General features: G+C 48.1%; 2 non-coding genes across 2 annotated transcripts; both read right to left on the minus strand.

The window, feature by feature from the left end:
• Positions 1-30,245: 30,245 nt before the first annotated feature.
• LOC120693591 lies at positions 30,246-30,352 on the minus strand. Its single transcript, XR_005683052.1, has one exon. It is a non-coding gene; the product is annotated as a small nucleolar RNA R71 (small nucleolar RNA).
• A 5,606-nt stretch (positions 30,353-35,958) lies between these two features.
• LOC120693593 lies at positions 35,959-36,062 on the minus strand. Its single transcript, XR_005683054.1, has one exon. It is a non-coding gene; the product is annotated as a small nucleolar RNA R71 (small nucleolar RNA).
• Between the last annotated feature and the right edge of the window lie 36,027 nt (positions 36,063-72,089).

Consider the following 72,089-nt stretch of genomic DNA (forward strand, 5'->3'; position numbering starts at 1 on the left):
TATCACCTTTCACCACCATACCATTCGCACAATGGTGGTCAGAATGGCAAGAACATGTCTTCTGTGGATCAGTGAGAATCTACTGTATCACCTTGAATGAAAATTATCAAGGCACTGATGGTGAGGTACACACAGAAGCCCTTTTGTTATATTTCCTATCTTATATTCCTTCTTTACACTCTGACAATTATTTTCAACAGGTTGATGGTAATGCTCCTCCAACAAACGGCAGAAGTGGACAGCCGATTAAATACTCTCCCCCAACCAATTATCCTCTTATCAGCTATGATGCACCATCCCTTGCTGACGTCGCTACTGGTAAGAAGCGTAAGATGACCAGCACCAAGAGAAAAGCCCACAAGGCTCAAAGCTCTTCCAGTCACGCTCTGACCATTGCATCGGCACCAGATGCCGATACTCCAACAGATGCTGCTTCTTCTTCATCAGAAGGTAACAGACAATTTTGTTCTCCTTTCTGATAATGATTCTTGTCTTATCAACTACATCATCAAACCGGCATTTAAAACATAGCTACCAATCCACTTGAAGACATAGATGAAGTGGATGTTGCAGAGATTACTTCCCAAACATCTCCAACGGTTCAGGTAACTTACTTGTTTGTTTATCACTCATTTGACATCAATCTGACATTTGCACCTACTAATCAGATTCAATGTCTTCCCTCCAAAAGGGCTAGAGTAACTTCCTCATCCATTCAGGTAAGGTAGTCATCTTTTGTCCTTGATTCTAGCTTATTTCTGATTTAGTTCAATCATTCGGTAGGCGACAATCGGCACGCAAGGTCTGCCGATCACTTCCGAAGGTGCACCTAGTTGACGGCCATTATTTCCCTTTTTGACCATCAACTTCTCGGGAATAAAATGAGCTTCACACCATGTTCCATACATATTTTACTTATTTCTAACAAATTCCACAAGTTTTGGATGAGTTGTGGTTGCAGGAACTAATATACCAAAAATGAGGCAAAACTGGGACAAACCCAGGCCGGCCGGCCTCACCTAGGCCGGCCGGCCTAGCACCTCCACTATGTGTGCCCCGTCTTCAGTACAGGAGCGAAGTAACATGTGTACAAAGCCTCTAAACCAAGGATTGCAAGTTGGTTTGATCAAATGGACTGAAAGGCCTAGCACATGGTTTAAAAGACCCACATGCAGCACTTATCGAAATCTTTTGGGCCGAAACACCACTATGGACATCATACACATATGGATCAAGATATTGGTGAAACGGGAGGCCAAGATGTGCCAGACCCAGGCCGGCCGGCCTACAATTTTCAGCTCTGAAGCCACGTAACCCACACCATCATTGTAACACCCGGTTTATAAAAGAACATAAACCGAGCAATCATATACGTGCCAGGATCAAGTCACACGTATATACAACAGAATGAACAGTATATCACAGCACATATCATGAATAAGACATAATAAAATGAATACGAATGTTATTTATTACATTAATGACAAAAAATGTCTGATACAGACTAAGCGGAAGCGTAAAAACATATACGAGAAGCTCTCGGAAGCAGGGCGCCACAGGGACGTCGACTGGGAGACGAACACCTAGAAGTCCTTGTAGTCCTGGTAGCGCTGAAGAACTCCCTCGTGTCGGCAGGAACTGAGCAGCAGTAGCGTAGCCAAGAGGAAAAAGTAGAGAAGAGGCAAGAGTGACTACACAACTTGTACTCAACAAGTATAACACAAACTATGAGGCTCTAAGGTTGGTTGACTCAACTGCATTAGCTTTTAAGTGTTGGCAAAATTTTATTAAAGCTATTTACTACGAGTTGATGAATTACCATTAACCCAGTTACATAGTAATTAGTCAAATTTACTCATGATACTACTGAGAACCAGACCAAAACCAAGCCACCAAGGTAACCCCGAGAGGCACCTCCCTCGTTGGAAGGAGACAACCCCACTAATCAAAAGGAGGATCTGGGCTGCTCATAACCATGAGCACGGCTAGTATACCAGTTTTACACTCTGCAGAGGTTGCACATCTTTACCCACAAGTCGTGAGCTACGCCAGTTGTTCATCACACTTCCTTAGGTGAGATGACTAGCGACCCACTACGAGGCCTTTACAAAGAATCTCGTTGGTAGGGAGTAACCACGAGGGTGGATCGGCGACTATGGAGCAGGTCTAGTGGGCGTCAAGACACGAAGCACAGACGAGGCCACTCAGCACGAGGGCCATAGAAGCTTACCGCCCCTGCCTCGTAGGTAAGTTACTCCAAACCAAAAAGATCTAATTATTACGCCAAGTCTATCCCATTCTAGCCTTGTGGTAGCGCTGTTGTCCCAGGTTGTCGCTCTATGAACCGGTCCTTATGGAGAGTGGCCAACCAAGCACTAAGCACAGTGCTGGCCTGTAACACCCTAATTTTAAATTTCAGTATTTATTAATAAATTAAATTGGCTTTATTTAATTTTCTAAGGTTTATTGTGTTTAGTTGGCATTTAATCTAATTTTTGTTCCTTAATTAATTAAAATTTATCATAGGTTTAAATTTTTGTTGCATTCATGCTGGTGCATAATTTTATTTGAGTGTGGTTTGAATTCAAATTCAAATTTGAATTCAAACTTTGTTTGAATTAGAAATAGAAAAGAAAAAGAAATAGAAAGGAAAAACCCAAAACAAAACCCAACCCGCAGCCCACCTCTCTCCCCAATCCGGCCCAAACCCACTCCTCCCCGGGCCGCTTCCTTTCCCCCGGAACCAGCCCAAAACCCACCCCTCTGCGGCCCAGCTCCTCCCTGCTCCCACGCGCGGCCCACACCCCCTCGGCCTGCCAGCGCCCGGCGCCCACGCAAGCCCAGCGCTCGCCCGCTCTCACCGCCTGCAGCTGGACCCCACCCGTCAGCGGCTCCCTTTCTCCCTTTCCTTCCTCCCCGCCGCGAAACAGCGCCCCCGAGATCACCGGCGAGGACGCCGGGATCCTTATCCCGCTGCGCCCCGCCGCAATCCCCGCCCGGGCCCCTTTAAACACCCCAGGCCGCACCCCTGGCACCCTATCCAACCTAGCGCCGCCTCCATCCAGCTCCGCCGTGCTCCTCCACGCGGTGAGCCCCTGTTTCGCCTCAATTCGTCACCTCCGGTGATCACCGGACTAATTCGGCCCTGGACCACCCTCGCAGGACCCGCACGGACCCCCTCCGGCAGATCCAGAAGCCAGAGCACCCCTGCTGCAGCCTCGTCCACGAGCTCTGCTCCCGCCTCGCCGCCGGTCAGCATCGCCGTCGACGCTGCGCTCCTTCTCCGGCCAAGCTGAACCCTCAGTAAGAACCAGTGCCCCTCCCTTGCCCTTTTGCGCCAGGTTAGATAGGCCGTAGCCCTTGCAGCGACCGGGACGCCGTTCACCGGAGTTCCGCTGCTGCGCAGCCCCGCGGTTCGCCGTGGCGGACTCGCTGCAGCCTCGTTTGGCCCCCCCACGAAACCCACAATAGTTGCCCGTGCTACACAGAAACCTCCCGCGCCCTTTGCACTCACGCATAGCTTACAGCAGGGCTTGAATCTCGCGCGCCGGCGAGCCCTGTCGCGCAGGGTCGCCGCCCGCACCACAACCGCCGCCCAGGGCGTCCCCATGCTCCGCTTTTGGCCCAGTTGTTTTACGCGTGCCGCGGGCATGCTCCACGGCCTTTCCCCGACTCAAACGAGCCCCTGTAGCGGCCGGACGGCCAGCTCCGGCGAGCTCGCCGCCGCGGAGCTCTGCTCCGGCGGTTTGCGCCGCCAGCCCGCGCCCAAACAAGCCCCAGCCGTCCGATCCGTAATCTATGGATCATATTAGATCTAAATCCAAAACCGCGCTGAGCCACGAGATCAAGATCCAATGGCCCATACGCGTAGATACCGGTTCGGCCTGGCCATTTTGCTAAAGAGTCCCTGGACTCTCTGCTAATCAACCCGCAGTCCAGGCGCTTTCAAAAATAATTACAGTTGGGCCCAGTTTTTAGCAGTTAACCCCCTGGCTTTTCTCAGAATAGAACCCGCAGTCCAGTTAGGGTCTTTTTACGCGTTGACCCTCGGATCTTTCTGGTTTTTGCGTCTAGGCCCTCGGTTTTAGCAGAAAAGCCCCTGGAACTTCAGTTTTCTTACAAATAAGTCCCTGAACCTTGTTTTTAGCCTAGAAAATGCGTCTTAGCTCCGTTTTTAGCGTTCTTTATGTCCACGCGATCGTTGTAACGCGTAGAATAGTTTTAGCTTAGTTTTTCTTGCTGTTTTTATGTATTGATGTACTGTTCTTTAGCTTTTGTTAGAGTTTGCTTGTCTGCTTATTATTGTGCATTGTTTTGGCCATGTGTTCGTGAGTAGACGTTGATCCATCTGAGGAGCCCCAGTACCAGTACCCGGAGCAGCCGTCTTCCGAGCACTTTGAGCAACAGCCAGAGCAGTACGAGGAAGGCAAGTGTAACATGAACAACCCATCACTTTTAAATACATTTTCATACTGCATTTTAATACTGTATGCCTATAAGGACTTTCCTAGCCACTTTATATCCTTTATATATACCTTTGGGTTGCATTTTGGTTAGTTGTGCTAGGTAGCTGCGCTACAACACACTCTGGTCCTTTTTAATTAATTTGATTAATGGTTTACTTGAACTTAATTCTGAGAGTGGCACTCTGTGTGGCTTGAGTGGCTCACGTCTCGTTAAAAGATGTTTTTGTAGAAACATGGTTTAGGGGGCCAGCACGGTGCTTAGTGCTTGGTTGGCCACTCTCCATAAGGACCGGTTCATAGAGCGACAACCTGGGACAACAGCGCTACCACAAGCTAGAATGGGATAGACTTGGCGTAATAATTAGATCTTTTTGGTTTGGAGTAACTTACCTGCGGGGCAAGAGTAGTAAGCTTCAATGGTCCCTGCTCCTCCGGCTTGGTCTGTGCTTGGATTGCGCTCCTGTGCTTGTACCCCCGGAGGTGGGCCCCATCGTCGCCGACCTAACTCTCGCGGTTACGCCTTACCAACGAGATTCTTTTTAAAGGCCTCGTAGTGAGTCGCTGGCCATCTCACCTAAGGAAGTGTGATGAACAACTGGCGTAGCTCACGACTTGTGGGTAAAGATGTGCAACCTCTGCAGAGTGTAAAACTGGTATACTAGCCGTGCTCACGGTTATGAGCGGCCCAGATCCTCCTTTTGATTAGTGAAGTTATCTCCTTCCGACGAGGGAGATGCTTCTCGGGGTTTACCTTGGTGGCTTGGTCGTGGTTTGGTTCTCAGTAGTAGTATGATTAATTCTGATTAATTACTATGTAACTGGGTTAATGGTAACTCATCAACTCGTAGTAAATAGCTTTAATAAAATTTTGCCAACACTTAAAAGCTAATGCAGTTGAGTCAGCCAGCCTAGAGCCTCATAGTTGGTGTTATACTTGTTGAGTACAAGTTGTGTACTCACTCTTGCCTCTTCTCTACTTTTTCCTCTTGGCTACGCTACTGCTGCTCAGTTCCTGCCGACACGAGGGAGTTCGTCCAGCGCTACCAGGACTACGAGGACTTCTAGGTGCTTCGTCTCCCAGTCGACGTCCCTGTGGCGCCCTGCTTCAGCTTCGGAGAGTTTTATCGTATTTTGTACTTCACTTCCGCTGTATCAGACATTTTGTCATTAATGTAATAAATAACATTCGTATTCGCTTTATTATATCTTTTTACGTGATATGTGCTATGATATACTGTTCATTCTGTTGTATATACGTGTGACCTGATCCTGGCACGTATATGATTGCTCGGTTTATGTTCTTTTATAAACCGGGTGTTACAGAGTGGTATCAGAGCCGTATCGACTGTAGGACGAAGCCTAGATAGAACTGGTCGAGTTTTAGGACTTCTTCTCACCAATCCTTGCCTGCTGAAATTATTTTACTATTATACCCCTTGACTTCTTTGACTTTTACCCTTCTTGCCTTGATTTCTCTCTCTGAAGAATAGCTTCGTAGATTTGGCCTGAATCAGTCATCTGACCACCATGAGTTAGCTAGGTGACCCTTTATAATAATACGATAGCACGTTCTGCGACGCGTTGTGTTAGTCGAGTCTTTTTGCTAAACTCGGCTAAGTCGTGAAAATTGTCTGCTTGTTATTATGCAACATAGTTGATTTGGATTTTTGACTGATTGCATAGCTTAGTAGTTTAAATTTGTTTAAAGAAAATCACTCAGATGTTAAAGTTAACTAATTACTAAAAATGAGTTAGATCGTTGGGGGTAAAACAGTCAACTCTATCCTGTCTACTTTATCATGGCTGAGTCTTTATCCGCAAAGAGTTATCATATCCCTCTGAGTTTATTCTTGCAATATCCTTACTCGTGAAATCTTTTGTTCAAATCAGATGGTGAACACTAGGAGCACCGGTTCCGGTTCTGGTCAGCAGCAGGGTCAGAACAACCAGGGTACTGGGATCCCGATGCCTCCGCCTTTGACTCCGGAGCAGTACTTCCAGCTCCAGATGCAGATGATGGCTACCATGAACAACACCGTTCAGGCTCTTCAGCACGCTCACACTCAGCCTCCGCCTCCTCCACCGCCGCAGCCTCGCGACAGGCGTGCTGAGTTCCTGAGGGGTCACCCGCCGACGTTTTCTCACACGTCCGACCCTCTTCAGGCCGACGACTGGCTCCGTGCAGTGGAGCGTCAGCTGGACATCGCCCAGTGCGATGATCGTGAGCGCGTCTTGTACGCAGCAGGACAGCTGCGAGGGGCAGCTTTGGACTGGTGGGAGTCCCACCCAGTTCACGACCGCGAGGCTCTCACCTGGCTCCAGTTCAGGGAGCGTTTCCGCAGCCACCACGTCCCCGCGGGCGTTATGAAGATGAAACAGAAGGAGTTCCTTGCACTGAAGCAGGTAATCTTAAGTATAATCATTCAGCGTTTTCTTTTGAGATAATGCCCCTTGTTCTATCCTTATGAATCTTGAGTTAATCTTCTGATATCTATCTGTCTTTGTCAATTCAGGGGACTATGTCGGTCACGGAGTATCGTGATCGCTTTCTTCAGCTGGCACGCTACGCCCCTGCCGAGGTTGCGGATGACCGCAAGAAGCAGGAGCACTTCATGGAGGGTCTTGAGGACTACCTCCAGTACGCGCTGCTCAACCTCCGCTTCGACGACTTCAACCATCTGGTTGACAGTGCGCTCAACACTGAGCGTAAGCACCTGGAGATGGAGGACAAGAAGAGGAAGGTTGTCCCCGTTGCTTCCGGCAGCAACACTCGTCCTCGACTCCAGCAGCCCCAGCAGTACCAGCCTCAGTACCGGGCTCCTCAGCAGTACCAGCAGAGGCCACCGCAGCAGTACCCGCCTCGACAACAGCAGGCAGGTCAGGGTCAGAGGTTACCAGCACCTCCGGCTCGTGCTGCTCCACCAGCTCCACCGGCACCGCAGGCTCCACGTCCGGCAGCTCCTACCGGACAGCAGGCTCAGGGACCTCCTCGCACCTGCTTTCACTGCGGCCAGCCGGGGCACTACGCCAACGCTTGCCCCCGGAAGGCGCAGGCGGGACAGCAGGGGCGCCCAGCTCAGCCCAGGGCGCCAGCACAGGGCAGGGTGAACCACGTGACGGCCGAGTCAGCGGCCGAGGCTCCCAACGTGGTTATTGGTACGTTCATGGTTAATTCATATCCAGCTACAGTGCTTTTTGATACTGGTGCTACGCATTCCTTCATTACTCAGTCTTTTGTCGAGCATCATGGTATTCATACTAGCACATTAAAGAGGTGCCTGTTAGTATCTTCACCGGGTGGACAGTTGAGGTCTCACACTTACTGCCCGAGAGTCAGTGTTTCTTTGAGGGGAGTAGAGTTCTGTACTGATCTGATGGTGCTAGACACCAAGGGCATTGATGTCATTCTGGGAATGGAGACTCTGGCCAAGTGGGGAGTTCGGATAGATTGTGCTCAGCGGACAGTCTTATTATCAGCTTCCAGTGGCCAAGAGGTTGTTATCAGTGCAGTAGAGCCTTCTGGATTTCTTCATCAGATGGAGGCTAGACCCACGGACGGTATTCGCGTGGTGTCTGAATTCCCGGATGTCTTTCCGGATGATCTGCCAGGTATGCCGCCTGAACGCGCCATTGAGTTTTGTATTGATCTCTTGCCTGGCACAGCTCCTATTGCAAAGCGGCCCTACCGTATGGCGCCTATAGAGCATGAAGAAGTAAAGAAGACTATTGATGAGTTGCTAGCCAAGGGCTATATCCGTCGCAGCTTCTCTCCTTGGGCTTTTCCGTTGTTGCTGGTAGATAAGAAGGATGGCTCGAAGAGGATGTGTGTCGATTATCATGAGCTGAATGCAGTCACTATCAAGAACAAGCATCCACTGCCCCGTATTGAGGATCTCTTCGATTTGCTTCGAGGTGCTCGTATATTCTCGAAGATTGATCTTCGTTCGGGATATTTTCAGCTGAGGATCCGTCCTGGGGATATTCCGAAGACGGCATTCACCTGCAAGTACGGGCTATATGAGTATACAGTCATGTCCTTCGGCCTGACTAATGCCCCGGCTTACTTCATGCATCTGATGAACATGGTCTTCATGGATTATCTGGATGTCTTCGTGGTGATCTTTATTGATGATATTCTGATCTTCTCCAAGACAGAGGAAGAACATGAGGAGCATCTGAGACTCGTGTTGCAGAGATTGAGAGAGCATCAGCTGTATGCCAAGTTCAGCAAGTGCGAGTTCTGGATTGACGAGGTTCCATTCCTCGGTCATGTTATCTCTCAGGGAGGCATTGCTGTTGATCCAAGCAAGGTGAAGGATGTGCTTGAGTGGGAGACACCGCAGACAGTGAAGGAAGTCAGATCTTTCTTGGGCTTAGCTGGATATTATCGGAGGTTCATTGAGAATTTCTCCAAGATCGCGAAGCCTTTGACTTCTTTGCTGGAGAAGAATGTGGCTTTTGTATGGACTGAAGAGCGTCAGATGGCCTTTGATGAGCTGAAGAAAAGGTTGACTACGGCGCCAGTCCTGACTCTGCCAGACCAGACGAAGAGGTTCACGGTATATTGTGATGCTTCGAAGGATGGTCTTGGGTGTGTTCTGATGCAGGAGGGCAGAGTGATTGCTTATGCTTCACGGCAGTTACGTCGGCATGAGCTGAATTATCCTACTCATGATCTGGAGTTAGCCGCAGTTGTGCATGCTCTGAAGATTTGGAGGCATTACTTGTATGGGCAGCGGTGTGATATCTACACTGATCACAAGAGTCTCAAGTACATTTTCACGCAGAATGAGCTGAATATGCGGCAGAGAAGATGGCTAGAGTTGGTCAAGGACTATGATCTGGAGATTCACTATCATCCGGGCAAGGCCAAATTTGTAGCAGATGCTCTGAGCAGAAGAAGTTATGTCAACATGGCCGTGGCTTTCCAGATGCCTCCAGAGTTATGCGAGGAGTTCGAGCAGTTGAGTCTGGGCTTCTTGCATCATACCTCCAGTGCAGTTTTTGAGGCAGTACCGACTCTAGAGTCAGAGATCAGGCAGCATCAGAAAGATGATGAGAAGCTGCAGGAGATTCGTGAGTTGCTCAAGAAGGGCAAGGCTCCTCATTTCAGAGAGGATGATCAGGGTACTTTGTGGTACAAGAACCAGATCTGCGTGCCTGATGTGCATGATCTTCGGAAGTTGATTCTGAGTGAGGCCCATGATACAGCTTACTCTATTCATCCGGGCAGCACGAAGATGTATTATGATCTGAAGGAACGTTTCTGGTGGTATGGGATGAAGCGTTCAGTGGCAGAGTACATGGCTATTTGTGACACCTGTCAGCGTGTCAAGGCTGAGCATCAGAGGCCAGCGGGTCTGTTACAGCCTTTGAAGATTCCAGAGTGGAAATGGGAGGAAATCACTATGGACTTCATTGTTGGATTGCCTCGTACTCAGAAAGGGTACAACTCCATTTGGGTAGTAGTGGATCGTCTGACGAAGGTTGCTCACTTCATTCCAGTGAACACTACTTACTCCGGTGCTAGACTTGCAGAGTTGTACATCTCTCGGATTGTCTGCTTGCATGGTGTGCCGAAGAAGATTATATCTGACAGAGGGTCTCAGTTCACTTCTCATTTCTGGGAGCAGCTCCATGATTCGTTGGATACGAAGCTGCGTTTCAGTGCAGCTTATCACCCTCAGACAGATGGGCAGACAGAGAGAACCAACCAAGTGTTGGAGGATATGCTGAGAGCTTGTGCTATTCAGTACGGAACTAGTTGGGATAAGTGCCTGTCTTTTGCTGAGTTCTCATATAACAACAGCTATCAGGCCAGTCTGAAGAAGTCTCCCTTTGAGGCATTGTATGGCAGAAAGTGCAGGACTCCTCTCTATTGGGATCAGATTGGCGAGAAGCAGCTCTTTGGCCCTGAGATCATAGATGATGCAGAGCAGATGGTTCAGGCTGTGCGAGAAAATCTGAGGATTGCACAGAGCAGACAGAAGAGCTATGCTGATGGCAAACGGAGGGACTTGACTTTCAGTGTCGGTGATTATGTATATCTGAAGGTGTCTCCGATGAGAGGAATCCACAGATTTAATGTCAAAGGGAAATTAGCACCTCGGTATGTGGGGCCATTCAAGGTGCTAGAGCAGAAAGGCGAAGTTGCTTATCGCCTGGAGTTACCCCTCAGCCTCTCAGGAGTTCATGATGTCTTCCATATATCTCAGCTGAAGAGGTGTTTGCGAGTACCCGAGGAGCAGGCACCCCTGGATGGAGTCGATGTCCAGGAGGATCTGACTTATACTGAGCATCCGGTGAAGATTCTGGAGACATCAGAGAGGGTTACTCGGAACAAGCGCATCAAGATGTGCAGAGTTCAGTGGAGTCACCACAGTGAAGCTGAGGCTACTTGGGAGCGAGAAGATGAGTTGAAGAAGACGTATCCAGATCTCTTTGCTAGCCAGCCCAGCTAAATCTCGGGGACGAGATTTCTTTAAGGGGGTAGGGTCTGTAACACCCTAATTTTAAATTTCAGTATTTATTAATAAATTAAATTGGCTTTATTTAATTTTCTAAGGTTTATTGTGTTTAGTTGGCATTTAATCTAATTTTTGTTCCTTAATTAATTAAAATTTATCATAGGTTTAAATTTTTGTTGCATTCATGCTGGTGCATAATTTTATTTGAGTGTGGTTTGAATTCAAATTCAAATTTGAATTCAAACTTTGTTTGAATTAGAAATAGAAAAGAAAAAGAAATAGAAAGGAAAAACCCAAAACAAAACCCAACCCGCAGCCCACCTCTCTCCCCAATCCGGCCCAAACCCACTCCTCCCCGGGCCGCTTCCTTTCCCCCGGAACCAGCCCAAAACCCACCCCTCTGCGGCCCAGCTCCTCCCTGCTCCCACGCGCGGCCCACACCCCCTCGGCCTGCCAGCGCCCGGCGCCCACGCAAGCCCAGCGCTCGCCCGCTCTCACCGCCTGCAGCTGGACCCCACCCGTCAGCGGCTCCCTTTCTCCCTTTCCTTCCTCCCCGCCGCGAAACAGCGCCCCCGAGATCACCGGCGAGGACGCCGGGATCCTTATCCCGCTGCGCCCCGCCGCAATCCCCGCCCGGGCCCCTTTAAACACCCCAGGCCGCACCCCTGGCACCCTATCCAACCTAGCGCCGCCTCCATCCAGCTCCGCCGTGCTCCTCCACGCCGGTGAGCCCCTGTTTCGCCTCAATTCGTCACCTCCGGTGATCACCGGACTAATTCGGCCCTGGACCACCCTCGCAGGACCCGCACGGACCCCCTCCGGCAGATCCAGAAGCCAGAGCACCCCTGCTGCAGCCTCGTCCACGAGCTCTGCTCCCGCCTCGCTGCCGGTCAGCATCGCCGTCGACGCTGCGCTCCTTCTCCGGCCAAGCTGAACCCTCAGTCAGAACCAGTGCCCCTCCCTTGCCCTTTTGCGCCAGGTTAGATAGGCCGTAGCCCTTGCAGCGACCGGGACGCCGTTCACCGGAGTTCCGCTGCTGCGCGGCCCCGCGGTTCGCCGTGGCGGACTCGCTGCAGCCTCGTTTGGCCCCCCCCACGAAACCCACAATAGTTGCCCGTGCTACACAGAAACCTCCCACGCCCTTTGCACTCACGCATAGCTTACAGCAGGGCTTGAATCTCGCGCGCCGGTGAGCCCTGTCGCGCAGGGTCGCCGCCCGCACCACAACCGCCGCCCAGGGCGTCCCCATGCTCCGCTTTTGGCCCAGTTGTTTTACGCGTGCCGCGGGCATGCTCCACGGCCTTTCCCCGACTCAAACGAGCCCCTGTAGCGGCCGGACGGCCAGCTCCGGCGAGCTCGCCGCCGCGGAGCTCTGCTCCGGCGGTTTGCGCCGCCAGCCCGCGCCCAAACAAGCCCCAGCCGTCCGATCCGTAATCTATGGATCATATTAGATCTAAATCCAAAACCGCGCTGAGCCACGAGATCAAGATCCAATGGCCCATACGCGTAGATACCGGTTCGGCCTGGCCATTTTGATAAAGAGTCCCTGGACTCTCTGCTAATCAACCCGCAGTCCAGGCGCTTTCAAAAATAATTACAGTTGGGCCCAGTTTTTAGCAGTTAACCCCCTGGCTTTTCTCAGAATAGAACCCGCAGTCCAGTTAGGGTCTTTTTACGCGTTGACCCTCGGATCTTTCTAGTTTTTGCGTCTAGGCCCTCGGTTTTAGCAGAAAAGCCCCTGGAACTTCAGTTTTCTTACAAATAAGTCCCTGAACCTTGTTTTTAGCCTAGAAAATGCGTCTTAGCTCCGTTTTTAGCGTTCTTTATGTCCACGCGATCGTTGTAACGCGTAGAATAGTTTTAGCTTAGTTTTTCTTGCTGTTTTTATGTATTGATGTACTGTTCTTTAGCTTTTGTTAGAGTTTGCTTGTCTGCTTATTATTGTGCATTGTTTTGGCCATGTGTTCGTGAGTAGACGTTGATCCATCTGAGGAGCCCCAGTACCAGTACCCGGAGCAGCCGTCTTCCGAGCACTTTGAGCAGCAGCCAGAGCAGTACGAGGAAGGCAAGTGTAACATGAACAACCCATCACTTTTAAATACATTTTCATACTGCATTTTAATACTGTATGCCTATAAGGACTTTCCTAGCCACTTTATATCGTTTATATATACCTTTGGGTTGCATTTTGGTTAGTTGTGCTAGGTTGCTGCGCTACAACACACTCTGGTCCTTTTTAATTAATTTGATTAATGGTTTACTTGAACTTAATTCTGAGAGTGGCACTCTGTGTGGCTTGAGTGGCTCACGTCTCGTTAAAAGATGTTTTTGTAGAAACATGGTTTAGGGGGCCAGCACGGTGCTTAGTGCTTGGTTGGCCACTCTCCATAAGGACCGGTTCATAGAGCGACAACCTGGGACAACAGCGCTACCACAAGGCTAGAATGGGATAGACTTGGCGTAATAATTAGATCTTTTTGGTTTGGAGTAACTTACCTGCGGGGCAAGAGTAGTAATCTTCAATGGTCCCTGCTCCTCCGGCTTGGTCTGTGCTTGGATTGCGCTCCTGTGCTTGTACCCCCGGAGGTGGGCCCCATCGTCGCCGACCTAACTCTCGCGGTTACGCCTTACCAACGAGATTCTTTTTAAAGGCCTCGTAGTGAGTCGCTGGCCATCTCACCTAAGGAAGTGTGATGAACAACTGGCGTAGCTCACGACTTGTGGGTAAAGATGTGCAACCTCTGCAGAGTGTAAAACTGGTATACTAGCCATGCTCACGGTTATGAGCGGCCCAGATCCTCCTTTTGATTAGTGAAGTTATCTCCTTCCAACGAGGGAGATGCTTCTCGGGGTTTACCTTGGTGGCTTGGTCGTGGTTTGGTTCTCAGTAGTAGTATGATTAATTCTGATTAATTACTATGTAACTGGGTTAATGATAACTCATCAACTCGTAGTAAATAGCTTTAATAAAATTTTGCCAACACTTAAAAGCTAATGCAGTTGAGTCAGCCAGCCTAGAGCCTCATAGTTGGTGTTATACTTGTTGAGTACAAGTTGTGTACTCACTCTTGCCTCTTCTCTACTTTTTCCTCTTGGCTACGCTACTGCTGCTCAGTTCCTGCCGACAGGAGGGAGTTCGTCCAGCGCTACCAGGACTACGAGGACTTCTAGGTGCTTCGTCTCCCAGTCGACGTCCCTGTGGCGCCCTGCTTCAGCTTCGGAGAGTTTTATCGTATTTTGTACTTCGCTTCCGCTGTATCAGACATTTTGTCATTAATGTAATAAATAACATTCGTATTCGCTTTATTATATCTTTTTACGTGATATGTGCTATGATATACTGTTCATTCTGTTGTATATACGTGTGACCTGATCCTGGCACGTATATGATTGCTCGGTTTATGTTCTTTTATAAACCGGGTGTTACATGGCCCCCTAAACCATGTTTCTACAAAAACCATATTTTAACGAGACGTGAGCCACCCAAGCACGAAGCACAGAGGGCCACTCTCAGAATTAAATTTAAGTAAACCATTAATCAAATTAATTAAAAAGGACCAGAGTGTGTTATAGCGCGGCACCTAGCACAACTAACCAAAATGCAACCCAAGGTAATATATAAAGGATAAATGTGGCTAGGAAATCCTTATAGGCATACAGTATTAAATGCAGTATGAAATTGTATTTAAAAGTGATAGGTTGTTCGTGTTATACTTGCCTTCCTCATACTGCTCCTATTGCTGCTCAAAGTGCTCGGAAGATTGCTGCTTCGGGTACTGGTACTGGGGCTGCTCCGGGTACTGGTACTGGGGCTCCTCCAGTGGATCAACGTCTACTCACGAACACATGGCCAAAACAATGCACAATAATAAGCATACAAGCAAACACTAACAAAAACTAAGAAACAGTGCATCAATACATGAAAACAGCACACTAAACTAGTCTAAAACTATTCTACGCGTTACAACAATCGCGTGGACATAAAGAACGCTTAAAACGGAGCTAAAACGCGTATTCTAGGCTAAAAACAAGGTTCAGGGGCTTATTTGTAAGAAAACTAAAGTTCCAGGGGGTTTTCTGCAAAAACCGTGGGCTAAAACATAATTAATAGCTAACTCCAAGGTCTAACTCGCAAAAATGACAGACCTAGACGGCGGGTTCAAAACTGGGAAAGATCAGGGGCTTAAGTGAATAAAACAGGCCTAATCTGTAATTATTTTTGAATGGCTGTGGACCGCGGGTTGAATCTATTAAAGTGCAGGGGCTCTTTAACAAATGTCACAGGCTGAAGCGGTATGGTTAGATCTGAGCGCTTGGATCCGGATCGGGTGGCTCAGATCTAAAGGGCCTGAGTTCTAATCTTGAGCGCCCGTTCCTGATCGGACGGCGCAGGGCAGTTGGGTGCGTGGGGCGGCGGCGGGACGTCGCCGGCGACCCTGTTCGCGGCGGCGCGTGGCCGGAGATGGCCAATCTCGGCCTTCTCGGGGTCAATCTGGCCAGGGCTTGGGTCGGTTGGCATCTACGCGGCATGCGCAAGCCTTTGGAGGCAAAAGCGGGTCTCGGCCGGGCTTGGGCGGGGCTCGCCACGGCGAGGGGCGGATTGCGCGGCGGCGCATCGCCGGCGCGCGCGTGCAGGGGTTGCTGGGGTGCGCCACAGGCTACTCTTGCAGGTCAAGAAGGGAGAGCGAGCAGAGGAGGTCCTCACCGAGGCTCGAATCGAGCGTGGGGGTCGTGCAGGGGGCCCGGCGGCGAAGACCGGCGGCGAGTCGCGGCGGTGCTCGCGGAGAAGGTCGCTGCAGGGGTTGTAGCGGAGGGCAGCAGCTCGGGGAAGCTCCTGGCGGTCACGGAGGAGTCGAAACGCTGTGTGGACGGGGCTCCGGTGTGGCAGAGGGGCGTGGCCGCGGCGGCGCAGCGCTCTGCTCTGCTCGGCGGAGCTGCGCGGCGTGGTGCGACGGCTAGGGTTTACGGCGGCGCTCTGCTAGATTGGGAGAGGCGCAGGGGGTCGTGGGCGGTATTTATAGGGCGGCGGAGCGCCCTTGGCATGCGTGCCCGGGAAGGAAAGTCCGCCGAGAATCTCGGCGTGCCGGGCGCGGCCATTGCGCGAGGAAGGTGACGAGCCTGACGGATGGGCCCGGGCCATCAGCGGCTGGGCGAGCGCGTGCGGTGCGGCTGGCAGGTGGGTCCAGGGGCGCGGAACCGTGAGCGGAGCGGGAGCGCGGGGCGGACCGGGCCTCGTGGCGAGCGGGGCTTGCGGGGGCAGGCCGGCGCGAGCCGGGCCTGGGGTGTGGGCACCGGTTTGGGCCGCGAGAAAAGTGGGCCGCGGGCTGAGGAAAAGAGAGGAAGAGGGTTGGGCCGTTGCGGGTTGGGCCGCGGGAGAGGGTTGGACTGGGCTGAGGTGGGTTTGGGTCCGGGTTAGGTTTTCTATTTTCCTTTCTCTTTTCTATTTCTACTTCAAACAAAGTTTGAATTCAAATCTGTAACACCCTAATTTTAAATTTCAGTATTTATTAATAAATTAATTGGCTTTAGTTAAATTTCCTAAGGTTTATTGTGTTTAGTTGGCATTTAATCTAATTTTTGTTCCTTATTTAATTAAAATTTTACCATAGGTTTAAATTTTGGCGTTGCATTCATGCTGGTGCATAGTTTTAATTATTTGAGTGTGGTTTGAATTCAAATTTTGATTTGAATTCAAACTTTGTTTGAAGTAGAAATAGAAAAGAGAAAGGAAAATAGAAAAGGAGCCCAAACCCTAGGGCTAGCCCAAACCCAAAAGAACCCAGCCCAGCTTGGTTCCAAACCCAACCCACGCACCCCTCTCCCTTCGGCCCGCTCGATTTCTTTCCCCGGCCGGCCCAGTCTTCCTCTCCTTCCCTCCCCGCGCTCGGCCCAGTCCGGCCCGAGCCCAAGCCAGCGCCTCAGCCAGCCCGCGCCCTCACCCTTTTCCCAAGCCCAGTCGCGCGCGCCCTCTCTCCCCGCCTCACCCGCCTGATGCGCCGGCCCACCTGCCAGTGCCTTCCCCGCTGAGCGCCCGCGCGACGCGCTCCCCGCCGCTGACCAGCCAGCCCCACGCGTCAGCCCCCCTCTCTCCTCCTTCCCTTCCCGGCTCCACGCAACCGCGCCCGATATCCCCGGCGAGCTCGCCGGGATCATTATTCCGCTGCGCCCCGCCGAGATCCCCGGAAATCCTCCTATAATTGGGCCCTGCGACCTTCTCTTCCCCATCCTCGCCCCACAGCTCCACGCCCGAACCACCAGCGCCGCCGCATCCCTCCGCCAGGACCGCCGCCGCCGGTAAACACCTCCGCCACTGCAATTTCTCGCCGCCAGTGATCCCGGAGCCCCCCTGACCCCCGCATCCTTCCCGCAGGATCGCCTTGGGTCAAGCCGTGCCATCAGAAGGCCAGGAGAAGCCCTGCGCCGACCTCGCCACCGAACTCCGCCGGCGCCGCCGCCCATCCTCGACGCCGGCCGCCCTGCGCCGCAAATCAGACCGCCACAAACCCTCGGTGAGCATCTCCCAGACCCCTACTCCTTTTTGCGTTGGCTAATTTGGACCTTGGCGCGCTCTATCGCTTACGGCACTGCACTCCGGCGAGGCCCGCCGCCTGCGCCGTCGCGCACGCCGCCCGAACCCCCGTCGAGCCCGGCTGTGAGCCCAGTGGACTACACGTGCCGAGCTCGTCCTTTTGCACCAGCCTGCAGCCCAAAACAAGCCCGGACGGCCATTTTTGGCCAGCGCCGGCGAGCCTCCAGCCGCCCGCCACCGCGGAGCAGAGCTCCGGTGGCGTTCCGCCGCCGCCGTCGCCGCGAGGCACCCTGGCCGCCCGATCCTAAACCAGCGCTCGAGATTAGATCCTGAGGCCATTAGATCTGAGCCCCTTGATCCAGATCCAACGGGCCTAGATCCAAGATACCGGTTCGGCTGGGATTTTTGTTAAAGAGCCCCTGTAGTTTCCAGAAATCAACCCGCAGTCCACCCTTAGTTAAAAGAAATTGCAGTTTGGCCCAAACTTTAACACGCAGCCCCCTGGCCTTTCTGGAAATAGAACCCGCCGTCCTTTGCTACTAATTTTGCGAGTTAGACCCTGGAGTTAACGTTTAATTATGTTTTAGCCCTCGGTTTTAGCAGAAAAGCCCCTGGAACTTCAGTTTTCTTACAAATAAGCCCCTGAACCTAGTTTTTAGCCTAGAATACGCGTTTTAGCTCCGTTTTTAGCGTTCTTTATGTCCACGCGATCGTTGTAACGCGTAGAATAGTTTTAGCTTAGTTTTTCTTGCTGTTTTTATGTATTGATGTACTGTTCTTTAGCTTTTTTTTTAGTGTTTGCTTGTATGTTTATTATTGTGCATTGTTTTGGCCATGTGTTCGTGAGTAGACGTTGATCCATCTGAGGAGCCCCAGTACCAGTACCCGGAGCAGCCATCTTCGGAGCAGTTTGAGCAGCAGCCAGAGCAGTACGAGGAAGGCAAGTATAACATGAACAACCTATCATCTTTAAATACAATTTCATACTGCATTTTAATACTGGATGCCTTTAAGGATTACCTAGCCACTTTATATCCTTTATATATATCCTTGGGTTGCATTTTGGTTAGTTGTGCTAGGTTGCTGCGCTATAACACACTTTGGTCCTTTTTAATTAAATTGATTAATGGTTTACTTGAATTTAATTCTGAGAGTGGCACTCTGTGTGGCTTGAGTGGCTCACGTCTCGTTAAAAGATGTTTTTTTTTAGAAACATGGTTTAGGGGGCCAGCACGATGCTTAGTGCTTGGTTGGCCACTCTCCATAAGGACCGGTTCATAGAGCGACAACCTGGGACAACAGCGCTACCACAAGGCTAGAATGGGATAGACTTGGCGTAACAATTAGATCTTTTTGGTTTGGAGTAACTTACCTGCGGGGCAAGAGTAGTAAGCTTCAATGGTCCCTGCTCCTCCGGCTTGGTCTGTGCTTGGATTGCGCTCCTGTGCTTGTACCCCCGGAGGTGGGCCCCATCGTCGCCGACCTAACTCTCGCGGTTACGCCTTACCAACGAGATTCTTTTTAAAGGCCTCGTAGTGAGTCGCTGGCCATCTCACCTAAGGAAGTGTGATGAACAACTGGCGTAGCTCACGACTTGTGGGTAAAGATGTGCAACCTCTGCAGAGTGTAAAACTGGTATACTAGCCGTGCTCACGGTTATGAGCGGCCCAGATCCTCCTTTTGATTAGTGAAGTTATCTCCTTCCGACGAGGGAGGTGTTTCTCGGGGTTTACCTTGGTGGCTTGGTTTGGTTTGTTTCCTAGTAGTTTCTTAATTAATTCTGATTAATTACTATGTAACTGGGTTAATGGTAATTCATCAACTCGTAGTAAATAGCTTTAATAAAATCTTGCCAACACTTAAAAGCTAATGCAGTTGAGTCAGCCAGCCTAGAGCCTCATAGTTTGTGTTATACTTGTTGAGTACAAGTTGTGTACTCACCCTTGCCTCTTCTCTACTTTTTCCTCTTGGCTACGCTACTGCTGCTCAGTTCCTACCGACACGAGGGAGTTCGTCCAGCGCTACCAGGACTACGAGGACTTCTAGGTGCTTCGTCTCCCAGTCGACGTCCCTGTGGCGCCCTGCTTCAGCTTCGGAGAGTTTTTTTTTGTATTTTGTACTTCGCTTCCGCTGTATCAGACTTTTATGTCATTATTGTAATAAATAACATTCGTATTCGCTTTATTATATCTTTTTACGTGATATGTGCTATGATATACTGTTCATTCTGTTGTATATACGTGTGACTTGATCCTGGCACGTATATGATTGCTCGGTTTATGTTCTTTTATAAACCGGGTGTTACAAAATCAAAATTTGAATTCAAACCACACTCAAAATAATTAAAACTATGCACCAGCATGAATGCAACACCAAAATTTAAACCTATGATAAAATTTTAATTACTTAAGGAACAAAATTGAATTAAATGCCATACTAAACACAATAAACCTTAGAAATTTAAATAAAGCCAATTGAATTTATTAATAAATGCTGAAATTTAAATTAGGGTGTTACAGACCCTACCCCCTTAAAGAAATCTCGTCCCCGAGATTTAGCTGGGCTGGCTAGCAAAGAGATCTGGATAGGTCTTCTTCAGCTCATCTTCTCGCTCCCAAGTAGCCTCAGCTTCACTGTGATAACTCCACTTTACTCTGCACATCTTGATGCGCTTGTTCCGAGTAACCCTCTCTGACATCTCGAGAATCTTCACCGGATGCTCAGTATAAGTCAGATCTTCCTGCACATCTACTCCATCCAGTGGTGCCTGCTCCTCGGGTACTCACAGACATCTCTTCAGCTGAGATATATGGAAGACATCATGAACTCCTAAGAGGCTGAGAGGTAACTCCAGGCGATAAGCAACTTCGCCTTTCCGCTCTAGCACCTTGAATGGCCCCACATACCGAGGTGCTAACTTCCCCTTGACATTGAATCTGCGGATTCCTCTCATCGGAGACACCTTCAGATACACATAATCACCAACACTGAAAGTCAGGTCTCTCCGTTTGCCATCTGCATAGCTCTTCTGTCTGCTCTGTGCAATCCTCAGATTTTCTCGCACAGCCTGAACCATCTGCTCTGCATCATCTATGATCTCAGGGCCAAAGAGCTGCTTCTCACCAATCTGATCCCAATAGAGAGGAGTCCTGCACTTTCTGCCACACAAGGCCTCAAAGGGCGACTTCCTCAGACTGGCCTGATAGCTGTTGTTATATGAGAACTCAGCATATGAAAGGCACTTATCCCAACTAGTGCCGTACTGAATGGCACAAGCTCTCAGCATATCCTCCAACACTTGGTTGGTTCTCTCTGTCTGCCCATCTGTCTGAGGGTGATAAGCCGTACTGAAACGCAGCTTCGTATCCAAAGAATCATGAAGCTGCTCCCAGAACCGAGAAGTGAACTGAGACCCTCTATCAGATATGATCTTCTTGGGCACACCATGCAAGCAGTCAATCCGAGAGATGTACAACTCTGCAAGTCTAGCACCGGAGTAAGTAGTGTTCACTGGAATGAAGTGAGCAACCTTCGTCAATCGATCCACTACTACCCAAATGGAGTTGTACCCTTTCTGAGTACGAGGCAATCCAACAATGAAGTCCATAGTGATTTCCTCCCATTTCCACTCTGGAATCTTCAAAGGCTGCAATAGACCTGCCGGCCTCTGATGCTCAGCCTTGACACGCTGACAAGTGTCACAAATAGCCACATACTCTGCCACTGAACGCTTCATCCCATACCACCAGAAATGTTCCTTCAGATCATAATACATCTTCGTGCTGCCCGGATGAATAGAGTAAGCTGTATCATGGGCCTCACTCAGAATCAACTTTCGGAGATCATGCACATCAGGCACGCAAATCCGGTTCTTGTACCACAAAGTACCCTGATCATCCTCTCTGAAATGAGGAGCCTTGCCCTTCTTGAGCAACTCACGAATCTCCTGCAGCTTCTCATCATCTTTCTGATGCTGCCTGATCTCTGACTCTAGAGTCGGCACTGCCTCAAACGCTCCACTGGAAGTATGATGCAAGAAGCCCAGACTCAACTGCTCAAACTCCTCGCATAACTCTGGAGGCATCTGGAAAGCCACGGCCATGTTGACATAACTTCTTCTGCTCAGAGCATCTGCTACAACATTGGCCTTGCCTGGATGATAGTGAATCTCCAGGTCATAATCCTTGACCAACTCCAGCCATCTTCTCTGCCGCATGTTCAGCTCATTCTGCGTGAAAATGTACTTGAGGCTCTTGTGATCAGTGTAGATATCACAACGCTGTCCATACAAGTAATGCCTCCAAATCTTCAGAGCATGCACAACTGCGGCTAACTCAAGATCATGAGTAGGATAGTTCAGCTCATGCCGACGTAACTGCCGTGAAGCATAAGCAATCACTCTGCCCTCTTGCATCAGAACACACCCAAGACCATCCTTCGAAGCATCACAATATACCGTGAACCTCTTCGTCTGGTCTGGCAGAGTCAGGACTGGCGCCGTAGTCAACCTTTTCTTCAGCTCATCAAAGGCCCTCTGACGCTCATCAGTCCATATGAATGCCACATTCTTCTCTAGCAAAGAAGTCAAAGGCTTCGCGATCTTGGAGAAATTCTCAATGAACCTCCGATAATATCCAGCTAAGCCCAAGAAAGACCTGACTTCCTTTACTGTCTGCGGTGTCTCCCACTCGAGTACATCCTTCACCTTGCTCGGATCAACAGCAATGCCTCCCTGAGAGATAACATGACCGAGGAATGGAACCTCGTCAATCCAGAACTCGCACTTGCTGAACTTGGCATACAGCTGATGCTCTCTCAATCTCTGCAGTACGAGTCTCAGATGCTCCTCATGCTCTTCTTCTGTCTTGGAGAAAATCATAATATCATCAATGAAAATCACCACAAAGACATCCAGATAGTCCATGAAAACCATGTTCATCAAGTGCATGAAGAAAGCCGGGGCATTAGTCAAGCCGAAGGACATGACCGTATACTCATATAGCCCGTACTTGTAGGTGAATGCCGTCTTCGGAATATCCCCAGGATGGATCCTCAGCTGAAAATAACTCGAACAAAGATCAGTCTTCGAGAATATACGAGCACCTCGAAGCAGATCGAAGAGATCCTCAATACGGGGCAGTGCATGCTTGTTCTTGATAGTGACTGCATTCAGCTCCCGATAATCCACACACATCCTCTTCGAGCCATCCTTCTTATCTACCAGCAATAATGGAAAAGCCCAAGGAGAGAAGCTGCGACGGATATAGCCCTTGGCTAGCAACTCATCAATAGTTTTCTTGACTTCTTCATGCTCTATAGGTGCCATACGGTAGGGCCGTTTTGCAATAGGAGCTGTGCCAGGCAAGAGATCAATACAAAACTCAATGGCGCGTTCAGGCGGCATACCTAGCAGATCATCCGGAAAGACATCCGGGAATTCAGACACCACGCGAATACTGTCCGTGGGTCTAGCCTCCATCTGATGAAGAAATCCCGAAGGCTCTGAAGCACTGACCGTCACCTCTTGGCCATCAGATGCCGACAAGTGAACTGTCCGCTGAGCACAATCAATACGGACTCCCCATCTGGTAAGTGTCTCCATGCCCAAAATAACATCTATCCCCGAGGAGTCAATAACTATCAAGCCAGTGCGAAATTCTACCCCCTTTATGACAATACTAACTCTGGAGCATATAGAACATGTACGTATCTGACCCCCAGGTGAGGTAACTACCATAGCTGTCCTCATACAAGAAACCGGTATACCATGCTGCTCGGCAAATGACTTGGAAATGAAAGAATGGGTAGCACCGGTATCGAAAAGCACTGTAGCAGGGTGAGAGTTGACCATGAACGTACCAATAACCACGTTAGGAGCCTCGGCCGCTGACTCGGCCGTCACGTGGTTCACCCGACCCTGTGCTGGCGCCCCTGCTGTCCCGCCTGCGCCTTCCGGGGGCAAGTGTTGGCGTAGTGCCCCGGCTGGCCGCAGTGATAGCAGATGCGTGCAAGTGTCGAAGCCTGTTGTCCGGTAGGAGCCGCCGGACGTGGAGCCTGAGGTGCTGGCGGAGCTGGTGGAGCACGAGCCGGAGGTGCCGGTAACCTCGGGCCCTAACCTGCCTGCTGCTGCTGTCGAGGCGGGTACTGCTGCGGCCTCTGCTGGTACTGCTGGGGAGGCCGGTACGGCTGCTGGTACTGCTGGGGTGGTTGGAGGCGAGGACGAGTGTTGCTGCCGGAAGCAACGGGGACAACCTTCCTCTTCTTGTCCTCCATCTCCAGGTGCTTGCGCTCAGTGTTGAGCGCGCTGTCAACCAGATGGTTGAAGTCGTCGAAGCGGAGGTTGAGTAGCGCGTACTGGAGGTAGTCCTCAAGGCCCTCCATGAAGTGCTCCTGCTTCTTGCGGTCATCCGCAACATCGGCAGGGGCGTAGCAAGCAAGCTGCAGAAAGCGATCACGATACTCCGTGACCGACATAGTCCCCTGAAGTGACAAAGACAGATAGATATCGAAAGATTAACTCAAGATTCATAGGGATAGAACAAGGGTCATTAGCTCAAAAGAAACTGCTGAATGATTATATTTAAGATTACCTGCTTCAGTGCAAGGAACTCCTTCTGCTTCATCTTCATCACGCCCGCGGGGACGTTGTGGCTACGGAAACGCTCCCGGAACTGGAGCCAAGTGAGAGCCTCGCGGTCCTGAACTGGGTGGGACTCCCACCAGTCCAAAGCTGCCCCTCGCAGCTGTCCTGCTGCGTACAGAACTCTCTCCTGATCATTGCACTGGGCGATGTCCAGCTGACGCTCCACTGCACGGAGCCAGTCGTCGGCCTGAAGAGGGTCGGACATGTGAGAGAACGTCGGCGGGTGACCCCTCAGGAACTCAGCACGCCTGTCGCGAGGCTGCGGCGGTGGAGGAGGCGGAGGCTGAGTGTGAGCCTGCTGAAGAGCCTAAACAGTGTTGTTCAGGGTGGCCATCATCTGCATATGGAGCTGGAAGTACTGCTCCGGAGTCAAAGGTGGCGGCATCGGGATCCCGGTCCCCTGGGTGTTCTGACCCTGGTTGTTCTGCCCCTGCTGGTCAAAACCATGCCTGGTGTTCACCATTTGATTTTGGACAAAAGATTTCACGAGTAAGGATATTGCAGGAATAAATTCAGATGGATATGATAACTCTTTGCGGAAAAAGACTCAGACATGATAAAGTAGACAGGATAGAGTGGACTGTTTTACCCCCAACGATCTAACTCATTTTATTAATTAGTTAACTTTAATATCAGAGTGATTTTCTCTAAACAAATTTAAACTATTAAGCTATGCAATCATTCAAAAATCCAAATCAAACATGTAGCATAATAACAAGCAGACAATTTTCACAACTTAGCCGAGTTTAACATCCGACTCGACTAACACAACGCGTCGCAGAACGTACTACCGTATTATTATAAAAGGGTCACCTAGCTGATACTCAGGGTGGTCAGATGACTGATTCAGGCCAAAATCTATGAAAACTATTTTTCAGAGAGAGAAAAATCAAGGCAAGACGGGTAAAAGTCATAGAATTTCAAAGGTATAATAGTAAAATAGTTTCAGCAGGCAAGGATCGGAGAGAAGAAGTCCTAAAACTCGACCAGTTCTATCTAGGCTTCGTCCTACAGTCGATACGGCTCTGATACCACTCTGTAACACCCGGTTTATAAAAGAACATAAACCGAGCAATCATATATGTGCTAGGATCAAGTCACACGTATATACAACAGAATGAACAGTATATCACAGTACATATCACGAATTAGACATAATAAAACGAATACGAATGTTATTTATTACATTAATGACAAAAAATGTCTGATACAGAGTAAGCGGAAGCGTAAAAACATATACGAGAAGCTCTCGGAAGCAGGGCGCCACAGGGACGTCGACTGGGAGTCTAACACCTAGAAGTCCTCGTAGTCATGGTAGCGCTGGACGAACTCCCTCGTGTCGGCAGGAACTAAGCAGCAGTAGCGTAGCCAAGAGGAAAAAGTAGAGAAGAGGCAAGAGTGAGTACACAACTTGTACTCAACAAGTATAACACTAACTATGAGGCTCTAAGGTTGGCTGACTCAACTGCATTAGCTTTTAAGTGTTGGCAAAATTTTATTAAAGCTATTTACTATGAGTTGATGAATTACCATTAACCCAGTTACATAGTAATTAGTCAAATTTACTCATGATACTACTGAGAACCAGACCAAAACCAAGCCACCAAGGTAACCCCGAGAGGCACCTCCCTCGTCGGAAGGAGACAACCCCACTAATCAAAAGGAGGATCTGGGCCGCTCATAACCGTGAGCATGGCTAGTACACCAGTTTTACACTCTGCAGAGGTTGCACATCTTTACCCACAAGTCGTGAGCTACGCCAGTTGTTCATCACACTTCCTTAGGTGAGATGACTAGCGACCCACTACGAGGCCTTTACAAAGAATCTCGTTGGTAGGGGGTAACCGCGAGGGTGGATCGGCGACTATGGAGCAGGTCTAGTGGGCGTCAAGACACGAAGCACAGACGAGGCCACTCAGCACGAGGGCCATAGAAGCTTACCGCCCCTGCCCCGCAGGTAAGTTACTCCAAACCAAAAAGATCTAATTATTACGCCAAGTCTATCCCATTCTAGCCTTGTGGTAGCGCTGTTGTCCCAGGTTGTCGCTCTATGAACCGGTCCTTATGGAGAGTGGCCAACCAATCACTAAGCACCGTTCTGGCCCCCTAAACCATGTTTCTACAAAAACCATATTTTAACGAGACGTGAGCCACCCAAGCACGAAGCACAGAGGGCCACTCTCAGAATTAAATTTAAGTAAACCATTAATCAAATTAATTAAAAAGGACCAGAGTGTGTTATAGCGCGGCACCTAGCACAACTAACCAAAATGCAACCCAAGGTAATATATAAAGGATAAATGTGGCTAGGAAATCCTTATAGGCATACAGTATTAAATGCAGTATGAAATTGTATTTAAAAGTGAGAGGTTGTTCGTGTTATACTTGCCTTCCTCATACTGCTCCTGCTACTGCTCAAAGTGCTCGGAAGACGGCTGCTCCGGGTACTGGTACTGGGGCTCCTCCGGTGGATCAACGTCTACTCACGAACACATGGCCAAAACAATGCACAATAATAAGCATACAAGCAAACACTAACAAAAACTAAGAAACAGTGCATCAATACATAAAAACAGCACACTAAACTAGTCTAAAACTATTCTACGCGTTACAACGATCGCGTGGACATAAAGAACGCTTAAAACGGAGCTAAAACGCGTATTCTAGGCTAAAAACAAGGTTCAGGGGCTTATTTGTAAGAAAACTGAAGTTCCAGGGGGTTTTCTGCAAAAACCGAGGGCTACAACATAATTAATAGCTAACTACAGGGTCTAACTCGCAAAAACGATAGACCTGGACGGCGGGTTCAAAATTGGGAAAGATCAGGGGCTTAAGTGAATAAAACAGGCCTAATCTGTAATTATTTTTGAATGGCTGTGGACCGCGGGTTGAATCTATTAAAGTGCAGGGGCTCTTTAACAAATGTCATAGGCTGAAGCGGTATGGTTAGATCTGAGCGCTTGGATCCGGATCGGGTGGCTCAGATCTAAAGGGCCTGAGTTCTAATCTTGAGCGCCCGTTCCTGATCGGACGGCGCAGGGCAGTTGGGTGCGTGGGGCGGCGGCGGGACGTCGCCAGCGACCCTGTTCGCGGCGGCGCGTGGCCGAAGATGGCCAATCTCGGCCTTCCCAGGGTCAATCCGGCCAGGGCTTGGGTCGGCTGGCATCTACGCGGCATGCGCAAGCCTCTGGAGGCAAAAGCGGGGCTCGGCCGGGCTTGGGCAGGGCTCGCCACGGCGAGGGGCCGATTGCACGGCGGCGCATCGCCGGCGCGCGCGTGCAGGGGTTGCTGGGGTGTGCCACAGGCTACTCTAGCAGGTCGAGAAGGGAGAGCGAGCGGAGGAGGTCCTCACCGAGGCTCGAATCGAACGTGGGGGTCGTGCAGGGGGCCCGGCGGCGAAGACCGGCGGCGAGTCGCGGCGGCGCTCGCGGAGAAGGTCACTGCAGGGGTTGTAGCGGAGGGCAGCGGCTCGGGGAAGCTCCTAGCGGTCACAGAGGAGTCGAAACGCTGCTTGGATGGGGCTCTGGTGCGGCGGAGGGGCGTGGCCGCGGCGGCGCAGCGCTCTGCTCTGCTCGGCGGAGCTGCGCGGCGTGGTGCGACGGCTAGGGTTTACGGCGGCGCTCTGCTGGATTGGGAGAGGCGCAGGGGGTCGTGGGCGGTATTTATAGGGCGGCGGAGCGCCCTCGGCATGCGTGCCCGGGAAGGAAAGTCCGCCGAGAATCTCGGCGTGCCGGGCGCGGCCGTTGCGCGAGGAAGGTGACGAGCCTGACGGCTGGGCCCGGGCCGTCAGCGGCTGGGCGAGCGCGTGCGGTGCGGCTGGCAGGTGGGTCCAGGGGCGCGGAACCGTGAGCGGAGCGGGAGCGCGGGGCGGACTGGGCCGCGTGGCGAGCGGGGCTTGCGGGGGCAGGCCGGCGCGAGCCGGGCCAGGGGTGTGGGCACCGGTTTGGGCCGCGAGAAAAGTGGGCCGCGGGCTGAGGAAAAGAGAGGAAGAGGGTTGGGCCGTTGTGGGTTGGGCCGCGGGAGAGGGTTGGACTGGGCTGAGGTGGGTTTGGGTCCTGGTTAGGTTTTCTATTTTCCTTTCTCTTTTCTATTTCTACTTCAAACAAAGTTTGAATTCAAATCAAAATTTGAATTCAAACCACACTCAAAATAATTAAAACTATGCACCAGCATGAATGCAACACCAAAATTTAAACCTATGATAAAATTTTAATTACTTAAGGAACAAAATTGAATTAAATGCCATACTAAACACAATAAACCTTAGAAATTTAAATAAAGCCAATTGAATTTATTAATAAATGCTGAAATTTAAATTAGGGTGTTACAATCATCTAGAGAAGATCAGGAGCGTCCACGAGAAGGTCGGCGCCAAACGACAAAAATCCCAGGCCGGCCAGCCTAGGAGAGGCCGGCCGGCCCCACTTTGCGGCATCTCAAGCTCAGTTTTGGCGTGGAAGTTAAGCACAACGACTACAACTGCGTACAACTGACGTGAGGCCAAATACCGACCCTGGAGCACTGTAAATAGAGAGCAACACCCTCACTCTCAACACACACCAAAGGAGCTCTCTTCTCTCATTCTTAGTTTCTAGAGTAGGTTAGGTAGTCTGGGAGTTAGATTCGAGTCGAGTTTGTCTCGGGATTTCGAAGTCGTCATCCGAAGTCGGGTATTAGCTCTTGTATCTTTTCCTTTGACATTTATCAATATAAGTTATCTTCTTTATCTTTTCGTGTCAGCTTTAAGTTCCGCATTTATTTACCTTTCCGAGTTATCTTACTTGTGTGCGGAAGTAATTCATCTAGCTTAGTCTTTGTACCTATCTTGTTTATCGGGATCTTACCTTACGGGTTTTCCCGCCTGGACTAGGGAGGCTCAAGTTAGTTCCATAGGTTGAGGGGGATTTCTCTTGTTAGCTACAAGACAAATCCTAACACCGAGAGCAGACGTGATGTCTGAGCTCAGTGTTAGCTAGAAATTGTGTTCCACCCTACAGTACCATTGTGGTAGGCGGCAGGTGGTGACAGCCTTGTCTGTCCCTTGTAGTCCACCATGTTCAGGTGTTTTCATAGCAGTAGTTGCAGGTTGATGTTTGACTCCCCTCTTACCCCTTTCTGAAGTCCTTCCTCTTCGAGCCGCCGAAGTAAGCTCTACGTTCCCGATAACTAGTCAGTGGCAAGGTTTAGTCTAGAGAGGCTAGCTCGATAGTTTAGAAGTGTTTTAAGAGTCTTTCTCGCTTGTTGTCCTCCCAACTGCTTACCTCTCGGAGGATTAGAGTCTCATGTGTCAGATGGTCATCGTGGCCATTATCTTATCTATCATATCAGGCTTACCCCCACTAAATTAGTCGGTCGATATCTTTAGTAAAGTTTGTCATTCGATTCTTCGATACTCTTTATCCAATCCTTGAGGAAATATACGATACCCTGGAATACTCCAAGGTGAAGTGCTACAGCGGTGATTCTGTGCGCTTGCGGAATCCATATTCTATTGAGCGTGAGAAACGCCAACAAGTATTTCTGGCGCCGTTGCCGGGGAAGCAATTGGCTAAAGATATCGTCGAATAGTTTGATAAAATTTATTGATTATCACCGCTAATTTTAGCGGGATTACCACTGCTCTCGGTATCCTTGTGATTTCTGCAGAGCAGTGCAGGACCAGATTCGTTCTACCATATCACTTCAACTTAGATCCGAAAGAATTGGGTGAATTTTTTTCCTACCAGTAGAAATTTTCTTAGGATCAAGGTTTGACAACACCAGCTTCAATACCCATGGCTCAGAAGACACTCCGTCAATTCTCAGCCCCTTCTAATAGCCATATCCCTACTAGACTGAACAATTACCAAGGCACTGATGGCTTTGAGATAAAGACTGGGCTTGTCAACATGGTCCAAGCAAGTCCCTTCTACGGAAAGGCATCTGAGGGTGCCCACGCTCATCTACAGAATTTTCTGGAAGTGAGCAGCACAATCAACCCAAAAGATACTACGATGGATAATATTCATCTTCGGCTGTTACCATTCTCTTTGCTTGGGAAAGCAAAGATGTGGTTTTACACCTACAAGGAAGGATTCGACACATAGGATACGTGCTCCAATGCTTTTCTGGTCAAGTACTTTCCGATGGGCAAAACCAATGCCCTTCGGAACAGGATTTCCATTTTTGAACAACTCTAGGATGAGACAGTCCCGGAAGCCTGGGAATGTCTTCAGGAATACATTGCCGCATGCCCACACCACGGCATGGAAGAATGGCTTATCATTCAGAACTTCTTCCAGGGCCTGAACCAGCGATCACAAAATCACATGGACGCAGCAGCGGGAGGAGTGTTCCTCTCTCTATATATTGTAGGAGCTAAAGTGCTCATCGACAAGATTGCTTCCAACCAGAGTTGGAAGGAAGATAGGCAACCGACCCATGCAAAGGAAATACATGAAATCGACAGTGTCAATATGCTGACAGCCAAGATGGATCTTCTCATGAAAAAGCTAGAATCTCCACACCAGGAGGTTAACCAGATTATGGAGTCTCAGATGACATGTGAGAAATGTGGCAATTCTGGACATTCGGGCAAATCTTGCCCATTCACTCCAGAGGACGAGAACTTCATTGGGAACAACACTCCCAATGACTCAGACTGTCATCCTCAACAAGGTTGGAATTCTAAGCCCGACCTCCCCTTCATCCAACAGCAAGGTATTAATTTTAATAATAGTTTTCAGCCCTCGCTTAAAGACTTCATGAATTGCCAAAAACAAATTAATGACAACATTAGTGAGAAATTTCTTGCTAATGATAAAATTCTTGAGTCTTTGGCTATGCAACTAGAAGGGTTTAACTCTATTATTAAACATCAGTTGAGTTTCAACAAATTGATAGAAACTAAAGTAACTCAACTGACCTCATCCTGCCTTAACCATGACACGGGGAAGCTCTCCGAGCAACCGGAAGTGACCCCGATAGAAAATGCGAGTATGGTATCTGTGCGGACAAGACAATCCGCACAAAAACCACATCTTCCGCAGGATGCAAGTATACCATCCTGCCTTAACCATGACACGGGGAAGCTCTCCGAGCAACCGGAAGTGACCCTGAAAGAAAGTGTGAGTGCGGTAGCTGTGCGGGCAAGACAATCCGCACAGAAACCACCTCTTTTACAGGATGCAAGTACACGGTGGAAGACCGTAACTGCCTGGATTACCGATGCTGAAGACGGAGTGCTGGAGGAGGCCGAAGAATCCAACACCATTGTTACCCAGGAAGACCCCGTGGAACCCCCTAGAACTTCACGGGACTGTCACGATACAGCCGCCTTACCGTTTCTAGAGCGGAGAAGGAGGCCGGTGGCCGACGAGCAATTCGGCAAGTTCGTCGAGGTAACTAAGAAGTTTTATGGCAACATACCACTTTTTGATACTATGCAGGTTCCCACATACGCCAAGTATCTCAAGGATATCCTTGGCAATAAGAGGGTCTTGCCGACCACCGAGGTCGTGCAGTTTACGAATGAGTGTAGCACAGCTATACTCAATCCTCTCTTGGAGAAGAAGAAGAAACCAGGATGCCCCACCATCACATGTTCCATCGGAGCTCAACACTTTAAGCACGCTCTTTGCGATCTGCGAGCAAGCATCAGCATCATGCCAAAGGTAATTTATGATAAACTTAACCATCATGTGCTTGCTCCTACTGCCATGTGTTTGCTGCTAGCAGACCAATCAATTCATCATCCCACGGGGATCGCCGAGGATATTCCAATGAAAATACGGAATTTCTTTGTCCCCGTTGATTTTGTCATTCTCGACATGGAAATCAACATTGAGATCCCTCTCATATTGGGGAGGCCATTCTTGAGCATGACAACTGCACACATTGATGCGGGAATTAGAGTAATCCAACTCAACATCAATGGGCAGAAGGAGAGATTCGGTTTTAGACCGAAGGATGAACAATGCTCACAGATCAAAAGTTTCAAACAGAAGGAATCCGTGAAAGAGCTGGAGAAGCCATATTCCCTTATCGAATTCATGGAGAATCTTCGAACTCGAGAGGAGATTATGGTGTATAACCAACGGAATGCGAAGCGGAATATCCAACGTAAGAATTTTCTGGAATTTGGAAAGAAAGAGATCGAAGTAACTCTACCTACACGGAAGGTGTAGCAGAAGAAAGCATCGCCACCAATGTCTGCATCAGGTGACGACGACTGAACCCAAGGTATGGATAGTCTCGCTCAGGACGAGAAACTCAAGCCCTTGCCATTAGGTACGCGGTAGTTATCCATTCCTGCATTTGCATATAGGATAGTTTATATTCTTGCATAGTCTTCCCTTTCTCATCATGGCATGTTTAAATTCTCGCAAATGCATTCTTTTGATTTTACACTACATACAAAAAAAACGACCAAGATGGCAGACCTACTGAGCTTCATTCAAGCTTGGGGGGGTGCCCATGTATCCAGGTAAGTCATCCGGCCTATCCTTTCGTCTCGTGTCCTAAAAAAGTTAGTTTAAATCATTCAAAAACACAAAAAAGGGTAAAAGTATGAAATAAAATAAAAACAAAAACAAAATAAATTAATTAAAACACAAAAAATGTTTCATGCTTTGAATAAAACTCCCAACTCATATGTGTGGAAATCCGTGTAAGCTCTTATCATGGAGATGATGAATTGTTGCTCTGTCCATTCTTTGCAAGTGCCTCGTATACAACTGTTTGATCTCCTAGTACTTGAACTAGTTGGCACATAAGTAGTTCCACTAAAATCTGGTTGTGTGGGAGCATGAGCTTGATTTCCAGATCTAAGTTGTTGTGAGATTTGAGATAGCCCAAACCAGAATAAAACTGCATGCTCTAGTAGCAAACCTCTCGGAATTTGTTTAAATGAAACATGGTAAAGATCTCCCCTTTGGTTTACATGTCCTAACTAGAGCAGTAATGTTTTATCAGATGAACCGATATAAGCTATCTTGAGTTATTTTGAGCTTTGCCGAATGGTGAGTTCGTTCGAGGAAGGTACTTGTCATCTACCGATCTTTCTCCTTTGCATAACCATTGTTTTGCTAGCCTCAAAATTTCTGGCATGTCAATTACCTACTCCGGGTATTGATATACACCTTCGCCAGACAATTCCCCTCACAACAAAACCCAAAATCTCCATAGTGAACCTATCCATCTCGAATGGTCTATCCAAGCAATGCTCCCTTCCAATAACTCTATCCTCATGGAGTATGGGTCATCTTCTGTAAAAAAAAAATGGAGCAGGAACAATGTAAAAAAACAGCGGGAGACAAGACCTATACCTCCACTCAAGAGAGTTGAAATAAGGAGCTCAAGACCAAAAATTTTCTAAGTGTGAGTCCATTTCCGCCCTCTCCCCTGAACACTTCACCTTCCATAAGATCAGGATTTGATCAAGTACCAACCTCTTGCGAACCACTCTTCGGCTCGGCAACACAGGTAACCAAGGTATGCTACACTCTTCCTACCCAAAACTCCACATATCAGCCTTAGTGTAGGAAGAAGGTGGTCAAAATTTTCGACCATGGTGTTGACGGTGCTTAATTTCCATTTTCAGCCGTCAACTATACTCAATAATAAAGGAAAACTACATGCCTTACTCACATATTTGTATCACTAACCTCGCTCCACAGTTGTTTTTGAGTTTTGTACATTTCAGATGAGCAAGAGCGGAATAAGACGAAAACACGCAGCAAACGCCATACAATTACGCAGAATATTGCATTCGACGTCACCCACTTACAAAGAGGGCCCATGTGGCAGAGCAAACGGGCACGCCACGCATAATGCATACAAGGACAGATATCAGGGCCCACATGTCAGCCTGCCAGAGAAGGATAAGGACGAGAGGCGGCCAGGTGGGGCCAGCCAACCCCATGGGTCGGCCAAACCTGGCCGGCCTCCCATCCAGGTGCATTTCGAGGAGGAGTCGCCCCCAAGTCTCCTGATCACCTTCCATACGTGCATTTGGCGGGAACCGACCTCCACTAGTATAAATAGGGCCCCCTCTCACCCCTCTCAACACACACACACACTTCATTCCATTCTCTCCAAAGAGGCTCACCTCTCTCTTGCTCTCTTAGCTAGGTAGTGGAGCTAGGCTAGTTCTCTTTAGCGAGCAAGTCGTCCTCGGGGTCGTTGAGCAATCCTCGGCTCCTGGTATGGCTTTGTATCCGACTTGTCAGACTTCTATTCATAATATAGAGTTCTGCCAAGGTTGCTTTACCATCTTGATAGTTTATCAATCCATGCTTAGATCATTCATAAGTTATGCTACGGTCTTGGTTAGGCCAGATGATCCAGGTACGGATAGAGGTTTGTTGTGCTTTCGGGCTTGCTCTAGTGTTTTACTCGTCCATCTAAAGGGTGGGAGACCTGGGGGCACTAGAGTAGTGACTTCATACACGAGCGTGGTGCTCAGGTATGCGTGATCTTTCGGATATGACCGTGCTCCACGGTGTGACTGGGGTAGACGGCAGGTGGTGACAGCCCCGTCCGTCCCGTGTAATAGCGGTGTTGCGTTTAGCATACTCCCCGACGTTCGGGTTCGGTGTAGGAGTTCATGCAAAGAGGTAACGGGACTGGATGTACTCCGGTGCGGGACCTTCTCCCCGCTATCCCATTTTTCGGGCACCTGCAGTCCTAACCATGATCTAACATAACCCCAGCTTTGGATAGAAGCACTAGGACACCTAACCTAGCCTAAGCTCCAGCTGACTTGATGTAGGATAGAGTAGTCCTTTGTTTTATAGTTTCTCTCCTTTATTCCTTCCTCTTGGAGTGTGGATGTGTGCTGTGTCACATTACCCTTACTTATTCTTTATCTGTACTTACCCCTGTTAGAGTATTGCCTATTGCTTGAGGCACAATGTCATGGTTAATGTTGAGTACAATACCTTTGCCGCTGCCATCCTTTGCTACACAAATAAATGACGATACCCTTACTCTCCGGGTGAAATGCTACAACGGTATATCCGTGCGCTTGCGGATCCATCTGTAATCATATTGATTATACCACGAGAGTGGCACCCCTTGGGTGCAGTTGCTAGGATGGGTTCAACGCACTCATTTTCTAGTGATTGCACTAAGGACTGGCAACTGGCATTTCTGGCGCTGTTGCTAAGGATTAACCATTCCTAGTGATTGCGCTAAGAAATATCAACAAGCATTTCTGGTGCCATTGCCGGGGACGGCATGTGAACAAAGATATTGTGCTGATATTAACGTAGACCTTGTACTCAGGATATAGTCCTTACTCTTTCAGGCTAATGTCATTTTGTGTCTTCTTTTATTTTTGATTTGAAAAGAAGACAGGGGTAGTGTATGACCGGTTTCTCCCTGCCGGAAAACTACACAGACAATCCAGAGGGGCTTGTGAGAAGGGCACGAACTCGCGTTGTTCCTCCTCTCGCTGTCCTCCCAGCACAGGTACCCATTTCGGAAGCACCTCTCGTTCTTGCAGCTATGGCTGAAAAGACTCTCCGCGAGTTCTCCGTCCCCTCCACCGACAATGTGGCCACTGGCCCCAACATCAATGTTGGGGACATGAACTTCGAGCTCAAATCAAGCCTCATCAACATGGTGCAGGCCAGCCCATTCTGTTGCAAGCCGAACAAGGACGCAAATGCACATTTGCAGAATTTTCTGGAGCTCTGCGACACCGTTGTCATACGGGGTGTCGCCGCCGATGTTGTCAAGCTTCGTCTGTTTCCATTTTCCCTGCTGGGGAAGGCGAAACAGTGGTTTTATAAAGAAAAGGACATCGACACCTGGGCCAAATGCTCCAAGGCGTTCCTCGTAAAATTCTTCCCGCTGGGCAAAACAAATGCCCTGCGCAGGAGAATTTCAAGTTTCCAGCAGACAGGAATGAAATCCATCCCAGAAGCTTGGGAGAGGCTGCCGGAATACATCCTGGCCTGTCCTCATCATGGCATGGATGAGTGGCTCATCCTGCAAAGCTTCTACAACGGGCTCACAACGACATCTCGAGCCAACATTGATGCTGCTGCTGGAGGAGCCTTCCTTGACCTGACTATCGCCAAAGCAAAAGAATTGGTCGAGAAGATGGTCTCCAATTAGGGGTGGAGCGATGAACGACTCCAACCCCGCACCAAAGGCATGCATACCATCAAAGAGACAGATATGATTGCCGCAAAGCTGGACCTCCTAATCAAGAAGATGGAGGAAGGGAGCAAACAACCGATCCATGCTCCCGTTTACGCCATGGGTTCGTACTTCATGTGTGAAGTCTGCGGTAACGATGGACATTCGGGAAACGATTGCCCCGAAACTCATGAAGACTGCGCATACCTCAACAACAACAACAACAATGGGTACCGTCCACCACAAGGAGGCCAGGGGTGGAACCAGCCACATCCACCTTTTCAGGGAGGTAATAACTACAATCCTTCTTATAATTCGAATTTCAATTCAAACCAACCTCCCTTGAGAGAACTTGTTCTTGGCCAAGTTAAAATCAACAAAAATATAAATAAAAAGCTTTTGGCCAATGACAAATCCCTAGAAAGTTTAAATGTTAAGCTTGAAGCTTTGTCTTCAACTCTTAAAAACTAGTTAAGTTTCAATAAAATGATCGAAACCCAGCTTGCACAAATTGCTGTTTCGTTACCTGCTGTTGAGAGCGGGAAGATCCCGGGGCAACCCGAGTCTCCCGTTGAAAATGTCAGCATGGTGTCTACCGGACGGGGTAACTCATCCCGGAGGCCACCGCGCAATAACCATGCAGGTAGGTACTATCCCCCAAGGAACGACATTTGGGATGGCATGGTGGCAGCGGTGCAAGAGGATCCAGGGGTCCCCATGATCAGCTGCTCGATCTACATCAAACACTTCGAGCAATGCCTATGCGATCTGGTGGCAAGTGTAAATATAATGCCCAAGGTAATATATGAAGCACTTGAATATCCTGGTCTTTCCCCAACAACTATGCTCGTACAGCTTGCAGATTCAACCATTCGGTATCCCGAAGGGATAGCCGAACATGTTTTCGTACGCGTACGGGATTCCTTCGTCCTTGCCGACTTTGTGGTAATGGATATGGAGGGCGACCTCGGAGCCGACCTCGTACTTGGGCGACCTTTTCTAAGGTCTGCCAAGGCAAGGATCGATGTCGGGAAGGGAGAAATCCGTTTCCGTGTTGGAAAGGAGGATATGTTTTTCAGGTTCAAGAAGAAGGAAGAGCAGTGCTTCATGATCCAACAAGACAGTGAAGGGCAAGCACTCTGGGGTGCACCAGAACCCCAGCCAGAACAACGACCCTCCACACCTAAAAGAAAGAAGAAGAAGAAGGAAAAGAAGGTATGGCGGAAGGTCGGGAGTTCGGCCTCATCCAGTTCTCCAGGACGAGCCGACGAATGGTAAGAACGATGGAGAAAAATCATGCACGTCGGACTTTAAATGACGCGCCCTTACAAAAGGTAAATTGGTATTTATCTCATGTTTGTTTCATCCGCTATTCAACATTTTCTTTGCACCTTATTTGTTTTTCTCCACTGCATGTTTGAAATTTTCAAAATTGTTTTCTGCATGCTGGAATTTTTCTAGTATTTTTCCCTTTTTACAAAAAGACCAAAAATATTTTCTGAGTTTCAAAATCCTTTGGGAAAAATAATTTGGATATCTTTTCGAGCAAACTTTTGGCCGTGCACCATATTTTCAAATAACTTAACCGTTGAGGAAGCACCAAGCCGAAGGGGGACACCAGGGGGCCCACCCTGGGGCCGGCCGACCCAGGGCCAACAGCTCGTGGGCCCCACCTTCTCCAACGGCTCCATAGCCATTGTGGATTGCCTCTCCTCTGGTGCACGCGCCATCTTCTCTTTAAATAGGGGCCGAGAGGGGTGTTGAGCTCTCTCATGCGCACAACTCACTCACACTCCCTCTCACACATTGTTGCTCGGGTTTCCATTGGATTTCGGCTCAAGTTTGGTTTCAAGAAATCTCTCTCTCTCTCATTTCTTTGCTGCAAGATCATCTGCTCATTTGAAGGAACAACTCTCGGGTAAGAATTTCATTTTGATTCCGCTAACATAACCCGAACTGAGTTGTTCTCATTCGTTCTTGTTCGCTCTTGTTGCAAGCATGAAGGGTGTAGGTCGGAAACTTTCTGGAGCTATCAAGAAGTTGACAGGGTAAAGCTCATCTCGTTCACGGGGTGGGTCGAGCTCCCGTCATTCCCCCGAACCTACACCAACGCCGACCACAATGGACTATGAGCAAGATGAACAAGAGGAACAAATAGAGGAGCAAGCTGAAGAACCGCAAGCCGAGGATATGGAAATAGATGAAGATGATGCACCGTACCTTGACTTGCAAGATGACTGCAAGCATCAAGCCTACGCCATGATCAAGAATCGAAGCTTTGGTCATACCAGAGCCTTCGATCTGGACCTTCTCGAAAAACTAGGTATGGATGTTGACTTTGCTCGTGTTTGGCATGCGGTTGGATGGGATGGTTTTGTGCCCATTGAGGAGAATGGTTCTCATCTCCTCACCATCCAGTTTCTTTGCACTCCTCGGGAGGTGGACGATGGTGTTTCTTTTTGACTTTTTGGAGTTTAACGCTATTTTAATTGGAGAAATTTCAGTCACCTCCTTGGTTTTAGCGCGTGCTTGCTAGTTTCCCTTGCAAAAGCTTGCCGCGGTTTTGATCGACATGAGTTTTGGGGTTTCATTTCGGGTCAAGTTGTTCATGGCAAATTTGCACCTCGGTGCAATGACATTCAAAATCCGACTCTTCGTTTGATGCACAAGTGGGTGGCTATCACTCTCTTTCCAAGAGATGATCCACGACCAGTACGGAACGATGAGTTGATGATATTATACGCCATGGTCAACAAAATCTGAATCTCCCCCGCACAAGCAATGGTTAAGCAATGGCTCACAAATTTTCGGATGACGGGTCCTATTGAATGCACTTCTTTGGTTACCCGCATCGCATCAAACATGGGAATCTTAGATGGGAACCCCGTTCCCTTCATTGAGGAGCCCCGTGTTATGATCGATGAGGCATACTTGGTTCAAGGCCACACGCTCAAGAAAGACCCGGATGACTCCTTGATTTTCGTTTCCCTTGGTTATGCAAATGAAACCCCATTGTCAAATTCGGGGTATCATTTGTATAACTGCCATTCGCTAACCATCCCTCTTGTTCCACCAGAGGAGAGCCGCCGGCATAGTGTTTCTGGTCTTCCTGGCAGGGTTACAAGAAGCAAGGCTAGAAGGGAGGAGTTCATGCAGCAGCAACCTCAGCCTCAACCACAGCAATATGAGGCTGGAGGTTCGTCATGGCAGAATGCCAGCTCCACCGAGTGGGCACGACAGGCCTCAGGGCACCGATCCACCAGCTCCAGCTCCAGCGGACCCTCGCGACGTACAGCTTCGTCCAGAGATTTCGCCACTCTGACTCGGCAGATGGGCGAGCTGAACATGCACACCACCAACATCGACGAGTCGCTGGGCCAGCACATCGAGTCAACTCAAAACTGGCAGTGATACACAGGCGAGAGGATCCGCAACCTGGAGCAGCAACAGCAGCAATCCCAGGAGGAGTGGAGGGCCTACTACCGTTGGGCTGGGTTTAATCCCAACCAGCAGTAGTGAGCCTGAAGCTAGCTTTGGGGAGGACACCCATGAGAGGTACCTTGTATCAAACTCTATCTTTACTACTTTCAAAACCTTGCATGAAACCAAACAAAAATTTGCAAAATTCTGAAAATCCATAAAAAATTGCATAACTAAAATCAAATAAAAATTGGCAAAACCCATAAAAACCCAAAAATATTTAGTTGCTTTCCAGTATGTGTAGTAAGCATGTGTAGTTTTTCCTTGTTGAGATGATGAATAGTTGCTCTGTTAGTTCCTTTCTTATGCCTAGTTACAACCTTGTGCTCTGCCTAATTTTTGAGTTTGGTGGCTAAATTGTTCAAACCTTAAGCTTGAAACTTGTGGGTAGCGAAAAGCAGAATTCGAATCTAGGTTGTTGTGGGTTATGATATGGCTGAAAAGAGTTGCTATGATCTTCTCCTACGTGATGCTTGATATCCGGAGTATTTCTTTTCAAAAATATAAAAATAAAATAAAGTTCTTCGGTGATATGCAATTCCTATCCAGAGCCATATGAGTTACAAGTTTGAAAAGCCTTTTCTACATATGCAACTTGTCTTCTCATTGAGCTTTGTCAAATTATTGTGGCCCTTTGTGAGAATCACTTCATACGCCCATGATCAAGATCACGTACATGTCCACTCACGTGCTATACTTCTACACCTGGAAGATAGCAAGTACATCCCCCATCATCCACAAATAAAACTCCAAGATGTGCCATGTTTATCTCTCTCCAAAGTTATCATCATAATGTATGGGCTATACAAAAAGAAATAAAAGATGCATACCCAAAGAAGGTATGCCACATGCCCACAAGGCATGTCAAAAAAAAGAGAAAAGATGCATACCCAAAGAAGGTATGCCACACACCCACAAGGTGTGTCAAAAAAAAGAGACACACAGAGAGAAAGAAAATATAGCCCATACCAAAGAAACATTACAAGGGAAAGAGAATTCATATAAAGGAGTTCTCATCCATCATCCACCAAAAATATCCACACACTGGCACATCTTAATCAAGGCTTATGACTTGTTTCTCCTTTGGATCCGGTCTTTGACTTAGCAAAATGTGAGAAGCGGGTTGCCTTTACATCCTCCATACCTACAGATCCACCAAAAAGAGCCATTACAAGTAGGATGGAAAAACAAAGGCACATAAAAAGGCCTTGGTGAGGAATGAAACACATTTGAGCGATCCGAGAGATCACCCGAGCAACTTACAAAATTTCTTTTCAAAAATTATATAAAACCTCCGGATTGACGGTTGAACAAAAGAGTGGTAAGTGGTACTCTACAAAGCCATTCTGACCCTCAACCGCCAAAGATGAGGATGATGCTATAAGCCCCACAGGAGTAAGGTAAAAGGTGCGAACAAGGCCAACTTATTCAGAATGAAGGTAAGAACACTCAGTTGTGCCTTGGGCATAAGTCAGGAATGCGATATTGTAGCAACTCCTGATCAACAACCTAAGTTTAAAACTTTGCTCGGGACGAGCAAAGGGCTAGCTTGGGGGAGTTGTTGACGGTGCTTAAGTGTCATTTTCAGCCGTCAACTATACTCAATAATAAAGGAAAACTACATGCCTTACTCGCATATTTGTATCACTAACCTCGCTCCACAGTTGTTTTCGAGTTCTGTACATTTCAGATGAGCAAGAGAAAAATAAGACGAAAACACACAGCAGACGCCATACAACTACGCAGAATATCGCATCCGGCGTCACCCACTTACAAAGTGGGCCCATCTGGCAGAGCAAACGGGCACGCCACGCATAATGCATACAAGGAAAGATATCAGGGCCCACATGTCAGCCTGCCAGAGAAGGATAAGGACGAGAGGCAGCCAGGTGGGGCCGGCCGACCCCCTGGGTCGGCCGAACCTGGCCGGCCTCCCGTCCAGGTGCATTTCGAGGAGGAGTCGCCCCCAAGTCTCCTGATCACCTTCAATACATGCATTTGGCGGGAACCAACCTCCACTAGTATAAATAGGGCCCCCTCTCACCCCTCTCAACACACACACACACTTCATTCCATTCTCTCCAAAAAGGCTCTCCTCTCTCTTGCTCTCTTAGCTAGGTAGTGGAGCTAGGCTAGTTCTCTTTAGCGACCAAGTCGTCCTCGGGGTCGTTGAGCAATCCTCAGGTCCTGGTATGGCTTTGTATCCGACTTGTCAGACTTCTATTCATAATATAGAGTTCTGCCATGGTTGCTTTACTATCTTGATAGTTTATCAATCCATGATTAGATCATTCATAAGTTATGCTACGGTCTTGGTTAGGGCAGATGATCCGGGTACGGATAGAGGTTCGTTGTGCTTTCGGGCTTGCTCTAGTGTTTTACTCGTCCATCCGAAGGGTGGGAGACCTGGGGGCACTAGAGTAGTGACTTCATACACGAGCGTGGTGCTCGGGTATGCGGGATCCTTCGGATATAACCGTGCTCCACGGTGTGACTGGGGTAGACGGCAGGTGGTGATAGCCCTGTCTGTCCGGCATAACAGCGGTGTTGCGTTTAGCGTACTCCCCGACGTTCGGGTTTGGTGTAGGAGTTCATGCAAATAGGTAATGGGACTAGTTGTACTCCGGTGCAGGACCTACTCCCCGCTATCCCATTTTCCTGGCACCTGCAGTCCTAACCATGATCTAACATAACCCCAACTTTGGATAGAAGCACTAGGACACCTAACCTAGCCAAAGCTCCAGCTGACTTGACGTAGGATAGAGTAATCCTTTGTTTTATAGTTTCTCTCCTTTATTCCTTCCTTTTGGAGTGTGGATGTGTGCTGTGTCACAGTACCCTTGCTTATTCTTTATTTGTACTTACCCTTGTTAGAGTATTCCCTATTGCTTGAGGCACAATGTCATGGTTAATGTTGAGTACAATACCTTTGCCGATGCCGTCCTTTGGGACAGAAATAAATGACGATACCCTTACTCTCCGGGTGAAATGCTACAACGATATATCCATGCGCTTGCGGATCCATCTGTAATCGTATTGATTATACCACGAGAGTGACACCCCTTGGGTGCAGTTGCTAGGATGGGTTCGGCACCCTCATTTCTAGTGATTGCACTAAGGACTGCCAACAGGCATTTCTAGCGCTGTTGTTAAGGATTAACCATTCCTAGTGATTGCACTAAGAAATGTCAACACATGGTGAGGATCATACACCTTGAGCAACTTGAGAGTACCATCGGGGAATCTTGAACCACTTTTTGAAAACTTTCAAAATATTCCGAGATAGAAACCTGAACAGGAAGCAGAAAATATTTTGGTAAAGGTTATTCAATCTCTCAACCGCCCAAGACGAGGGATGAGATGCCAATAAGCACCATTTACTACAAACAAAGGTATGAGCCAACTTATTCAAAGTACATATGGGTTAGAGTAAAATGTTGTGCATAAGGTTTCTACAAGGTATGAACATTAATGCAACTCCTGATCCACCAAGCCTCAGCTTTAGCTTTGCTCGAGGACGAGCAAAAGTTTAAGCTTGGGGGGTGTTGATGGCCATTATTTCCCATTTTGACCGTCAACTTCTCGGGAATAAAATGAGCTTCACACCATGTTCCATACATATTTTACTTATTTCTATCAAATTCCACAAGTTTTGGATGAGTTGTGGCTGCACGAACTAATATACCAAATATGAGGCAAAACTGGGACAAACCCAGGCCGGCCGGCCTCACCTAGGCCGGCCGGCCTAGCACCTCCACTATGTGTCCCCCATCTTCAGTACAAAAGTGAAGAAACATGTGTACAAAGCCTCTGAACCAAGGATTGCAAGTTAGTTTGATCAAATGGACCGAAAGGCCTAGTACATAGATTAAAAGACACACCTGCAGCACTTACCAAAATCTTTTGGGCCCGAACACCACTATGGACTTCATACACATATGGATCAAGATGTTGGTGAAACGGGAGGCCAAGAAGTGCCAGACCCAGGCCAACCGGCCTACAATTTTCAGCTATGAAGCCACGCAACCCACACCGTCATCTAGAGAAGATCAGGAGCGTCCACGAGAAGGTCGGTGCCAAACAGCAAAAATCCCAGGCCAGCCGGCCCCACTTTGCGGCGTCTCAATCTCAGTTTTGGCGTGGAAGTTAAGCACACCGACTACAACTGCGTACAACTGACGCTAGGCCAAATACCGACCCTGGAGCACTATAAATAGAGAGCAACACCCTCACTCTCAACACACACCAAAGGAGCTCTTTTCTCTCATTCTTAGTTTCTAGAGTAGGTTAGGTAGTCTTGGAGTTAGAGTTGAGTCGAGCTTGTCTCGGGATTCTGGAGTCATCATCGGAAGTTGGGTATTAGCTCTTGTATCTTTTCCTTTGACATTTATCAATATAAGTTATCTTCTTTATCTTTTCGTGTCAGGTTTACATTCCGCATTTATTTACCTTTCCGAGTTATCTTACTTGTGTGCGGAAGTAATTCTTCTAGCTTAGGCTTTGTACCTATCTTGTTTATCGGGATCTTACCTTACGGGTTTTCTCGCCCGGACTAGGGAGGCCCAAGTTAGTTCCCTAGGTTGAGGGGGATTTCTCTTGTTAGCTACAAGAGAAATCCTAACACCGAGAGCAGACGTGGCGTCTGAGCTCAGTGTTAGCTAGAAAGTGTGTTCCACCCCACAGTACCATTGTGGTAGGCGGCAGGTGGTGACGGCCCTATCCGTCCCTTGTAGTCCACCATGTTCGGGTGTTTTCATAGCAGTAGTTGCAGGTTGCCATTGGACTCCCCTCTCACCCCTTTCTAAAGTCCTTCCTCTTCCAGCCGCCGAAGTAAGCTCTAGGTTCCCGATAACTAGTTAGAGCAAGGTTTAGTCTAGAGAGGCTAGCTCGATAGTTTAGAAGTGTTTTAGGAGTCTTTCGCGCTCGTTGTCCTCCCAACTGCTTACCTCTCCGAGGATTAGAGTCTCATGTGTCAGACGGTCATCGTGGCCATTATCTTATCTATCATATCAGGCTTACCCCCACTAAATTAGTCGGTTGATATCTTTAGTAATGTTTGTCATTCGATTCTTCGATACTCTTTATCCATAGTGCTTCCCTGAGGAAATATACGATACCCTGGAATACTCCAAGGTGAAGTGCTACAACTGTGATTCTGTGCGCTTGCAGAATCCATATTCTATTGAACGTAAGAAACGTGAACACACCCCCTAATTCCGGCATTCCAGAACTGCTATCGTCATCTCTTTCCGCACCAGCTACTAATGAAGCAATTCTGAAACAAGTAAGATACCCTTTCATCTTTCAAAAATCAAAAAGCAACAATCAGTTGACAGTCCCATCTTCTATATCAGGCGCAAGACAGTCTAGACAACAGTCTGTTCTCCTTCCAACTGGGAACAATCAGTGCAGAAGATGAAGCCACATCATCAATAGAATCGGTTCCATTATCAGAAGAGACCAAGGCCAAGCTTCAGGAAATTCTGCAGCTTTTGAACCACGATATTGGCCAACTGGTCCGAGATGCCGAACCGATCCGTATTATTCTGAAATTCCTGAAAGGCAATCTCCCGGAATCCCTTGAAGAAGCACTGCATCCTGCTGCACATATCGAGAGTTGCCAGATCCCAGTCCTTAGAGCTCAGAGACGTCTTTTTGATCGGCTTCATCAAGAGAAAACGATCATACAGAGGGATGATTTGAAAACTCTTGTGGAAGTGCCTCGAGGAAAGATCATCTCCTTAACCCAGTCTAAGGCAGATATGGAACAATTCAAGAGAGACCTAGAAGCTAAGCGAAAGCGTCTCACCAAAGAACTGGAGCAAGTAAACCAAGAAATTGCCGATGTGGACAACATATTATCTCAACTTCCATCGGCACTCCAGCAACTAGAGGTAGGGAAACAAGAGCAAGCTCATTAGACCTACCAACTCCACAAAAGTCTCAAACCAATACCAGGCTCTGCCGAAGCTGACAACAAGGAGATTCAGGAGGCTGATCGAAAATGCTCTCGGATCACTGTAATATGTTCCTTGTTTTGCTGTGGTGGAATTAAAACTTCAGCTGATGTATTGCAAACAATGCTAAACATTAATTCCATGACATTTGCCTTAAGCAAATACATCTCTTCCTTTTGTATGTTTGGATTTCATTGCCCTGAGGTCGATATAAAATTATATCAGCCATCCAAAAGCCGATGTTATCAAAACACTATCAGCATTCTTTTATATTTTTTGCTCTAAAGGCGACATCTATCATGTTGGCTATATCAAACTCAGCCGATGCTTAAATCATCAGCTTTTACATCATCACTCAAGACTCATCTGTAGATCTAAGTGCCTGACTTGATGACATCTCATAATTAGCCATCCTCAAAAACTCTGTTTCCCATGCTTGACTAGAAAAACAACTTATCTTTTCATAGTTCTCTTCACAAGCTTCTGCTGATGCAATACTAAACGACGAATCGGCAGCAACGACTTCAACAACATCGCCAATCCATTGTATAAGACATTGATGCATAGTAGACAGTATGCAATAGTTGGCATGAATCCAATCTCTCCCCAACAGTAAACTGTATGAACCTTTGCCATTGATAACAAAGAAAGTGGTGGGAAGAGTCTTACTGCCGATAGTCAGATCAACACATAATGCTCCAACAGCTGGAGATACAACTCCCTCAAAATCTTTGAGCACCATATCTGTCTTAGTCAGATCTTCACTGCCCTTTCCAAGCTTGCGCAACATGGCATACGTCATTATATTTACCGCCGCACCTCCATCCACCAACATCTTTGCAACAGGTTTGCCATCAACGAATCCTTTCAAAAATAAAGCTTTGAGGTGTTTGCGCTTTTCATCCTCAGGCTTCTTAAAAGTAGCTGGTATAGGTTCCAAATTCAATTGAGCTACAACTGCCTCCAAATTTTTGTTTTCATCATTGTTGGGTATTTTAGCGTCACGAATAAATCCGCAAGCGCACGAATATTGTTGTAGCTTTCACCTCAGAGTATTCCAAGGGTTATCGAATCCACAGGGAGCGTGTGTGCACTCTCTTCTATTCTAATCGGTCCAAGAACACACCAAGATAGGTAGAAGGGTAGAGAAGATTCCTAAGATAGTTCTACTGCCGAGTTAAAGGTCGATCTCTCGAGCACAATACTCGCTTCGGGCACCGGCTTACAACAGGTCTGCCAGTCGACTCCGGCCAACAGCTCTATGCTATATCCGAACGTGGAGGATTACAAAGAACCAATAGGGCTGTCACCACCTATGGCCTACCTCTAACAAACCGTGGGATATAAGGCAAACGAAGGATAACCCCTAGCCTAGACACCACATCTACGCTATCGATTACTACTGCAGTCTAACTACGTATCTCGAGCCGTAGCAAACTACAGCACTCTGTACAAATACAGAGCGACGAAACCATGAGTAAGAGAATTGATCTCACTCAACTACAAGCACTACTAGCATCTACTATACCAAGTAAAATACTATAGATTGGAACTACGAATACTTACTAAATACCGAAGAATGTAGCAGCATCCGTAGAGGTACAAGCTAGGAGTAGAGAGCTGACACCCGACACTTCTCCCGAACTAATATCTCACTCTCGTAGAGGTACAAAATGGAGAAGAGTGCCGATTACCGGCGCCCCTCCTGAGTACCTCTACCCTCTCCCTACTCTAAGACACTTCTAAACCAAGAGAAGGCTGGAGACAACAATTGGATGGATGTGAACTCCACTTGGTGGTGTGTCCCTATTCCCACCCCCTCCCCTTGTATATAGGAGGGAGCCACCAGCCATTCGTCCGAGAACCGACCTAAACCACCATGCAGGACCAACAGCACCTCGCCACATGTCATCTGTGAGGCGGTGGGGCCCGTGGGCCGTCTCCCCTAGATCGGGTGACCTGAAGGTCGGCCGTCCATGGGCTGGGCCCGTTTGGCCCGGTCTTCGGTCTGTTGGCTGCTAGGTGGGCCCCTATGTCATATACATGTGCAAGGGCTTGTCTTGAGGTGGTTTGGTAGCTCTAGTAGGCCCTAGATCCTTGTGAACGCGTCTGATTCGTTGAGAGGGTGTTGCCACGGATTGATGACGTGTCACCTTGCTTGTGGGCTGCATTCCTTCTCATGTGAGGCTATTTAGTGGGCCGTTTGATCCTTGTACGTAGTTGCACATTTTGCCTTGAACTGAGGAGTGTGTTTCCGTGCTCATGAAATGTGTTTTCACCCTTATTTCACCTGCATACAAATATTTACCAACACTCGTGGAAATGGTCAGTAATAAACCCCTACCACTATGTTGATGTTTACATTTTATGTATTTATGCAGGAGTTGACGACCTAAATTTGATACTTAAGAGCCGTCAACAACTCCCCCACACTTAGCCTTTGCTCGTCCTCGAGTAAAGCAGAAAGGACTAAGGTGAAACATGAATTCCAAAGGTATGAAGCGAGCATAAGAGATATTCCAAACAATACCTTGCACTTGTGAACTTTGAAGTGTCTATCATGCCATCTTGGGTAGTTGAGGAATGGAATGGTCTTGAATCAAATCACTTCTGCTTCTCATGTCAAGTAGCTTGGGATTTTCAATAAGTTTTCAAAATAAACCTTGCTTAGCTCCTCATTTGATTCTCTCAGATCACTCAATGTGTATCTGTCCTCACCAAGGCATTTGACTTGCCTTTTCTTCATCCTACTTCTAGTGATGGCTATATGTGGAGCTCAAGGTAGGGTATGAAGGATAAGGCATACTTGTATTTCATATATTGCAAAGTCAAAGACCGGATCCAAAGAGAAAAATAAGTCATACAATCAGATCAAGATGTGCACGTGCATGGATTGTGATGGATGGAATGGAAACTCCTTTTGTATGATCTCTCTCCCAACATATAAAATCTTTTTGAAAGCATGACTATCTTTTTTATCTTTTTTTTCATGGACCTTCATGTGTCCATATATTTTTTTCTTTTTTTTCAACACTTGGACCTTCATGTGTCCACATTTTTTTTCGATAGCCCATGCTTTCTCTCTTTTTTTTTAACAATAACTGGAGAGAGAGACCAACACATACTATGGAGCTTTTATTTTGTGAAATGGATGGATGGTACAATGCTAACTTCTCATAGAAGTATAGCAAAGGGTATGTGGTGTGCACGTGAATCTTGATCATGAAAGCATGAAAAGAATTCTCTCAAGGGTCACAACAATTTGACAAAGCTCAATGCAAAACAAGCAGCATAAGTGTATAAGGTCTTCAAGAAATATCATCATATGGCTTTGGTAGGACTTTGGCAAATCAAAGAGGAGCTTTGCAAAGGTTTTACAAATTTTCAAATAAATTTCCCGAGCACTTAAACAATAAAGAGCGAAGATCATATCATTCAAACCATATCTCAAACATCAACTACTTAGATAAGCATGGTTTCCTAAGGATTTTTGTTCACAAGCATCAAGGTGATAAGTATGGAATAAAATATATGCAAGCCAACCATAGGAAACATGTAGAGCAAGAGGATACACTGATTCATGTTGAGTTTGATTTTTATGATTTAGAATTAAGGTTTATTCAAACTCATGAATCAAATAGAGTTGAGTGTTAGAATGTGCACAAACCATCGCTCTTGAAGAGGATGGGGATCAAGGCAGTGGTTAACCAGCCAAACCAGAGGTGGCTGGCTGAATTTGGTGTCGTTGCCTTGTCCCTTGTCATGTTGGTGCAGATGATGTTGTGCGATACATATGTGGGAGATCTCGAATATGTATGGCAATGATGGTCTTGAGAGATCTCCCCCACACTTGAACTTGTACCTAGTGCTGCATTCAAAAATAAAGAAATATGGAAACAAACTAATGGCTCTGCTGGTTTTAAGAACCAGGGAGCTCCTAAAATTTATTTGAACTAAAATTTAATCTCACCAAGATACTTACTCAAGCAAGGCTGAACTAAGATTGCATCAACATGAGTATGTTGTGCAACATTAATCCAAAACCTTGTCTTACCTTTCCATTTGAATTCAGCTCAATGACTCACCTGATCGTATTTGAGGATTTCTGCAGGGGTTAGTCCATAATTGCAACCAATATCTATACAAGTATTAACTCTAGAACATCAATCAAACTTGACACAAAGTCTAGTTTGACTGACAAGGACATTTTAACCTAAGCACCATGCTTAATTTAAAACGCCTATGAATGTATGCTACAGACACACATTCAAGCTAGAGCATACAAGAATAGACAAAGGAAACATGAAGCATGATTGAGCTATATTCAAATAGAAATAAGCATGAGCACGTACCTAGTGATCCTCGGGGGACCTCCCGGCAGGGCTTTGTTTAATGTCAAAAGCAGGACATTGAGAGCACTTACCATGGTGTCTTGTTGATGAAGACTCAATGTTGTCACCATGGCAATTCCTCTCATTTTTTTCTTCTTTTTATTTCTTATAGAGGGCAAGATGCAGGAACTAACACCAATTCAAAGACAAGATATGGATTGAGAAAAAACTTACTTTGGGGTACTCACATACCTCCCCCATACTTGGAGTTTGTAAAACTTCAAGTGTATGGAGTTCAAGTCTCCTTCTGTAGTTGTTCCTTCATCAAGGCATATCGAGGGGCTGTAGTTGGTGTAGCTCTCATGTTCTTAGGTGTTGCTTGCCCGTCATTCTTCTTGATCTTCCCCTGGAAAGGTTAGTGACCAAAAATACCCGAAGGAAAAATACATCCTAAAACATGCTCTTGCTTTTTATTGAAGGAAAATAAATAAATAAATGATAACAATCCGGGCTATCTCCCGGTAGTGCTTTGTTTTTATGGTCATAAGCTCGACCATGGGAACATCCTCTTGCAGCTATAGTTGGTGATGTGTCCCCCTTTCACCACCAATTACTGATGTGTCACGAAATTTTCGCTTGAAGGTTAGTGCTGCCGTGCACCCACGAAATCTGCAGTGTTTACGATAAACATATTCATCTACAACTGGCCTTCTAAAGGTTTTGCATGAGAGGACCTTAAGACAGTTGTAGTCCTCATGTATGCTTGGGGCATAGAGCATGCCTGACCCTGGAGAGGCATTTAATGAGCATGGTTCTTGTGGTACTTCAAGGATAAAACTCCCATGCTCATCTAAGGAATCCTTTTGTTTGGACTCCAAAGTCGGTGCCCCGTCAGATTCCATGGCCCCTGGTGTCTCTATCTCAAGAGACTCATCGTGGGAAATCGCAGATGAATCTTGATCATGGTCAAGAACAACTCTCTCTGGGCCAGAGGGAAGAGACTCAAACTCAATCGGAGGTTTAGGGGGAGTCTCGAATTCAGATGATGTAACACCCGGTTTATAAAAGGACATAAACCGAGCAATCATATACATGCCAGGATCAAGTCACATGTATATACAACAGAATGAACAATATATCATAGCACATATCACGTAAAAAGATATAATAAAGCGAGTACGAATATTATTTATTACAATAATGACAAAATGTCTGATACAGAGAATGCGGAAGCGTAAAACATATACGATAACTCTCGTTGGAAGCTGAGCAGGGTGCCACAGGGACGTCGACTGGGAGATGAATGCCTAGAAGTCCTCGTACTCCTGGTAGCTCCGGGTGAACTCCCTCGCGTCGGCAGGAACTGAGCAGCAGTAGAGTATCCCCAAGAGGAAAAAGAGTAGAGTAGGCAAGAGTGAGTACACAACTTGTACTCAACAAGTATAACACAAACTATGAGGCTCTAAGGTTGGCTGACTTAACTGCATTAGCTTTTAATCTTGGCAAAATTTTATTAAAGCTATTACTACAAGTTGATGAGTTACCATACCCCAGTTACATAGTAACTAATCAGAATTAATTATGATACTACTGAGAACCAAACCGAAACCACCAAGGTAACCCCACTAATCAAAAGGAGGATCTGGGCCACTCATGACCGAGCACGGCTAGTATACCAGTTTTACACTCTGCAGAGGTTGCACATCTTTACCCACAAGTCGTGAGCTATGCTAGTTGTTCATCACACTTCCTTACGTGAGATGACGAGCAAACTCACTACGAGGCCGTTACAAAGGACCATGTTGGTAAGGGGTAACCGCTAAGGATTCAGGATCCACAACGATGGGGCCCACCTCGAGGGGGTACAAGATAACACAGACCAAGCCTCGTAGTGCAGGGACCATTCTCTTGCCCCGTCGGTAAGTTACTCCCGAACCAAAATGACCTAATTAGTAAGCCAAGACCATCCCATTCCAGTCTTGTGGTTGCGCGGTTGTCCCAGGTTGTCGCTCTAATGACGTACAGTCCTTATGGAGAGTAGCTAGCACAAAACACAGTGCGAGCCCCCTAAACCAAGTTTCTAGAAAAACCAATTTTAAACGAGACGTGAGCCACTCAAGCGGGCCACTCCCAGAATTAAGTTGCATATACCATTAATCAAATTAATTAAAAAGGACCAAGTGTGTTATAGCGCAGCAACCTAGCACAACTAACCAAGATGCAACCCAAGGGATATATATATATATAAGGTAATAAAGTGGCTAGGAAAGTCCTTATAGGCATACAGTATTAAAATGCAGTATGAAAATGTATTTAAAAGTGATAGGTGGTGTTCATGTTATACTTGCCTTCCTCAAGGTTCTCCTGCTGCTCAAACTGCTCTGCAGAAGGTGGCTCCTGGTACTCCTCCGAAGGATCAACGTCTACTCACGATTGCAATGCCAAAACAAGTCCAGCATATACACATACATGCAAACAAGAGCAAATGCTAAGAAACAGTACAACAATACATAAAAACAGCAAGAAAAACTACTCTAAGACTATTCTATACATTACAACGATCGCGTGGACATAAAGAACGCCTAAAACGGAGCTAGAACGCGAAAACTAGGCCTAAAACAAGATCTAGGGCTTTTCTGCAAGAAAAACTAAGTTTCCAGGGGTTTTCTGCAAAAACCAGGGACCTATATGTAATTAAAGGATAGATCTAGGGTCTAACATGCAAAAACTATAGCTCTGGACTGTGGGTTCTAATTCTAAAGAGATCAGGGCCTAAACATTAAAAACTGGGCTGAACTACAATTACTTTTGAACTACAGTGGACCGCGGGTTGATTTCAAATAAACGCAGGGACTCTTTAGCAAAACAGCCAGGCCGAAGCGGTATGTTTAGATCTGGGCCGTTGGATTGCGATCTGGTGGTTTAGATCTGATCGGCTTTTAGTTCTAATCGTGGGCGTAGGCTACCGATCCAACAGTTCAGGTGAAAAAGGCGTGGGGATCGGCGGCGCGCTACCGCCGGCGACAAATCCCGCGGCGGCGCGGCTCGGGGCTCGATGGAGTTCACCAAAATCGATGCTCCGGGGGTCGTTTCGACCCGTGCTTGGGTCAGGTGTGGCCATGCGTTACGCGTGATGCACCTAGTCAAAAAACAGGGTACGGAGGGGCTCCGCTCGCCGGGCATGACTGCCGCGGCGGCTCTGCACGGCTAGGCTCGCCGGAGTGCGAGCGTTCCGGCCACGGGAACGGACTACGGGTTCTAGGGTCTAGCATAAAAGCTACAGGGGCCAAAGCTTACCAAAGGCACGGGGCGGTCGAGGTCGCAGTGGAGGGACGTCGGCGGCGTGGTCGAGCGGCGGGTCGCGGGCGGTGCTCGCGGAGGAGGGTGCTGCAGAGCGTCTCCGGGCGTCTGGTCTCCACAGGGCGGTCCGTAGATGTGCTGTAGAAGTGTACAAGGGGTCAGGATGGGCTGAGGGCCACTGGTGGCGAGGAATCGCGGTGGCGGAGGTGCTCACTGGCGGCGGGTCTCGGGCGCGATTCCGGTGCTGCAGAGGTCGGAGCAGAGGAAGGCCAGCTTGGGAAGCGTCTTGGCGTCACGTTGGATCTTCTGCGGGCGTTCGCAGGGGCGGAGGTGTGGCGGGGCGGCGTGGCCGCGGCGGCGCACGAGCTCTGCGCGGTGGAGCAGAGGCGGGGCGTGGTGAGTTAGGGTTTGGGTGGCGGCTGCGGGGTGGAGATGAGGAGGCCTAGGGGTGCGGCTGCGATTAAGAAGGGCAGGCCCGGGGATCTCGGTGCCTGGGCTCGGGATGGAAGGCTGGCGGTGATCGCGGCCAGTTGTTGCAGCGCGGGCGGAAGACGCGGGCGGAGGAGGGAGACGAGACTGACCGGTGGGCCAGCGTAGTCAGTGAGGGGGAGGGGGCGACACACGCGGCTGGGCTGAGCGTGGCGTGTGGGCCGAAGCGGGAGGAGGGGCGTGCGCAGCGCGGGCTGGCCAGTGCGGGGGAAGCTGGGCTGTGGGGGTGGGCCGCGCGGGGAGAGGAAGCGGGCCGGCTTGGGAGGTGGTCCGGGCTGCTGCACTTCGCGGGCCGAGCAATGGGAAAAGGAGAGGGGTGAGTGGGCTGGGCTGATGCGGAAACTGGTGGACTGCAGGCCCGGGAGAGAGGAGGGAGTGGGCCACAGGGAGAGGGAGAGGGGGAACTGGGCCGGGGTTTTGGACTGGGCTGGGGTGCTCGGTTGGGTTGGGTTTGGCTGGGTTTTCTTTCTTCCTCTCTTCTTTTTCCTCTCAACTCAAAACTATTTGAATTCAAATGAATTTGAATTCAAACTCCTATACCATCAAACAAAATAAAACCATGCACCAGTATGAATGCACAAACAAGTTTAACTTAGAAAAATTTTAATTGCTTGTGAAAGAAAATTAATTTCAATGCAAGTCTAAGCATATTAAATCCTAGAAAATTAAATAAAGCCAATTAAATTTATTATTAAATAGGAAATTTAAATTAGGGTGTTACAGATGAATCTACGGATTTTGAGAGAGCATCCTCTCCTTGATGAAATCTTCAGCATATTTCTCCCCTGGGGGTTCTGGTGAATCAACAAGGAGAATTCCTTTAACTTCTTTGATTGGTTCAAAATCAAGGGATGGATCTGTCATGGAATTTGTGGCTCTTGCGATTTGGACAGAAATGGTTTCCTTCCCTTGATGGACTTCGAGCTTATTTTGGGTTGGAGCATCCGCGATCAATTTCTCGATGGGATGCCCGATCAAGAGATCGAAGTCTTGGATGTCAAACATATGAAAGTCGAGGATTATTTCGACGTCCTCTTGTCTAATAGACACGTTCTGCAAAGTCCCATATGCTTCCAGGATTTCTCCAAAGGAAGTTTGGAAGGTTTTGTCGGTTTGAACCAACGGCTCATCTCGCAAATGGCGAAATGCGCATTCGCTAGAGATGATGTTAGCGCCGACAGTGGGACTATAGAGGGTATCTACCTGGGTTCCCTTTATGGTGCAAGAAAGGGTTGAAGGAGTAGAGCTGATCCAAAGTACTTTTGATGAGAGCTTCATCTCTCTCAACCACTCGCTGCTCATAGTGGCCGTTGACTTCGTAACATTTTCCTTACAGAAGGTAGCTTCTATAGGATATGTGGAAGCAACGGGAACCGGTGGTCTCCTCTTGTAGACATAATTCGAGGTAGTTTTAAAATCTTCAAAAGGATCATCCTCGAATTTGTAATGGAGTTCTGGAGTTCGAATTTCTTCTTTCTCCAAAACTCGTGGTTTGGGAGAGGGTTCTAGGGCTGAAACTAAAGGTATGGATAGTGAAAGATCGGATTTAGCTCCTAGAATGTCCTCATGACATGACTTATGCTGTTCATGAGAGGGTACAGACTCAGCTGCGAATGAAGTATTTTCGGTGATAATTTCTAAGATTTCCATGCCTTCGGCTAGAGTCTTGTGGTAGAAAGACCCTCCAGCTGTCATGTCTAGGTAAACAGCAGAGTCCTTGTTGAGCCCTGAGTAAAAATGTTCAACTAACACATAATCGGCTATCGATAGGACAGGGCCGGATTTTACCAAAAGTAAAAATCTAGCCCAAGCGGCACCTATAGATTCCTTCTCATTCTGCTGAAAGCAGACGATATCCTTTCGTAGAGCAATGAGCCGGGACTTAGGGAAAAACTTGAGACAAAACTCATCTCTAAGTTCACCCCAGTTTCCGTTCATACTCGCTACGGTACGTGTGTACAATTGTCTAGCCACCTCTACAAGAGAAAAGGGTAACAACTTCCACCTAAGGGTATCACGTGACATGCCTACGATGGCACAGCATGAACACACTAGCTCAAACTCTCGCAGATGGTGGTATGGGTTTTCGCTATCTAACCCAGAGAAGGAAAGCTCCCGAACCATAGCGATAAGATCGGGATAGAGTTCATAGCCGGATGAAAGAATTGGGTATTCAGATGGTGGTGGCTCAAGGAACTCGCCCGTAGGAGCAGAAAGGTCTTGAATAGAAGGTTGCTCCGTGGTAGCGGGGGTTGAGGTAGCGGAAAGAAAATTAAAAATGATACGGAATAAATTCTGTAGGATAGAGAAGCTCTTAAAGGACAGCTTCCCCCATGGATAGCGGGGGTGAAGGTAGAAGAAAAGAAAAGCAAAGGATACGAGGATGACTAGGTTCGAAGAAAGATACAGCAACCGTTCCCCGGCAACGGCGCTAGAAAGCTTGTTGGGTATTTTAGCGTCACGAATAAATCCGCAAGCGCACGGATACCGTTGTAGCTTTCACCTCAGAGTATTCCAAGGGTTATCGAATCCACAGGGAACGTGTTTGCACTCTCTTCTATTCTAATCGGTCCAAGGACACACCAAGATAGGTAGAAGGGTAGAGAGGATTTCTAAGATAGTGCTACTGCCGAGTTAAAGGTCGATCTCTCGGGCACAATACTCGATTCGGGCACCGGCTTACAACTGGTCTGCTAGTCAACTCCGGCCAACAGCTCTACGCTATATCCGAACGTGGAGGATTACAAAGGACCAATAGGGCTGTCACCACCTACGGCCTACCTCTAACAAACCGTGGGATATAAGGCAAATGAAGGATAACCCCTAGCCTAGACATCACGTCTACACTATCGATTACTACTATGGTCTAACTACGTATCTCGAGCCATAGCAAACTACAGCACTCTATACAAATACAGAGCGACGAACCCGCGAGTAAGAGAACTGATCTCACTCAACTACAAGCACTACTAGCATCTACTATACCAAGTAAAATACTAGAGATTGGAACCATGAATACTTACTAAATACCGAAGAATGTAGCAGCATCCGTAGAGGTATAAGCTGGGAGTAGAGAGCCGACACCCGGCACTTCTCCCGAACTAATCTCTCACTCTCGTAGAGGTACAAAATGGAGAAGTGCACCGATTACCGGCGCCCCTCCTGAGTACCTCTACCCTCTCCCTACTGTAAGACACTTCTAAACCAAGAGAAGGCTTGAGAGAGCACTTGGATGGATGTGAACTCCACTTGGTGGTGTGTCCCTATTCTCACCCCCTCCCCTTGTATTTATAGGAGGGAGCCACCAGCCATTCATCCGAGAACCGACCCAAACCGCCATGGAGGACCAACAGCACATCGTCACGTGTTATCTGAGAGGCGGTGGGGCCCGTGGGCCATCGCCACTAGGTCAGGCGACCTGAAGGTCGGCCGATCGTGGGCTGGGCCCATTTGGCCCGGTCTTCGATCTGTTGGCTACTAGGTGGGCCCCTATGTCTTATACATTTGCAAGGGCTTGTCTTGAGGTGGTTTGGTAGCTCTGGTAGGCCCGTAGATCCTTGTGAATGCGTTTGATTCGTTGAGAGGGTGTTGCCACGGATTGATGATGTGTCACCTTGCTTCTGGGCTGCATTCCTTCTCATGTGAGGCTATTTAGTGGGCCGTTTGATCCTTGTATGTAGTTGCACATTTTGCCTTGAACTGAGGAGTGTGTTTCCCTACTCATGAAGTGTGTTTTCACCCTTATTCACCTGCATACAAATATTTACCAACACTCGTGGAAATGGTCAGTAATAAACCCCTACCACTATGTTGATGTTTACATTTTATGTATTTATGCAGGAGTTGACGGCCTAAATTTGGTACTTAAGAGACGTCAACAATCATCATTATCTGGTGCCATGAACTCACTAGGCAACACGAAAACCATGTTAACAGGTGCAGCCGATGACCCTGAACCTTGTTTATCATCAGCTTTTGGTTCAACACGCCAAACCTCTGACTTGACTCCTCTCATAGTAGCCTCCTTTCTTTCTTGTTCCAGCGCTTCTGTCTGACGCAGCCTCTGAACTCGCCTTTTCTGCGATCTGGTCAAACCCGTTGGACACCATCAAGGCCGATCAATATTATCATGAATAGGCTCGCTTTTTGGATCCCTACGATGTGGTTACTCATCTGAATCCCGAGCATTAGCAGTCTGCTCAACCCGCTTATCGGTAGAAATCCTTCCTCCTGCAGGATCATGTATTATGGTCCTGCCCCCCAGCCGATCATGCACTGAAACCCTGCCCCCCCAGCCGATCATGTACAAAGATGCATCTGTCATCATCTCCCTATCTAATGATTGGCCTATGAGGCCTCTGGTCGAACCGTGGCTTCTTGTGCGATCGGTCTTGAAGGTAGAAACCGTTGCACTCTGGACAGTTGTCCACTGTCGGGGAGTCAAGCCTTCTTCCCAATAGTACACAAAGAAAGGACATCTCCAATGCCCCTCATGATGTTGTGTAGCTTCTTCTCTGTACTGTCGTCTCTCCTGATCACGCTGGAACTTGTTCAGCAACATATGAGACGTGACCTTCTTCTTTAGTGTTGCAGACTCTTCTCTTTCTTGTGGCTCCTTGCCTTTAACTTCATCAGTCGTTATCTGAGCCTTAGGATCAACAGCTCCAGATGCCTTGGCCAATTGTGATGTGAGCTCCTTTGTCTACAACGCATTCCTCTTCCCTCCAATGTCCACCATGTTAGTAGGGAACGGTTGCCCATCGATCTTCATCGGCTTTTTGGGTGTCTCAAACTTGAGCCTACCCTACTCTATAGCCGATTGTATCTGCTGACGAAACATCTTGCACTCATTTGTATCATGAGATGTTGCATTGTGCCACTTGCAGTACTTGATGTTCTTCAACTCCTGATCTGTTGGGATCTTGTGATACAGTTTTAGCTTAATCTGACCCTCTGACAGCAACAGATCAAAGATTTTGTCAGCCTTGGTAATATCAAACCCGTACTTCTCAGGTTCCTTGTTGCCAAACAGACAAGAAATCAGCTTTTTGTTGTTCTGAACCCATTCAACTGATCCCACCATCTGGTCATCATCGGAATTGAAGGATTCTGAGCAGTCAACAAAATTGACTTTCTTCTGAAAGTTGCTTCTCTTCTGCTCATAAGGCTTGACTTCCCCCGTCATCCTGTGGGCCATCTAACTGATACTGTAGAACTCCTAAGAAGCATACTTCTCCCTGATGTGTGGCAGGAGTCCTTGGAAAACAACCTATGCAAGCTCCTGATCAGACAGAATCAAACTGAAGCACCGGTTCTAAACAAAAGCAGCGACTGACTCACCGTTCCTTTGCCTCAGGTTGGTCAAATCGGTCAACTTCATCTCTTCTTTGCCAGAGTAGACGAACTGGTGGAACTGTTTGTGACACCCCGACCTACAGATAGTACGGGAGAATTTGAGGATTGCTCAGACGAGGTAGAAGAGTTATGCAGATCTGAGTTGAAGAAGTGCTTGAGAGTGCCAGAAGAACAAGCACCGTTGAAAGGATTGGATTTGACCTATACCGAGCATCCGGTGAAGATACTAGAGACATCAGAAAGAGTTACAAGGCATGCAGAATGCAATGGAGTGACCACACTGAAAAGATGAGCTGCGGAAGACCTATCCTTGTTTCTCTTTGCTAGCCAGCCTAGAATCTCGGGACGAGATTCCTGTAAGGGGGTAGGATTTGTAACACCCTAATTTAAATTTCAGCAATTAATAATAAAATTAATTGGCTTTATTTAATTTTCTAAGGTTTATATGCTTAGTCTTGCATTTAATTTAATTTTCTTTCGCGAGTAATTAAAATTTTTCTAGGTTTAAAACTTGTTTGTGCATTCATGCTGGTGCATAGTTTATTTTGGTTGATGTAACACCCGGTTTATAAAAGAACATAAACCGAGCAATCATATACGTGCCAGGATCAAGTCACACGTATATACAACAGAATGAACAGTATATCACAGCACATATCATGAATAAGACATAATAAATCGAAATACGAATGTTATTTATTACATTAATGACAAAAATGTCTGATACAGCGGAAGCGAAGTACAAAATACGATAAAGACTCTCCGAAGCTGAAGCAGGGCGCCACAGGGACGTCGACTGGGAGACGAACGCCTAGAAGTCCTCGTAGTCCTGGTAGCGCTGAGCGAACTCCCTCGCGTCGGCAGGAACTGAGCAGCAGTAGCGTAACCAAGAGGAAAAAGTAGAGAAGAGGCAAGAGTGAGTACACAACTTGTACTCAACAAGTATAACACAAACTATGAGGCTCTAGGCTGGCTGACTCAACTGCATTAGCTTTTAAGTGTTGGCAAAATTTTATTAAAACTAATTACTACAAGTTGATGAATTACCATTAACCCAGTTACATAGTAATTAATCAGAATTATTCATACTATTACTGAGAACCAAACCGAAACCAAGCCACCAAGGTAACCCCGAGAGGCACCTCCTTCGTCGGAAGGAGGTAACTCCACTAATCAAAAGGAGGATCTGGGCCGCTCATAACCGTGAGCACGGCTAGTATACCAGTTTTACACTCTGCAGAGATTGCACATCTTTACCCACAAGTCGTGAGCTACGCTAGAGGTTCATCACACTTCCTTAGGTGAGATGACTAGCGACTCACTACGAGGCCGTTACAAAGGACACGTTGGTAAGGTGTAACCACTAAGGAATCAGGCTCCGCAACGATGGTAGCCACCTCGAGGGGGTACAAGACACACAGACCAGCCTCGTAGCCTGGCCACCATTGAAGCTTACCACCCCCCATGCCCCGTCGGTAAGTTACTCCCGAACCAAAATGGCCTAATTAGTAAGCCAAGACCGTCCCATTCCAGCCTTGTGGTAGCGCTGTTGTCCCAGGTTGTCGCTCTATGAACCGGTCCTTATGGAGAGTGGCCAACCAAGCACTAAGCACCGTGCTGGCCCCCTAAACCATGTTTCTACAAAAACCATCTTTTAACGAGAGGTCAGCCACTCAAGCCACACAGAGTGCCACTCTCAGAATTAAGTTCAAGTAAACCATTAATCAAATTAATTAAAAAGGACCATTCCGTGTTATAGCGCGGCACCTAGCACAACTAACCAAAATGCAACCCAAAGGATATATATATAAAGGATATAAAGTGGCTAGGAAAGTCCTTATAGGCATACAGTATTAAAATGCAGTATGAAGTTGTATTTAAAAGTGATAGGTTGTTCATGTTATACTTGCCTTCCTCATACTACTCTAGCTGCTGATCAAACTGCTCCGAAGACGGCTGCTCCTGGTACTGGTACTGGGGCTCCTTAGACGGATCAACGTCAACTCACGAACACATGGCCAAAACAAAGCATAACAATAAGCATACATGCAAACAAATGCTAACACTAAGGAACAGTACATCAATACATAAAAACAGCACATAAAACTACTCTAGAACTCTTCTACGCATTACAACGATCGCGTGGATATAAAGAACGCTAAAAACGGAGCTAAAACGCATTTTCTAGGCTAAAAACAAGTTCTAGGGGCTTATCTGCGAGAAAAACTAAGTTCCAGGGGGTTTTCTGCAAAAACAAGGGACTAAAACGTAATTAAACTAAAATTCTAGGGTCTAACTCGCAAAAAGACAAAGCCTGGACGGCGGGTACTATTCTGGTAAAACTCAGGGGCTAAAACGATAAAAACAGGGCCTAACCGTAAATATCTTTGACCTGGCTGGGACGGTGGGTTGATATTGCAAAAGCCCGAGGGCTCTTTAGCAAAGTGGGCAGGGCGAAGCGGTACGTTCAGATCTGGACCGTCAGATCCAGATCTGGTGGCTAGGATCAAAGGGGGCGCCGTTCTAATCTCGGCCGTCCATTCGGGATCGGGCGGCACTAGGTGATTGGGGGCTCAGTCGGCGGCGCTGGGTCGCCGGGGGTGAGTGCCCGCGGCGGCGTGCGGCCGTACCTCGCCGGACTTCCTCAAATCCGGTGTTCTGGGGGCTAAATGGACCGGCGCTAGGGTCCAGAAGGGTCTACGCAACATGCGTAAACCACCTGAGGCAATTGCGAGGCTGGGTAGGGCTCTGGGCGGCGCCTGCAAGAACGACGGCGGCTCTGCGCGGTGGCGCTTCGCCGGCCGGGGTGTTCCCGCTACGGGGGTGGCCTACGGGGTACAAGCTATGGTGTAAAAGCATCTGGGAGACGGGCTGACTCTTACCAAGGCGAGGGATGGCTGGAGTAGCAGCGGAAGGGCGACGACGGCGAAGGTCGTGGGCGGCGCTCGGACGGAGTTCGGGGCCTGGCCGATGGAGGGCTCCTCTGGGCGTCCAGGCTCCACGGATCGAGTCTTGGCAGTGCTGCAAAGCAGGACCGAGGGTCAGGGCGGCCCGAGGTTCCACGGCGGCGAACAATTGCGGCGGCGCAGCTTGCTCACCTGCGGCGGACAGGGCGCGATTCCGGTGATGACGAGGTCCGGTGTCGGGGAAAGGCGGTCTCTGTGTTGGTTCTGGCACGCAGCGGAGTTAACTCGAGGCTTGTGGTGGCTCGGGAGGCAGTGAGGTAGCGAAAACACGGCGGAGCGGTGAGTCCGCGGTGGCGCAGGGGCAGAGCTGAGGCGGGCGAGCGGCTAGGGTTTACGGCGGCGCTCTGTTGGATTGGGAGAGGCGCAGGGGGGTCGTGGGGTTTAAATGAAGGGGTTGGGGGTCCTGGGCGTCCGTGCCACTGGACGCGCGGGTGAGATCTCCGACGAGATGGGCGGGGTTCGTTGGCGCGCTGGAGAAGGAAGGGGGAGGAGGGCGATGATAGGCGGGCCCGGGTGCGCAGGGAGAGAGGGGCGTGTGAGTGGGCGACGCGCTGGGGCGAGCTGCGTAGGCCGCGGGCGCTGGCAGGCGGGCCCGAGCGAGTGCGGGGTGAGCAGGCCGTGCGCGACGCGGGACTGGGCCGAGTGGCGCGCTGGCGGGCCGGGGAGCGGGCTGGGCAGGGAGAGCCAGCTGGGCCACGGGGAGAGGAGCGGGGTGGCGAGCTGGGCCGGCCGGGTTGGGCTGGATCTCGCGAGTTTGGGCTGAAGAAGTGGGCCGAAGTAGTGGGCCGGACTGGGTTTTGGATTTTCTGAGTTTGGGTTTAAGGCTTTCTTCTATACTTCTATTTCTTTTCCTTCCTAATTCTAACCAAATACAACTAATTGAATTCAAACTAATTTGAATTCAAAACCTAACCACACAACAAAAGAAAAGATGCTCCAGCATGATGCAACAACAAAATTAACCTATGATGAATTTTAATTATTTAAGGAACAAAAATTTAGATTGAATGCCAGTCTAACACAATAAACCTTAGAAATGGAATAAAGCCATTTAAATTTATTAATAAATGCTGAAATTTAAAATTAGGGTGTTATAGTTGAGTGTTAGAGTTGAATTCAAATTTGAATTTGAATTCAAATAGGTTGAGTGTTGTTTGAAAAAGAAAAAGAAGAAGAGAACCAACCCCAAATCCAAGCAAACCCAACCCAGCTCGGCCCAATCCTCCCCGCGCCTCTTCCCTCCGCACGGCCCAAGAGCCCAGCCCAGCACGCACCACCGGCGCCCACCCTTCAGGCCAGAAGCTCCAACGACCGCGCCTCCTCCTCCCTAACAATCCTATCCCCACCAGTCGGTCTGAGCGCACGCGCACAGCGCCTCCTCCGCATGGATGCGCACCCCGCATGAGTGCCTCCTCTGCCTGACCCACTGTCCCCACCTGGCAGCCGCAATAGTACAGCGCAGCGCTTCCCCGACCCCAGGCCCACGGGTCAGTGACCACGGCCGCCAACCTCCCGTGCCCCGCATGCCAGGGCCTGCCTGTCGGCGCAACTCAGCTCGCCCGCTCCCACGCTCATGCACCCAGGACGCTGTCACCTGACCCCACCTGTCGGCGCTCAGCTCCGCGGACGCCATGCGCCGAAGTCTCCCTCTCACTAACACCACACCCCCACCGGTCAATGTTGTCTTCTCCCCCTTCCTTTCTTCTTCCCCGCGCCGGCCCGACTCTGCTCCGCCCGTGCTACACCCGCTACCCGTGGACCTCCACCTCCGTGAGCCCCACTAGCTAGCCACACCCCGCCCTTTCCTTCCAGAAACGCCACCACCCGAGTCGTATCACGAAACCACCGGGGTGCGATCCACTTTTCTTGCGTAGCCCGATCCCGGCCGTGATTCTCGTCGGGATCACGCCCGAGCAAGCACGCCCAGGATGCTCGGGCTTGCTTTAATTGGCCCCTACGATCCCCTCTGTGTTCCACCTCGCCACGCCGCCACCACCACCGCATCGCAGCACCACCACCGCACAGCTCCGACGCGAAGAGGCCCCTGCGCCGCCGAGACCACGCCGCTCCGCCGCACCCCAGCCCCACCGGAGCCGCACAGCAGCCTCGCCTCGACGCCAGGAGTGACCCCGAGGCCTCCACGCAAGACCCCAGCACCTGCAGCGGCCGGATTTGTGCCGGGCGCCGCTGCGGGTAAGTCGACCCGCCGCCGCGATTCCTCGCCGCCGATGGACCATAGTCCGATCTAACCCCCGCTACACCTCGACAGAGCAAGCGCGGACCGGATCGTGGGTTCCAGATGCTTGGAGTACCCCTGCATCGACCTCACTGCTGAGCTTCGTCGTGCACCGCTGCCTGCCATCGACGCCGACCACCCTGTGTTGCCGCTTCGCCCGTGTCCAAGCTTCGGTGAGCACCCCCGGGCCTTCGTTGTCCTTATGCGCTAGTTGTAGTGGCCCGTATGCCCTTTCCGAGGCCAGAACGGCACTTGCCGTCGCTCCGCCGTCGCGCAGGGCCACCATCGCCGTCGAACCCGCCGCTCCGGGCTTCCCCATGCCTCGCTAGGGACACCAGTGGATTACCCATCCCGCGCTCGTGCTCTACGGACAAACCGCAGGCCAAAAGACCCGCTGTAGCCCCCAGACCGCTGAGTCCCGGTGAAGCGCCGCCGCGGAAACTCAGCTCCGGCGAACAGCGCCGCCGCCCCCTCGCGACCCCGCGCCCTGAGCCGTCCGATGTAGATCCAGTGGCCCAAATGAGCCCCGCACGCGAGTCAAAGGAGCAGATACCGATCAGTGCCTGCAAGTTTTGCAAAAGAGACCCTGGGTTTCTCTGGAATCAACCCGCGGTCCAGTTAGTTCAAATTTAATTCCAACCAGGCCCAGTTTTTAGTGTTTTAGCCCCCGAGCTTTCTGGAAATAGCGCCCGCAGTCCAGCCCGTGCGTTTCTATGCGCTAGCCCTTGGATCTTACCGTTAATTATGTATAGGCCCCTGGTTTTTGCGGAAAACCCCTGGAAAGTCTGTTTTTCTTACAGTTTAGCCCATAGACCTTATTTTAGCCCTAGATTTCGTGTTCTAGCTCTGTTTTAGGTGTTCTTTATGTCCACACGATCGTTGTAATGCGTAGAATAGTTCTAGCTCAGTTTTGTTTGCTGTTTTTATGTATTGTTGTACTGTTTCTTAGTGTTTGCTCTTGTTTGCATGTATGTGTATGTGCTGGACTTGTTTTGGCGTTGCGATCGTGAGTACACGTTGATCCATCTGAGGAGTACAGGAGCCATCTTCAGAGCAGTTTGAGCAGCAGGAGAACTTTGAGGAAGGCAAGTATAATGTGAACACCACCTATCACTTTTAAATACATTTTCATACTGCATTTTAATATTGTATGCCTATAAGGATTTCCTAGCCACTTTATATCCTTTATACATATCCCATGGGTTGCATTTTGGTTAGTTGTGCTAGGTGCCGCGCTATAACACACTTGGTCCTTTTTAATTAATTTGATTAATGGTATATGCAACTTAATTCTGGGAGTGGCCCGTTTGAGTGGCTCACGTCTCGTTGAAAAGTGGTTTTTCTAGAAACAGGGTTTAGGGGGCCAGCATGGTGCTTAGTGCTGGGTTGGCCACTCTCCATAAGGACCAGTTCATAGAGCGACAACCTGGGACAACAGCGCTACCACAAGACTGGAATATGACGGTCTTGGCTTACTAATTAGGTCTTTTTGGTTTGGAGTAACTTACCTGTGGGGCAAGGGTGGTAAGCTTCTATGGCCCTCGTACTGAGTGGCCTCGTCTGTGCTTCTGTGTCTTGACGCCCACTAGACCTGCTCCATAGTCGCCGATCCAACCCTCACGGTTACTCCTTACCAACGAGATTCTTTGTAAAGGCCTCGTAGTGAGTTTGCTAGTCATCTCACCTACGGAAGTGTGATGAACAACTAGCGTAGGTCACGACTTGTGGGTAAAGATGTGCAACCTCTGCCGAGTGTAAAACTGGTATACTAGCCGTGCTCACGGTTATGAGCGGCCCAGATCCTCCTTTTGATTAGTGGGGTTATCTTCCTTTGATTAGGGGGGTTCCCCGGGTGGTTTGGTTTGGTTCTCAGTAGTTCATAATTAATTCTGATTAATTACTATGTAACTGGGGTATGGTAACTCATCAACTTGTAGTAATTAGCTTTAATAAAATTTTGCCAAGATTAAAAGCTAATGCAGTTAAGTCAGCCAACCTTAGAGCCTCATAGTTTGTGTTATACTTGTTGAGTACAAGTTGTATACTCACTCTTGCCTACTCTACTCTTTTTCTCTTGTTCTTTTTGGGGATACTCTACTGCTGCTTAGTTCCTGCCGACACGAGGGAGTTCACCTAGAGCTACCAGGAGTACGAGGACTTCTAAGCGGTCGTCTCCCAGTCGACGTCCCTGTGGTGCCCAGCTTCGACGAGAGTTTTTCATATATGTTTTTACGCTTCCGCTGTATCAGACATTTTGTCATTCATGTAATAAATAACATTCGTACTCGCTTTATTATATCTTTTTACGTGATATGTGCTGTGATATACAGTTCATTCTAATGTATATACGTGTGACTTGATCCTGGCACGTATATGATTGCTCGGTTTATGTCCTTTTGTAAACCAGGTGTTACACTGTTTCTCTAGATCGGCCCAGAATATTATGGAGTTGGCTGGCAACGTCGTGAACCATATAAAGGCCGATCCTGAGAGAGACATGGAAAACAAGCGCACCTTCAATGCGTTGTTCTGTGCTACTTCTCCACACTGCATGATGAATCTATTGATGTGCTCTACTGTGGAGACCACCCCCTGTCCAAAAAACTTGGTAAAATCTAGAAGCTTGTACTTGTGGGGCAACTGTAGTTGATCATAAGCAGCTGGATATGGAGTTTTGTACATCAGATTCTGCTGCTTTGGCCTCAAAACAAACAGATCCCTCATCACCTCAGCAATCTTGGATGCCCAGTCAATCTATTGACCTCGGTTGATGCTGATTCCGACGTTGGTGAGGCTATCGGCAAGGCTGTCGATGCTGGTTGTGCACTGGGTATAGCCATCGGTTGAGCAGCCGATGTAGCCCGCGTAACTTGCTGAGTGACTTGATTGGATGGTGGATGGTAGAGAACCATCTCATTGCTATGATTAGCCTGCGCTGACCCTTGACTAGGTTGTTGCTGCACCGCGGGACGTATGTTGGGCACATTTACATGACGCACAAAACTAGTCACATGATCATGGAATACCCAAGTAACTCCATCAGCATGAGGAAGTCTAGTCACCAGGACCTCTGTAGGAGACTTGGGATGTATCATCATTGCCAGATTATGTTGTTGAGGTGTCGGCCCAAAAGCCAACACGTTGCTTGGGCTTGCTGATGATGGCGCTGACATAGTTGTAACTCACGGCTTTGGAGCCGGTGCGGTGGCTTGGGGGCGTGTCGGCTGTGGAGCCGACGCATTGACTTGCTGATTCAACAGCTGCGAAGCCGATCAGCTTGGCTGCCCTACTGCAGATGACACCATATACCTGGAGGCATGCCAAATCCAGTAGCAGGATTCCATCTAACTGGGAACCTTGTCATGTAGTTTCCCTATACATGTGTAGCCATTGGTGTAGAACTGGTGTACACAAGAGAAAATTGGGCCGATGCTGTTGTACTAATCGGCTGTGTATTTCCAACCTCCCCATCTACCTGAGCCTGAGGGTTAATTGGAGACGTTTCAGTAACCGATCCAGTAGGGGCGAAAACCATCTGACTAGTCTGCTGATAGGCCGGTCCCACAAAGCCAAGCATTCCACTGTCTTGCAGCATCTTAAGCACAGCATTGTGAACAGAATTAGCCATAATGGGAGCATGACTCATGAAGGCTTGCCCGATCGCTTGATTAATCATATGCACCATCCTGTCCTCTTTCTGTGTCTCATCATAAGGTGGAAGAGTAGGAAAATCGTACTTCTTGATTATCTCTCCACTCCTACTAGTATTGAAGGATAGAAGGCACCGCTGCTCATAAGCATCAGTGGCCGCCTTGAGACGTCATCTTGATGCTTCTAGTCCCACCAGGCGTGCCAAAAGATATGTTGACGCGAAACGATCACACACCAAGTCCGAGAACCCCGTACGCCAAGCTCGGACTACACTTGATTCAATCCAGGGCGTGACAGTCAATTTGACCTGTTAATTGACAAGGAAACATCAAACAGTCAAATTCAAGAGTGTATCGGCTGGATTTCCGAATCACCCTTACGCAGCATATCGGCAAGGCCCTATCGATATAGAAAATGACAATAGATCAGGTATAAAGAGCATGTAATAAAAGCGATCTACAAGGAATCGGCAATGAGCTGCCAATACCGATATGCAACTAGACGGCTAGATCTAAAGTCGACACGTGCCAAGTAACAATGCGTAAACCCACGAATGTATGGATCTGAACAAAGCTAAGCTTGTAACCGATCTAATCAGCTTTACAGGATTTATCGTGATAAACAAGGAGCTTACAGCCGATTAAATAGATTACTAAGCTGGATAAATTGTGAATTGATCTAAACGAGAAAACAGCGATGCGCCCGAAATCAAAGCTTAGATAAATTCGATAAATTTTGAATAGATCTGAACGAAGCCACAACGATGTGCCCGGAAGCTAAAGCTCAGATTTACTTGGTAAACGAAGACTTACTAGCAAATTAAGTCACTCGAATGTGAGGCATCCTTGATCGGCTTGAAAGAACTAGCAAAAGAAAAGAAAAAGGGTGGCGAAGTCGCCGATGGAAAAGTAAATTGTAAGTAGTAAAGTTTTTTTGTTTGGATGTGTATCAATCCTTTACAATGACCGGGGGCTCATATTTGTACCCCACGCTATCACAATCCTAGCCGATTATGGCAAAGCGCAACCTCTAATAAACCTATTTTAATAAACAAAAAAACACCACCTTCCAAACCGAAGCCGTCTCGAACCAAATCTGTCTATCAATGCTGAGACACCTAATCGGCACCAAAACATGACCGATCCCTTCATCCTGTACACCACCGCCATTTTCCAAACTGACATTTCTTTCCCTTATCATCCTTTTGATGCGTGCCAGAAAACGGCATCAACACTTTCCAAGAGATGATGTCCGACCTATACGCAACGATGAGTTGCTCATAATTTAAGCATTGGTCAACAAGATCAAAATATCCCCCTCGCAAGCTTTGGTTAAGCAATGGCTTTCGAATTTCAAGATGACAGGTCCTATTGGGTGCACTTCTTTGATTACTTGTATTGCTACATGTGTCAGTGCCTTAGAGGGGAATTTCATTCCTTTCATTCAGGGCGACTGCACGTATATCGACAAGGCCTATTTGATGCAAGGACACACACTCAAGAAAGGCCCAGATGACTCTTTGATTTTCTTCTTCTTGGGCTATACAAATGAGATTCCACTACCCAATGCGGAGTTCCATTTGTATAATTATTGTTCGCTAACCATCCCTCTCGTTCCACAGGAAGGGGGCCGTAGACATAGCTCTTCTGGTTTACCTGGCAGTATGAAAAGAAGTAGGGCCAGAAGAGAAGCAGCACCGACACCACCGCCTCGGCAGCCACAACACTCATATTAGCATGAGGCAGGTGGTTCATCATGGCATAGTGCCAGCACTGAGGAGTGGTAACGGCAGGCTCCAAGCCGCCGGTCCACCAGTTCAAGCTCAAGTGGAGCCCCGAGCCTCACTAGACGGACAACCTCGTCCCGAGGGTTCAGCGCCATCACCCAGCATTTAGGTGAACTGCGGGTGCAGAGCGACAACATTCAAGATACGCTGCACCAACACATCGAGACATCCCAAGCATGGCAGCATCACACTGGCGAAAGACTCCATGACATGCAGTAGAGGCAGTTGCAGCACCAGGAGGAGTGGAGGGCCTACTGTCGTTGGAAGGGTTTCAACCCCAACTAGCAGTAATAAGCCTGAAGCTAGCTTGAGGGAGGACCCCCACGAGAGGTAACTTGTATCATATATCTTTACAGCTTTCCAAATCTTGCATGAAACCAAATAAAATTTTGCAAAACCTACAAAATCCATAAAAATTTGCATAACTAAAAACAAATAAAAATTTGCAAAACTTAGAAAACACCAAAAATATTTTTTTAATATGTGTAGTAGGCATGGTGTGAGTTTTACTTGTTGAGATGATGAATAGGTGCTCTGTTAATTTCCTTCATATATTTAATTACAACTTTATGCTCTACCTAGTCTTGGGTTCATTGGCTAAAAGTTCAAACCTTAAACTTGAAACCTGTGGGTGGCAAAAAGCATGATCCGAATCTAAGTTGTTGTGAGCTATGATATGGTTAAGTAGAGCTACTATGATCTTCTCCTATGTGATTCTTGATTTTTGGAGTATTTAATTTTTAAAAACACAAAAATATAATAAAGTTCCTCGATGATATGAAATTCCTATTCAAAGCCATATGTTGTTTTCATTGCAAAAACCTTCCACATATACAACTTGCCATCTCATTGAGCTTGGTCAAATTATTGTGACCCTTAGTGATATTCATTTCATACTCCCATGATCAAGATCACGTACACGTTTCCACCACATGCTATGCTTCTACACTAAGAAGTAAGCAAATATCCATCCATCCACAAAATAAAACTCCATGTTGATGTATGACACCTCTCTCTCAACAAGGTTACACCAAGGGGTATGGGGCTATGCAAAAAGAAAATAAAAGATGCATACCCAAAGAAGGTATGCCACATGCTTAGGCATGTCAAAAAAAAAGATAGCCCCTTATCCAAAAGAAAAGAAAAAGAGAGATGGTTCATGCAAAGGAGTTCATATACCATCCACCAAAAATATCCACACACTTGCACATCTTGATCAAGATTTATGACTTGTTTATCCTTTGGATCCTATTTTTGACGTAGCAAAATATGAGAAGCTGGTATGCCTTAAAATCCTCCATACCTACAACTCCACAAAAAAAAAGCCATTAGAGATAAGGTGAGGAAGAAAGGCACAATAAAAAGCCATGGTAAGAAATTATACACATTGAGTGATCCGAGAGATCATCCGAGGAACTTTATAAATTTCTTTTGAAAAAATTTACAAAACCTCCGGATTGACGGTTGAGCTAAGAGAAAGAAATATGAGCACTCTATGATACCGTTCTGACTCTCAACTGCCAAAGATGAGGTGAAGCTATAAGCTCCACAGGAGTAATGTAAGAGGTAAGAACAAAGGCCAACTTATTCAAAACCAAGGTAAGAAGCATTTGGTGGTGCCTAAGTATAAGTTGGAAATTCAACATCGTAGCAACTCCTGATCAACAACATGAGCCAAGTTTTGCTCGGGACGAGCAAAAGGCTAGCTTGGGGGTGTTGTTGACGGTCGTTAAGTGCAAAATATGACCGTCAACTATACTCACTAAAGAAGGAAAACCATACCTCTTACTCGCATATTTGTATCACTAACCTAGCTCCATAGTTGTTTTTGAAGATTTATGTTTTCAGGAGCACAAGTCCGGAATAAGAAGAAAACACGAAGAATACGCAAACAAAACCACAAAAGATCGCATCCTGTGTAACATATCCAAAAGAGGCCCACAAGTCAGAGCAAACCGACCAAACAAGCCCTGGCACTGATGTATCAGAGAAGGGGAACTACATGGCAGTGTACCAGAGAAAGTCGGTGGCCAGAACTGACAAAGTGGGGCCGGTCGACCCATGGGGTCGGCCGAACTTGGACAGGCACCTGTCCAGGTGCATTTTGGCGGGAAGCTTGCTCTGATCCTCCTGAAGGCGGTTACGAGTGTTTCCATGTATAATCCTGGCGAGAACCGACCTCAAGGGACTATATAACGGGCCTCCCACCACTCACACCATACACACTACTTGGAAGCCTCTCTCTCACTCTCATTTGTGACTTGTACTCCTTAGGGTCGTAGAGCTAGGCTAGTTCTTCATTTCCAT

Source organism: Panicum virgatum, chromosome 9N, assembly GCF_016808335.1.
Source record: "Panicum virgatum strain AP13 chromosome 9N, P.virgatum_v5, whole genome shotgun sequence".
NCBI classification, from domain to species: domain Eukaryota; kingdom Viridiplantae; phylum Streptophyta; class Magnoliopsida; order Poales; family Poaceae; genus Panicum; species Panicum virgatum.